Raw genomic sequence first — 72,089 nt, 5'->3', positions numbered from 1 at the left:
AACCACAGATTTAGTTCAGGAAACCCTGCTTTTGTTTTGCAAAATCATATTTTCCAAAGTCGGTCTTAAAAAATTCTGTTTCTACATTCCTTTCTTTAGAAATTAGTGTACTAAGCAACAGATTTCTTTGTATCACTGTTTCTTTTGTGTGAGCATGTATGTGTGTGACTGCAGGCACACATCCATGTGTGAATGCATGTGGAGGCCAGAGTCTTCTTCCATCACTCTGTCTTGTTTTGTGAGATAGAGTCTCTAGCATTTATCTAGGGGCCACCGATTCTGCTAGGCTGGCTGGGCATCCAGCCCCAGGGACTCACCTGTCCCAGTTTCCCTGACTCTGGGATTGCAAGTATGTGCCACCATGTCCACATTTTCACACAGGGTTTAGGATTAAACTCAGATCTCCATGCTTGCAGGCAAGTGCTCAACCCACTGAGCCATCTCCCTAGGGACTCTGACATTTCACACACTCAAGTCACACCCTCCTGCTCCCCCACCCATTTCCTGTCCTCCCTGTCCCTGTTGCACACCCCCCCCCCCCAGGACGGCTCTTTCCACTTTCCTGTTATGTATGTATATTGCCCCTTCCACCCTGTCACTCTTTCATGATGATACCTTTGCTGACAATCCAAAGGGTTCCTGGCTTACGGTCTTTTTCACTTTTCTAATGGCTCAAGAGTGATGCAGTCATATTTATTTGGTAGATGGTGGAGTCTGAAGTTCAAATGGTGATCGTTTTCCACACTGTCTGCTTAGGAGAGCATGACAATCTTTCAACTCATTATACCTTTGACTGCAGGGTAGTTTTCTGGTCACAACTCACAGGAAACCAAAAGCATCAGTGTCCCTCTTTGCTAAGTCTTCTGTTGTGCCCATTCTTCTCATCACTGGGACAAATGCCTGACTGAGCATCTTAAGGAAGGCAGGATTTACATTGATGCTCATGGATTCAGAGGGTTCATTCCAGTCCCCCTGCACTGGGACAGACAGGTGAGGCTGTTCACCTCATGATAAACAGGGAACAGAGAACAAGAACAGAGCTGGGGACAAGCTTAACCATTAAAGGAAGAGTGACCCACTTCCTCAAGGTAGGCTACACCTCCTAAAGTTACTAGAATGTTCCAAAATAAGTGTCACCAGCTGGAAGTCAAGCTTTCTATATGTGAGTCTCTGGAGAACTTTGTGTTCCAACAGTAACAGTATCTGATGGTTCAGTGGGAGTGGAGAGCAGAGGTCCCCCGGAACAAGAGGCCTCTTAACAGTGCAACCTACTGTCTCCTTGGAAGAACTGGCCTAGAGTGGACAAGAGAGGAACAGACCCCATGGTATTTGACTGTGCTTATCTGTCGATGTGATAAAACACCAACCAAAAGCAACTCGGGGAAAAAAGTGTTTCATCTTCTAGAACACAGTCCATCAATAAGAGAACTCAGGGCAGGAACTTAGAGGCAGGAACTGAAGCAGAGGCCATGGAGGAATGCTCCTCAAACACCTTTTCTCCCCTTTATGACTAATGGCAATAAACAGTGTGGATTGTCTGTCACCCACGGTCACTGAGGGAGCCTCCTGGGGGACTGCACACAGGCTCAGAACTGTCAGTGGTTTTATCCATGCTACTTTCTGAGTTCTAAGCTCATTAAACCTAGTGGAGTCCACTATTTGCACCTCCGCCTACCCAGTTAACCTGCTTCCTAAGTGGATCATGGCTCAAGTTGGATTGGTATCCATCTTGTCTTGAAGTGTTTGTTAATAGAAATCTTTAACATCTCTAACCTTACTTCACTAGCCCTTCTCCCATGATGATTTTTACTGCAGAAGTTAGTTGTTTACAGAAACAGAGTCTCATTCTGGCTTTTTTTTCCTGTCTGTCCCAGAGAATATTCTTGAAATGCAGACTGGACACCCCAATCTTGAATATTATGCTGCCAGCAAGGGAAAGGATAATTTTAAAATTGAAGAAAGGCTTCCAGGGTCCCACAAGTCTCATAGCCGGAATGCATGGGCACTGGGCTCCAAACCTGTAGAGGGTGGATGGAGATCAGCCCCTTTCCAGGTAGAGTACTCTAACAATAGGCTCTGATTCTTGATGTGGGACCTTGAGAAAGATGTTAGAAGTCATGGAAAGGTGGAACTATGAGAGAAACCCCAGGGTGGCATTTGGAGTGGCATGGCTGTTTTCTTGTGTTCTAAGTAAGGTCTATATGAGGTGACCATTGCAGAGGAGAGGGTCTGAGGAATATGCTCATGACTGTAGGTGTAAACTATGGCCAAGTGGATCCAGACTCCTACAAATCCCCGAGGGACAGGGTACCATGCCATCATTTCTATTGGGGAACAAAAAAAACATGGAAAAGAATAAAGAGTCCATTCTGGTAATAGGACAGGATGGTAGAGTGCCTGTCAGCTGCTGGCCTGGAGGACACTTATTATCAGTAGCCTGCACCAAGGGTGAGGGGTAACTGATGGACCTCCACTCACGAACATCAGCAGGGAAAGAAGGAACCTAGAACTTGGGTGACCCTATCCACCCACCAAACTACTCTACCCATGAGTCCCTGCTTCTCTGAGTGGAGTGTCTGCCAAGGAGGAGAGAGGAGTGGTTTCCTGTTGAAATCATCAAGGAATACTAATTGGACAGAGATACAGGAAATTGGAAAGATTGTGTGGTATCCACTCATGTGGTGAGGATTCAGTCTAGAACAATGTAGACATTAAGCTAATTCAGGGGAAAATATGACAGTTGTGTTCTGCCCAACGATGTCACGGCGGGTGAGACTGTAATGAGCAGGAACCTGGGGTCTGGGGACACTTCCACGATGGGTGAATGTTTGACATACAAACACATGAAAAAGCTCACGCGCATTATCCAATGCCTTCCTCTCGTTTAGTGTGTGCTGACAAATAAGAGTTTCAGATCACTACCTTTGTAAACATCCCCCTCTCGTGCCAAGAGGTGTCAGCTCCACAGTCACATTGCACTTTGTCATGTGTGAAAACACATCAGCAAGTGTCTGGGCCACACCTGACCTGGTAGGAGCCACTGGAATTTAATTAGAAAGCCAGTCATGGAACTCATACACTACAAGCTAACGTGAGAAAACATCCTTGTTTCACTTGCTGGGCTCTGGAAGCTGCACTACCTGAGGAAGTTGCTGGTCCTGCAGGAAGAAGAGGGCTCAAACCCAAAGGAAGTTGTGGTGATATATTGTGTACCCTAATAAACTTGCCTGAGGATCGGAGGACAGAGCCAGCCACTAGATTAGACATAGAGGTCAGGCAGTGGTGGCACACACCTTTAATCCTATCACTCGGGAGGCAGAGACCTGTCTGGATCTCTGTGAGTTCAATACCACACTGGGCTACATGAGATTGATCCAGTGTAGGAGAGAAACAGAGCCAGGCAGTGGTGACACACACCTTTAATCCCAGCACTTGAGATCTCATGCCTTTGCTTGGGAAGCACACATGCCTTTAATCCCAGGAAGTAATATGGCAGGGCAGAGAAAGTTATATAAGCCATGAGGAAACAGGAACTCACTCTCTTTCTGCTGAGTATTTTGTAGAGCTAAGAACTAGTGACTGGCTGTTCTTTTTCTCTGATCTTTCAGCTTTCACCCTGATATCTGGTTCTGGGTTTTTTATTAAAAGACCATCTAAGATCTGAACAACAGGAAGTTTACAGGGGACAGAACCCTGCTGCGAGCACCCCACCATGGAGCTCTGTTCTCAGACCTTCCATTTGTCCTCATGTTTAAATGCTGGGTGTTGGGTCATCACTTGGCCCAGAGTAACTCCACTGTAAGAAAAAGTGATATTTCCCAGGTACCAGTGAAATGGTGAAGGTGGGTGAAGCAGCGTCTGAGAATGTTCTCTTAGATTCAGGGTTCTAGTGAACTGACTTAGTGTAAAAGAAAATTACAGGAGGATGTTCTAGACTAGTAGTTATCAACTTTCCTAATGTTGTGACCTCTTAACATAGTTCCTCATGTTTGGTGACCCCCAACCACAAAATTATTTTCATTCCTACCTCATAACTTTAATTTTGCTACTGTTATGAATCATAATGTAAATATCTGATATGCGACCCTGGTGAAATGGTCATTCAAACCCAAAGGCGTCACGACCCACAGATTGAGAATCATTGTTCTAGACAATGTGACTACAAAAATCTTGGATCCCTCTTCAGGTTGTTAGTATTATTAAAAGAATTTAGAAGTGAACTCAGGACGAAGCTCAAGGACAATTTTATTGGAGATTTTAAGAGAAAAACAGGAGTGCAGGCAAACTGTAAATCTTGGAGGAATCCAAATAAAAGGGGGCAGGAGATGAGAAGAGGAAGAACGCAAGCCACATTTTTGAGAGAGCGGGTTGATTCAGTAACATAGAGAAAAGTACACTATCTTTTTAAGGGGGTAACTATTCCTCCCATCTCCTTAGCATGATTTTAAGTGAATCAGCCTTTATAAGGGTGGTATTTTGGCCAGGTGATTGACAGGTCTGGCAGGATTAACTCCTAAGGGAGGAGATAACAGTAGGTAATGCCCAAATCTTTGGAGCAGATAAAAATGCCATGTTTCCTCCCAGTGCTAGAGGCAGACTCTTTAGTCCTGATTAGGAAGCAGGCTTTTCCTTAATGGGCCTCCGCAAACCCCATGTCCATCCTCAGTGGCCTCCACAGCTACTCTAACAACTTATTTCTAGTTCATGTGTTCCTGGGGGTAGAAGAGTAAGCATAGACTTAAGAGTTTAGCTCTGGGGGTCAAATGGTTTAGTCTATGGATTTCTTAACATTGCACCCCAGCTGCCAAAGGAAGCTAATATCTCTCAGTTCATCGCAGTACTTCTATCAGTTGCTCATATCCCCAACAGACTCAGATAATGCTTTGGATGTGCTCTCTGTGTGTGCACATGTGTGCTTGTGCATGTACATGTCTTATGTGTACAAGTATCATGTACAGGTGTTGTGTTTGTGTGTGCTCATTATACTATATCACCACAGAGCAATGGCACAATATAGAAACAAACTTGGTAGGTCCAGATCCAGACACAATGGAGTGAATACACCTCTTCTCTACTGTGGAGGCCAATGTCTGGGGGGAGAGTGCATCAAGCATCTATTCAGGGATCTAGAAAGGCACACAGTGGGCAGACTCGAGTGGAGAGGTTGATGGATTCGGAGGAACTATTGACAGGCAAGGGGAGTCATTGTCTAGGTTTCGGAAATCTGTAGTCCATGCTGTCCAGGAGATGCTTGCCTGAGACAAACAGAAATGGCCACAGAAGAGCTCTCAACAGGCCCAGCACCCACTGCTGTTCAAGATCGCCCATTTACCATGTGCTCTTTTTGAACATCTCAAATCCAAGCCAAAGAAATCCATTCAGACAGCTCCACAGCCTCTGCAGGCATGCACACAGGCCTAAATCCCAGTCTACAATCAAACGCAGCCTGCAACCTTCTTTTTTTCCAGTGGAGGAGGGGCAGAATCCTGAATATGGGAGATCCTGGTGCTCTGGTCCCATCTGTGTGCTTCTCACACTTGCCTTCATAGATGGGTGTTATCGAAGGATTGAGTGTCAGAGAGAGAGAGAGAGAGAGAGAGAGAGAGAGAGAGGCTAAAAGCCAGGAACAAAAGTAGAAGTAAGCATAAGAAGCTTGGGATGGTAACCTCAAAGAGCTGTGTGAGAACTTTAGGATTCACCCCAACACCATGTACAACACATGAATTCTGGCCTTAGGCAACATACAAATACACTCAGAATGGATGTATGTACAATGAGCTTCTAAATATAAACTTGCTCTGGTATTGTACACATGGAATACACCCAATGGCTCTTCAGAATGCTTCCATAATTAGACAGTTATTTTAGGTACTAGGGATTTGCCTTGTGCATGCTAGACAGGTGCTCTGCCACTGAGCAACATTCCCAGCCTATGAACTGATTCTGGAGCCACACTCAACCAGGAACTGATTGGAACTGCAGGGCTGAGCTCAAATAGTCAACCCTTTATAGCAACAAGTAAACCAATATTCTTAAGCAGGAGCTAGGCTATCACAATGAAATATGCAAGAACCTGATCCAGCATACAAAGAACAAAGAAAGTGACCAAGGACCAATGTCAACACAAGAGGAGAGTCACCATTTACATGAGAACAATGACCAATGGTGACAGAGGTGGGAAGCTCACATGGTAACAAAGAAGACAGTGAAGCAACTGCTGTGAATATGCCCCACCAAGCATGAGCAAACATTCTTGAAACAAGTGGCAAGACAGACAATCTTAGTAAACAACTAGAGAACTCAAAGAAGAGCCACCAAAGAATTTTATGGCTTAAGTTGTGGTCATCCAAATCCAGAAGCCACCACATAGGCTCAGTGGTAAAATAATCATGGTCATGAAACAAGTAATAAAAGCCAGCCACTCAATGTGAACAAAAGAGAGGAAAATATTTCCTAAAGCAAAATATGTATGCATGTGTGTGTGCAAATGCATGCATCTCAACAGCACAGCTGAAGTGCAAGAAAGAATCCAAGCGCTCATAGACAAAGCACCCTCACTGCTCAGAGCATCTCAGGGTCTCATTCAGACTTCTCATCGCCAGTTCAGAATGTCCAGGTGAAGGAAGGCAACATCAAACTGCAGAAAGAAAAAAAAAAGAAAGAAAAGAGAAAAAAAACCTTCAGGATCTGAATTTAAATACGGTGACAATATCTTCTGAGAAGAAGGTGAAACAGCTTTTCTCAGACGAAGCAAAACTGAGACATCATTCCAGCAGGTCTGGTCCCAAATAACACATGAGGAATTTCTTCAGACAGTAGGAAGATGAGTGAAGAAACAGCCAGGTACTGGTAAATGATGGGGATGGGGTAAGGAGTTGTTCTCCTGTTGAGCACTTCAAACCAGGCTCCACAATGGGAAGTGAAATGATACCACCCCCCATGGGGCTCTCAGTGTAAGCAGGGCGATAATGAGCAGATTACAATACAAAGGGGCCATGGAAGAGGGACAGGACCACAGGGAGGGTTTCCACCCCGCCTCCTTGCTGACTTAATAGCACACAGATCAGACTCTACAGCAGAATGGAGGGCACACCTTAGTGATCCAAGGTCAGCTCAACAGGAAGCCCTGGCATCCATGGGAATGTACCCCAGCAAGAAGGAATGGACTCCAGGAGAACCTGGGAAGAGACTCGGGCAGACTCACACTTCCAGCTGGAGGTGGACACAGGCAGCCAGCCAGTGACTGGAAGAACAGAAAAGCACAGCAGATGATGGAATGTAGCCAAGCTCTCCAAAATGTGTACATGGAGCAGTGTGGTGCAATGTCCCCTTCCCCCCCCACCATGGTGAAACAACACCAATTTAAACAAATCACAATTTCACTCAGCATGTTTTGTCACCATAACGGAATTAGATGAGAAAGAGAAAATCAGGACCTGGTCACGAAGCCACACCCCACCACAGAAGCCTTGGTTACAAAGACCAGGAGCAGTGGAAGACAGGATAACTGAAAATGGAAGAGAGATGAAGTCTTGTGGGAGCAGCTCCAGCCATGCTCAGAGTGGAGATCATAGCCTCAGAGCTCCCGCTAGAAAAGAGGCAAGGCCTGAAATCTGTCATTCCACTGTTACCCACGTTAACAGGGGAAACCATAGTCCAGACAAGGAGAAGAGGCCATGGCAAAGATGGGCAGAAATTAATGAAACCCAAACCACAAAACCACAGATAAAACCAGTGAAGCAGCCTGTGTTATTTGAGAAGGATAATGAAATTGATAAGCCTAAACCTAGATAGGAAAATAAATAAGAAATAGGATATGAAGTATAAAATCTAGAATGGAACACACTTAACACAGGACTTTGCACACACACACACACACACACACACACACACACACACACACACACCATATACCCATACATACATATACAAATACAAACTCATAGACATACATATACACATGTATACACACACGCATGGGCACATATACACAAACATGCATATTACACACACACACACACACACACACACACACACACACACACACACATACACACACCACAAACACAGGCACACACACCCAGAGGACTCATACATAAGCATCTCATTCCCTGGAATGCTATAGACCACCAAAACATGCCCACTGTGAATAGAGAAGATAGAGCTGTAACTTCTCCTGCAGCCACACTCTAGGCTAAGCTCTGTTGGAAAACAGGCATCCAAGATGGGGTAGCATCCAGCCTCCCGCCCCGAGAGAGCTTCTGGCTAGATATAGAATTTCCCACTCAATGTAGAACTTGCCACTTCTATGTGATACTCGGCTCAGTAGGAAACTCAAGCACCATGGGCAAAGGAGCTATAGAGGAAATAAAGACCCCCAGTGACACAAAAAAAAACCCAAGGTTTTGATAACTGGAGCCCTGTGATGATTTGAATGATATAATACCCATAGGCTCACATATTTGAATGTTTGGTCCCCAGTTAGAGGAACTATTTGGGAAGGATTCAGAGGTGTGGCTTTATTAGAAGAGGTGTGTCACTGGGGGTGGACTTCAAAGTTTCGAAAGCCCATGCTATTTTCAGTTCTCTCTCTCTCTCTCTCTCTCTCTCTCTCTCTCTCTCTCTCTCTCTCTCTCTCTACTTTGTGATTTTTTTGTCTAGATGTAAGCTCTCAGCTACTCTCCAGTGTATGCTTGCCTGCCTGCTACCATGCTTCCCACCATGATGGATGTGGACTCTAACTCTGTGAAACCATAAGCCCCAATTAAGTGCTTTCTTTAACAAGTTGCCTTGCTCATAGTGTTTTATCCCAGCAATAGAAAAGTTACTAAGACAAGCCCCAAATGAGCTAGATCAGGCTGGGAATGCAGCAGGCAGAGGCCTCAAGGCCCATGATAGCAACTAAAACCAATGGAAATTTTTGATAGTTCTTCCCTGATTGGTCCCATTTCTGACCTTATTTGCATACACATATCCAGCCAGTTAGGGTCCAAATGACACCCCACAATTCAACCATTCTAGGGTTGCAAGAATGGAAGACAGCATGAGAGTTCTATGGAAGAGGAAGAAAGTAATTTCTAGAGACAGACTCAATGACTTCCTGGGTTCTGTTCTGTCAGGACATTCCCTGGAGACAAATGCCCAAAAGGCTCCCCTCCTCTGAGGTCTCTGCCCTAGGCACACAACTCCAGGACATGACTGAAGGCAGCAAGCAGGAGTACTCATTCCTGCCTCAGCAACCAGAGACCTGCAACTCCAACCTTTGAGTCCTGTTGGAGACAAGAGACCTGTAGGCTTGTTCCACAGGGGGACAGCTAACAGCCAGCACCCCAAAGCCCTTTGAGAGCTTTCAAGGTGTAACACTTACAATGCCTTCCTTGGTACCCAGGCCTGCCATGAGCACAGGGCTGTAATACCTGCAACCACAGAGCTGGGATACTCTCCAGCTCTCTTGTTTGGCATCCTGCTGCTCCCAAGGGCCTCAAGTTCTTACTTTCCTCTTCAAATTGCCGTTTCCCCATGGAAAAGAAAACTACTCTTGTTTCATCTGCACATCCTTGGAGGGAGGGCTGTTCAAGATCCCCATTGGAGATGGGATGGCCTCAGCCCACCGACCCACTCATCCACATGAAAGTGTATCATTGGAAGATTCTCTATAATGCGTATGTATTTGGGGGTTGGGTGTGGAGACTCTGGGTAGTTCCCACAGCTATCACCTTCCACAGGTTCTCAGTCTTCTCTGGAATGCTTGACAGAAGATGTTCAGCATTTTCCAGAAAGTAGAAAAGAGATTCATCATGGTCAGTAAGGTCTGCATGCCGTGAAATCTGAGCCTCCCAGACATAGTACAAAATGAGGGTAACACTCCTTATTATTTTACAGAACCAACCAGACTCATGTGTGTGCATGTGTGCACACGTGTGATTTGAGATTAATTTAATGTTGGTCCAATTCATTGTGCTTTTGCCGCTGAGTCTAAAATGTCTATGCTTAGCACTTAGATCCTAGTAATTTCCTCTCATGCATGTTTCTGCAGGTTTTGCACTAGATGGATCTACATTGAATTAATCATGAAATGTGGGCTGTGTTGTGGTCCTGTTTTATAAAGGACACAAGCCTGTAATGTTCTAGCTCTTGTAGTGGTAATTTCATTAATATCAATGGGAGCGGGAAGCACAGAGATTGCCAGGAGGCCCCTTGAAGGGTTCTGATATGAGCCTCCTCTGGTTCTCAAACCACTCATCATCTCTCCAAGGTACTAACACAAGCCCACGGCCAGACACAGATCTGGGCAGAGGCAGCTGGGAAGCTGAGAGCAGGGTCATTGAGTGAGCCCACAGAAGAACCACAAAGAGAATTCAGAGATACCAGGGAAGCATTCATTGGCCTTTTCTCGACTGTTCAGATTCAAATAGCATGACCAGGGGGCTGGGTATATGCAGACAGGACAGAGTAGATGAGGCAAAAATCACATAACTCTGCAAGGCAGAGTAAGACCTGAGCCCAGTCCTTCTGACTGCAACAGCATCCTCTCCTGCTTTTCTTGTCAAAGCCTGGAACAGCTTTGGTAATGCCTAGACAGTGGCTGTTCCCAGCAGGAGTCTGGCATCTCACAAACAGTCATGGAGACTCTTCAGTTGATCCAGCCCTTCCCAAAGCCTGGAGTTGAGGGAGCACATTGGATGTATCTCCTCCTCCCTAGAGACCCTCCATTGCCCTTAGGCAGAAATTTCTAGTGAGTAGTCACATCTTTGGTCTGTGGGGTACTCAGACACTGCAAAGTTTGTGACCTGGCACCTTTATCCTACTCCAAGGAGAGATGGAACATCCCTGGGATGGTGCAGGAATGGTTGTCTAAGAAAGCATAGAAACCGTCCAGCGTGCAGTCAGGTAGAAGACTCCTAATCCAAAAGCTGATACTCTGAAACATCCCCAAATCTGAGACTTTGCACATGGCAAAGACATGACCAGTGGAAAATTCTACACCACAGACTCTGATTTTCACTCAAAATTATTTTTAAAAATAATACAAAATAATCACCTGGCTATGGATCTGAAGTGTACATGAAATCCTTAGGTCCCCTTGCCAAGAAGGTATCTCATTGGGTACACGCAAATACCACAAACTCTGAAGCAAAGTCTAAAACATGGAACCCTTCTAGGCCCAAGCATTTCTGATAGGGGTTGCCGAGCTTCTAGTAAGTAGAAGAACCATCAGATTCTGAAGCAGCCCATCTGGGGAAGGAAGGACTCTAAGAGGTGCCTCACTGACTGAGTAGAGACTGGGAAGCTGTGTTTCTGGATTTTGGGGGGTTCTGTTCCTGAGAGGCACCTTTGATGTCTGAACCTGCAACAACTGCTCCACCCTCTGCAACAGAGACTCCCATCATCGGCTTCACGACTGTAATTACCAGTGCTGCACAACATCTCCCTAATAATGAGGGACCTTCCTGGAAACCATCAGCTATGAGATGTAGCCAAGGTCCAGGAGGATTTTAATTTGCAGAGTTATAAATACATTAAAAGCCCGCGAGCTTCAATTAAAAGATGTTTACTTGTGTAAAACGAAAATTGAGAGGGGAGAGCAGGGCTCCTGGTTAGCAAGAGCTTGAAAGAAGACAGGGAAGAGCAAGTCCAGCTGTGATCACAAGTGCAGGAGAGGCAGTTCACCCCAGTTCAGCAAATCTTCAAAGCCAGGAAACAGGTTTAATCCTTTTCTGAGTCAGAAGCTGGGGAATGCACTCAGGTAGAGTTCTAGTTTCATTTCTGTTGCTGTGTTAAAACACCCAAACACCCAAAAACTCGGGGGGAGAAAAGATTTCCTATAGCTTACCATTCTGGGTTACAGCCCATCATAGTGGTGGAAGTCAAGGCAGACACTTCAAACAGCTTGTCACACCACATCCACAGTCAAGACCAAAGCATGTGTGCTTATATTTTTCCTTGTGTTTAGCTCAGTTTCCCCATGCCTACAGGACAGGACCTCCTGCCTAGGGGATGGTGTTACCCACAGTGGGCTGTGTATTCCCATATAAATTACTAAGACAACCCCACAGACATACCCACAGGTCAATGTGGATAATCCCTCAATGAGACTTTCCCCAGGTGATTCCAGGTTGTGTTGAGTTGACAAAGTTGACTCTCACAGGTACCTAGACCAACCCTTCACTTGTATCCTCATCTTCTTCCATTTGATAGTCCAAATGTCTTGAGGTCTGTTTGCCCATGCCCCTGCCCAAGCACAGGTGCTTATGTCTGTAGCCAGAGATGGGTCAGGGAAGCTTTCCTTTGACTTTGATGTTTCCCTTTTGGTGGGGAGGAGGGCATTTGGTTCCCTCTTGCCTCCTTTCCCTGAACATCTACCTCCCTTCAGCAGGCTCAGTGTTTATGCTTAGCTGGATTGTGGCAAAGCCCTGGGTATCTCCTACTCTGCAGGTTGAGCAGGGACAATGTAGAACTCAGTCTGTAGGTTCAGGATCTGCTCTGAACGTTGTGCTGACCCTCCACAGGGCTCCCTCAGATCTCTCTTGTGTAAGTCCCAAGTTACACCTCATCCCCCTTATAAGGATGTGCTTTTCCTGAGAAACCCACCCCACCCTCATGCTCCAGGCAGGGTCTGTCTCCAGCTTCTCCTCTCCCCATTCTGTCATTTGCCCCAAGCTGCTGCAAATAAAAGGCCACCACACCAAATCTCCTCTTCTTGTCAGAGTATCAACCTGGGGGTCTGCTCTGCTCAAGTCTGATCTCAGCTCAGCTTAACTCAACAATATCACTAAAAATGTTGCCCAACAAGGCTATATTTACAGGCTCTGGGCCTATGGACATTAGCATGATATTTGTGGGAGACACAGCCTAATCCATTCCACTTCCAGAGGTGGTGAAACTTAATCTAAATCCTAACAGTTGACCAACAATGATCCAGTTGACAGCAATGTGAGAAGGTTGGTCCAACTGATTTCAAGATGGGAGCTAGTGATCTAAGGATCCAAGAATGTCTTGGACATAGAAAGTAAAAAATTGGGTCTGTTTATACTGAATGAGTGTCTGAGGGTTTTTATTGCTGCGATAAAACACCATGACCAAAAACAACTTGGGGAAGAAAGGGTTATTTCATCTTACAACTCTCAGGTCACATTACATCACCGAGGGAAGTCAAGGCAGGAACCAGAGATAGGAAACTGGAGGCGGGAACTGAAGCAGAAGCCATGGAGGAATGCTGTTTACTGGCTTCTTTCTTGTGTCTGGTTCAGTCTGCTTTCTTATCTAACGCAAGCCCACCTGCCCAGGGGTGACACTGCTCACAATGGTCTGGGCCATCTTACATCAATCAATAATCAAGAAAATGCCCCCATAGACTTACCTATAGGGCAATCTGGATGGGGGAATTTTCTCAATTGAGGTCCTCTTCCCAGAAGACTCTACCTTGTGTCAAGTTGGCAAAAAAAAAAAAAAATCTAGGACATGGGGTCACACCCCATGGGTGACCATGGCAGAAGAATCATTGCCATGACTGGGAGTAGCTTCACTGCCCAGTGGTGACCAGACCTGTAGAAACAGTCCCATGTCCCATACTCAGGTCATCTAGAGCCAGCATTGAGCACAGAATGAACTTACAGAAAGCCTTCTACTCTGGAGAAGGCAGGACACAGAGAGAGGGAAGCTTGGCAGGGTCTGTAAGTCCTGACCAGGCCTTGAAACTAGTGGGTTTCCCCAACCAGAACCAGCAATGGACAACTACTGCCTGTGTCCATTACTGACATCATGGTAACTAGGCCACACATGAGCCAAACTGGACCCCCCCCCCCAGATGGGACCAGATGACCCAATATGCATCTTTCACATCAAGACTCACAGATCCCAGCATGAAGCCTAGCTTTAGAAACCCCTAGTCTGTATGAGAAGTCAAGGGGTAGGGTACTACATGGGATCTATCTCCCAGGAGTTCATGGGGTCTGGAGGAACAGCACAAAGATCAGGGAACATGTCTGTGGAACATAATTCAGATGTTTGGAATTAGGAAAGGTTCTGGGAAGATCTCTGAGTAATTTGGAGGAGAGGGGACAAAGTCAGGTTTCCATTCCAGGAAGGTCGACTGGCCTCAGATGGGTAAACTCTGTAGGAAGAGATTAGGATCCAGTGCCCCACTCCCTCCAGAAGAGGCTGCTGCAGTGGCCAAGGTTCTGCATGAAGTGCCTAGGTCAGGCAGGTGAAGTTGGGCATTAGGTGGAGGCAGGAAGATTACTTGGGAGGCCTTCCCAATGGGTTATAGAAGATCCAGAGGCTGGTCCTATGCCGGCTGTGGAGGAGGCCAGGCAGGCATGGCTGTATGCTTTCTGTCAGCCTCTGTGTGTATTGGTTCAGCTTTTATCTCTCCATAAGCTCACGACAAGAAAGAGCTCTTGTAACTTCCTGCACAGCTCTTTTCTTCTCTAAAGGCAGTACGGGCTCATTCTGGATAGAAATGATGATGGATAATAGACTCGGAGAGCTGCTTTGGACGCTGAGGACTGAAGAAGTAGATGTCACAATCAGAAGCACACCGGCAATTGAGACAGAAAATACACCCAAGGAGATTATCGTGGGAGATGCTTCAGACCTACAAAGTACATCAATAGTCTCCGCGTGGCTGTGCGGCCTTGCTGCCTCCCGCCTATCCTGGAACACCAACCAGCAGCTGAGCTCAAGTCCAGGAAGAGGGCCAGTGAGCTGAACCTTTCAGGGATTTTATCCTCTGGTTAGTTTCTTCCCTGACCCAAGAAGTAATTCCATGAGCAAATTGTGGTGTACATGGGGCATGATTTGGGAGGCCCGAGGAGTGTGGAAGCATAGAGCAAGCTACAAGGGAACTTTAACATTATTTAATTTTAGTTGCATTTGTGGGGGGGGGGTGTGCACACACGTGTGTGTGTGTGTGTGTGTTTAAATCTGTATATATCTATTTATACTTTTAAAATGATTTATTTACATTTTATATGGATATGTGTGCCTACATGTAAGTATGTGCACTACCTATGTGTGTGCAGTTCTAGAAGAGGGCATTGGGTCCTCTGGAACTGGAGTTACAGATGGTTGTGAGCAACCACATGGATTCTGGGAACCAAACTGGGGTTCTCTGAAAGAGTAGAAAGTGCTCTTAACTACTGGACCCTCTTTCCAGCCCCTGAGCTACAGTTTTTATCCAGAAGGAAACTGAGAGCACAGATTGTGTGTTTTTGTTTCTGGGGATACTAACTCGGTGATTCACACATTTAACAGTTGATAGAAATAATTTGAGGACATTAAAAAAAATCCTGGTGCTAAAACCATCCCCTAAGAATTTGGAGCCTCTGCAGAGGGACATAAGTGTCAGTGGATCTGGGAACTGACCCTAAGAAGCTTAGCACTGTCTTATGTACTTGGGTCTCCCTGAGTGTCCAGTTCACTGACTCCAGGTATAGAAGCAACTGGTTTTCTATCCAGGGATGGGCCTTGGAACCTATCCCTTTTCCTCAAATCAGAGCCACACAGTGGGTCTGCCCAACTGCCCATCAAAGAGCGTTGCTTTGTTTTCTACCATTTCTGGGAGGACAGCGAAGATATAAATAGTCACAGTGCAGAGTGCATGTGGGTCTTGAGTTATTCAGCCCTGTCTAGTCAAAGCCACAAGTTGACATCTGTGTCGAGCCCTCAACTCTGGCCTTGCTCATAGCACCCTTAGGGAAGTGTGTTGGGGCTTTTTCCTCATTTGTGATGCTCTAGATTCTTGGGTATCAAGCTTGCTTCCTACCCTAATGCTGTGTCTGTCCCCTCCTCTCTGTTAGGTGAGCTGTACCGGCAGGTCATGCACATTTCTTGTAGAGGAAAGGAGAGTTTGTGTCCATGTGGAGGTGGACACAAGGATGGAGTATGTCCTCACCTCTCAGTTCTAGTGGCTGGGAGGTGGATGAATCTAATGAGATGGTAACCATATCTCACCACCACAGTCACATGTCACTTATGTACCCACTTATTTGTATGCTCCACTCCAGGGGCTCTGATATTGAAATTGAGGTCTCTTCCATGGAAGGGATCAGAAGGTCCAGCGCTGCTATTGCCTGCTCACTGTGTGATGCTGTGCAGTGATCAAATACCCAGAGATCTCAGCGACCATATCTGCAAAATGGGGAGAAAAAGAACCCTCACCACACTTCAGGATATTTCTAAAAGTTTTTTTTTGTTTGGAAGATGGTAAGGTTGTTACCATTCTCACTGCTATAACAAAATAACAAAATACAGGAAGGGGAAAAACAACCCAGGCAAGCTTTTACTGAGGCGCATAGATTGAGAGTAGAGCGTATGAGTTGCATCTGCAGTTAGGAAGGAGAGAGAAAGAGAGAGAGAGAGAGAGAGAGAGAGAGAGAGAGAGAGAGAGAGAGAGAGAGAGAGAGAGAGAGAGAGAGAGGTGCTGGTGCTCAGATGACCTCCTCCTCCTCGCCCAACTTTCATTCAGTCTGGGATCATGACACTTTTCACATCCAGGATGGGTCTTCTTTCCTCAGTGAAACCTCTCAAGACATCCTCAAAGATATAGGCTAAAGGGTGTCGCCTTGGTGATTCCAAGTCCAATCCAGTTAATGGAAATCACCCCTCACAAGTCAATCCTTCACCAACTTGACACCCAAGCACATTTCTTCCAACCATAACATTCTATCCTGCATTCTCAAAGGCTCCTGGCCATCTTGAAATGCAAGTGAGTTTAGTTTAACTTGTGAGAGTCCCCAGAGTCGAATCAGTTCTAACATCATTCAAAAGTCCAATTCTGAAGTCTCTCCTGAGACCCAAGGCAGTCCCATAACTGTGAGCCCCTGTCAATTCAAAAGACAAGTCACATTCTTCTAGCTTATAATGACATGGAATGATCACTTCTATTTCAAATGGGACCCGTGGAATCATCGAAAGGACAGACTGAGCTGAAGCAAGACCAAAGACCCACAAGGGAAGCATCAAACCCTATAACTCAATCTGCAGCATCTGAGGCTTGTGACAACATCGTCTGGGCCCCAATGGGCTGAGAAAGGCCTGCCCCTCAGGTTGTGCTGCCTGCACAGCACACACAGTTTCTCTCTTGGATCAGACCTACTCCATAGTCTTCAAGTAGCTTTAAAGCAGGCCCCAAAAAACATTAACACAACTGAGGCCATGTTAGAGGCACCAAGGCCCAGCACACAGACCCCCAAAACCCACCACAGCAAAAATGAAGAGTTAATCATAGTCCGTAGTTCTAGGAAAGTCTCTAAATGTACTAACCTTGCTTTTTGACTTCTGTAGCTCTGCTTCTTGCTAACTGTACTTGCTAACTGAAGTTTGTCAACCAGGATATTGTTTTTGTGCATAAAAAACCAAGATCATTAAGGCTCATGGTATATGATTTGGGCAAGTTCCCTGTGTAGCCAAGTTCCCTGTGTAGTCAATTTTCTATTGACTTTAAGAGCTTGCCTGTTCTCTGAAGGAGTTGCCTGGAAACATCTTCAGCATACCTCCTACAGTTCTGATGTGTCCAGCATCCTGGGGTCTGCATTGCAGCTTAAGCTCCACCCTGTGGCTTTACACGGTGGATCTCCTTTCAGAGCCTCCTTTCTGAAAGAATGACTATGCCACACATTTCCTGGTTTAGGCAAGCTTTCCGGAACTTTGGTTAAACCTCTACAAACTTCTCATAGGGACAGTGGCTGCTATGAGCTGTGGTGGCTATATCTTGGAAAACACTTTTCTGAAAGGTTTTCCAGAAAGAAACCTCTCTATCATCATTCTCTATTCAAGCTACTTCCTTGCAAGTGAATTTGTCTTTTCAAAAGTTAAAGCCTCCAGTGGCTGGGGTCTTGACCTAAGAATACATTCCTAATGCCTGTGACATGCAGGTAGCTTCTTTCTGATGACATGAACGTAACAATTGTAAGTGTCTCCTCTTAACTGCCCTCATCTGCATGCTGAAACTCTCTCATACTCTTTACCAATTGAACACTTCTAATCTGTCCACTTGCTCTCACTGTAGAGCTGACTAAGAGTGTTGAGCAGTAACTGTGGCCCAGCCTAAAGTTATTCTCTTTTGAAAATTTCCTCCCATAAACAGCTTAGTCCATTACCTCTTTTAATTCAGCCTTACTTAAATCTTCAGGATGTGGGGAGAACTCAGGCCATTCCTTCATAGAACATAACCTAAATGGTTTCTAGCCCAATGCCACCTAGGGCATCCTGCTCTATCACTGCCCACCTTATTCCCTTGAGATAGGATCTCTCACTGAATCTGGAGCTGTGCTGGTTAAACCTTGGGTTTAACTGGGGTCAAACTGGGGTTGTGGGCACATAGGAACATTCCTGGCTTTTTATATGGGTCCTGGGTGTTTGAATTCAGGTCATGTCCCCCTGCTTGTCTATCAAGGGATCTTATCTGCTGAGCCATGTCCCCAGGCCATGGTACCAACTTGTGGTATCAGTTGCTTTTTTTGTACTTGACAAAAGTAACTTAAAGAAAGAGAGCTTTATTTGGCTCACAGTTTGATGGTGTGGTTCATCATGGTAGGAAAAGCTGGGCAACAAGAGCAGCTCTGGGTATAATGGCAGGAACATGAGTCATCTAGGTATATGGCCTCTGCAGTGAGGAAGCAGGAAGAGATGAATGCTGGTCTTGGGCTGGTTTCTTCCTTTTCCTGCTGTGGGATGTTCTGTATGGCAAATGTGTTGCTAATTAGTCAATAAATAAAACACTGATTGGCCATTGGCTAGGCAGGAAGTGTAGGTGGGACAATGAGGAGAATAAAGCTGGGAAGTGGAAGGCTGAGTCAGAGAGACACTGCCAGCTGCCACGATGACAAACAGCATGTGAAGATGCCAGTAAGCCACGAGCCATGTGGCAAGGTATAGATTAATGGAAATGGATTAATTTAAGCTGTCAGAACAGTTAGCAAGAAGCCTGCCACGGCCAAACAGTTTGTAACCAATATAAGTCTCTGTGTTTACTTGGTCGGGTCTGAGCGGCTGTGGGACTGGCGGGTGAGAGAGATTTGTCCTGACTGTGGGTCAGGCAGGAAAACTCTAGCTAGATTTCCCCCTATTTTATTTAACCTGAGACCCTAATCCATGGGTAAGTGTCACCCATATTCAGGGTCAGTTTGTCCTCCTTCATTACAACTCTCTACAAACATCCTCATAGACACACCCAGAAGTGTGTCTCCTAGGTGATTCCAAATCCAATCAAGTTGATATAGAGGACTGAGTGTGTGTGTGTGTGTGTGTGTGTGTGTGTGTGTGTGTGTGTGTGTGCTGGCTAAATTAAAATTTTTAGGCTGAGGAAGAAGCTCAGTGATAGAGTGAATGCCTAGCATGCATGAGGAGCTGGGGTTGATACCCAGAACTGCAAATAGATAAATACATAATTTAGAAAATAAACAAACAAGTCCACATCCTCAAAACTTGTAAACACTCTCCACCTCTCTACTGGACTCCTCATTGCTCTGAACATGCTGTTCCTTAAACTGCTGCTCCAAGCCACATGTTGTCTTTATGTAATGGAGGGGAAGCCTGATCCATTCCTGTCCCCAGCAGAGTTTGGTCAGGGGAGCTGCTTGGTTCCTCATCTTTTCTTATGATTTCTCAGGGCCACCAGTTTCAGGGAGCAGTGGGCTGTGGTTTACTGTAACTGACTTGAGCCAGAAAACTGGACAGCTAGGTGAGAGGTCTCCATTTATTGTTTGCCATTTGGAAACTATCTCTTAACTCACTAGATGTGATCTATCATATCCCCAGGGAGGAGGACAATGCCTTTGCTTCTGAATAGCAGTGGTTCATCTTGTGCTAGGTACAGTTGGCTGAGCCTGCTGGCACTCAGGCCACTGGCTTTATATTGAAATCTTTCCACAAACCCAGTGCGTGACCTTAGACAAGTCAGCAAGTCTCCAAGTCCCAGAAATCTCACCTGAAAAGTGGAAAAATGAATATCTATGCCTCACAGGGATGCTATGTAGCTCTGTCACATAGAAAATATCTCTGAAAGCACATGGAATCTTCCTTAAGACAAATAACAGATTCGAAGGGTTAAAAGAAGTACATCAGCTTCCAAAAGCTAAGTAGAGAGATGTCTATATTCACAAATGTCACTCCTAGCCAGGCCTGGATGGGTTATCTGGCTTGTGGATGGGAGTGGCCTGTGCAGGACCAGGCGAAGCTGTAGAAGTGACAGGTCATGACTAAAATATCTGAAAATCACAATGGGAGGTAGGTAGGATGTGCTGGAGGACATAGACACATGGAGGCAGAGCTGAAGTCCCTTGTCATGGGACTAAGACATAGAAGAGCATGCCTAGTAATGAGACAGACCTACAGAGCACCAGCAGTGTGAGGCTGGAAGCTCACTGAGTGGTTAGAGTCACCACTGACAGGGTTAGACAGTGTTTGTGGATTGCAGTAAGAATACCTAACTCTGGAGAGAAAGAGTTCAGGCCACACCCAGAGAATGATAGCCTGCTGCCATTTTTTCTAACAAAATCTACTGTTCTATGATGCCTACAGGACTGACTCGCACAGAACTCATATGCTACTTCTCACAAACCAAGACCAATGCTCCAGGTGGACCCGTTTCTGATTCCTTTGATAAGAAGGCAATTCTCAGGAGAAGGTCTCAGAGATGTGAAGTTTAGCAGAAAATCTTATGTGCAGGACTGGCCAAATGCCTCAGCAGGTACAGATGCTGAGTGCCAAGTCCAGTGATCTGAGTTCAATCCCAGGACCTCACACGATAGAAGAAGAAAACTGACTTTGGGGAGTTGTTCTCTGACCTCTACACATGTGCCTTGGCACATAAACATATACATATAAATGAATGAATGAATGAATAAGCAAACAAAGTAAAGAGGAGAAAATCTGATGTACAAATGCACTGACATTATACATACTCAAATGCATTAGCAAAACAATTGTTCTGGGGAATACAAAAATGCTTCCAAGGATAATGGGTTCCCCATAGAGCAGAAGTTGGAGGTGAGCTCAGGCTGATCAGAGCAGAGACAAGAAGTCTCAGGTTCCTGGCAGCTGTGTAGTAATGGTGGGAAGTTGGCAGAGCACCCAATGGCATGAGGCTAGCATGGAGCTTGTGTGCAGAAGAAGATGGAGAAGAGATTTGAAGGAAGGTGATTCTAGGCTTTAAAGAGCCTCTGAGGGAGAGGGAGCAGATTCAGTCTGCACGGCCACAGGGATAACAGATAGGATGTTTACAGAGCCATAGAAAGATTATCCAAGCTGCCTAAATGCAGAGAGAAAGTGTGTGCAACATTTGCTGAGCAAAAATGCCTTGCCAAGCTCTGACTGGCACTGCACATGTATGAATCCACCTGATCTTTCAAACACATCCCTGAGCAGTTGCTGTTGATGCTGAGTAAGGCACAAAAGCTTCAAACACCAAATACTTGCCTCAGGTCTTCAGGAAGTGGCAAGTCCAGAACTCTGGGGGATTTATTCTGATGTGTGGTCCTGATATTCAGGATAATGTGTGGTGCTTAGGGGAACACCTGTGTGTGTGTGTGTGTGTGTGTGTGTGTGTGTGTGTGAGAGAGAGAGAGAGAGAGAGAGAGAGAGAGAGAGAGAGAACATCTGGAAGAGGCAGGATGAAGCCCTCTGGGTCTCTACTTTGCAGGTCCACTGGTCAAATAGTTCCCAGATGTTAAACTATCCTATGAAATTATACATTCCAGGACTCATAATTAGGGATGACAATCATTAGATAAATTCTTGCAAAAGGGAGAGCCAGACTTCGGAACTAGGATGTGCTGTGAGTTGAAACTGGCCAGTTGATGAGATGACGTGGACGGCCTTCTGAAAAATAGGAGAATTAGCTCAACTCTAGAACTCTTGAGGCCCAAGGGATTGGATTTGTTGCTAGGTGTTCATTGGTTCTGAAAATGACTTTTGAGACCCTAAATTGTAGTAAACCCTTATTATCTGTAAGGCAGCATGGAAAGAAGAGATGAATCCTTGACTACTTGAGAAAGGTTATCCTTACCATCCTCATGCAGGAGACAATGGCAAAGGGGTCATATCAAGAAGAGTGGTAGATGTGAAGAATGAGAAAGGGAGGATGATATGAGAGATATCAAGTTTGCTGCTTAGGAGTAGAAGAGATGATGATTCTAATAAAAATGTTATTAAGCACAACTTCACTCTCCAATTCTTCCCACAAGTTCCAAGTTCTTGGATCCCAGGAAAAAGGTTTGTGCTCTCTTTCCCTTTTGGCCTAAGCCCTAAGAAATGATAGGGAAACACCTCCATTTTTACCTCTTGTTGCCATATCAGGGACTAACATGGAGGATGCTACTCTATCTCCTTTTCTTGTTAAAATCCCTCTTTTACACACATAAGTCCCTGACTGGCTACCATCCCAGCCTCCGATGCATTTCTTTATTGCACACAACAGAGGCCAGGCAACCTCCGCTGTTACTTGTTCACACTCTCTACCCTTAAGTGCTACTGTCAAAGGTTATAAAGCTTCTTCTAAATCTTCTGACTTTTCAGGGCATCTCCATATTCATGGGTAGACCCCCAGTCATCAGGCAGGCATACAGCCCCATGCCACAGAGAAGTAGATTCACATTCTGGGATTCCCTCCTGTAGATACTACTAATCCTGATGGTGCAGCCTTGGCTGTACATCTCACTATGCATAGCAAGAACCTCACAACCATAGTACAAAGACACACACATCAGAAAAGAATGGACAGCTGTAGCGGAATTTCCTCCACAGATGCTCCCCCACCTCAGGTTGCTCAGCCTTACTTGTAACACCTTGAAAGTCACAGCCAGGACCACACACTCAGTCCTCCCCAATTCATCCTTGATTCTGTTGTGTTCCTGTTTGGTAGTCAGCTACACTGTGTGAAACCATTTCTGGGAGACGTGAACAAATGTCTATTCACCCCAAATAAGAAACCAATGGGAGACCAAATTAGACAGCACAGAAGTCCAACTTGGTGCATCAACAGGTTTTTATTAGGGTTACTTACAGGAATATGGGTGAGGGGTTACTTACAGAAGTGGAAATGGCTGAAAGACAACTGCATCATCAAAGATCCACACAAGCTTGAGTGACAGCTCACAAAATCTGGAAACCTGGAGCACACCAAACAGCCTGCAGGCAGCTCAACAGGTTATAGAGTGTCCTTTCCTGGTGGCTCAGTTGCTCTGAGCCCAGACAGCTCAGTTTATCTGAGAGTTTTCTAAGTAGCTTGGCTGGTCTCTGCTTCTTCCAGGCATCTGCTCATCTGAGAGTGACTTTCAGCTGTCTTTTCCATACTCCTGGAGAAGTGGGTACATAGTGAACCTGGCCAGTTTCAGGGACTTCCTGAAGTTACTGTTAGTTGTTGACTTCATGTACTAATGAGCTTCCATTTGAGATGAAGTGTTTCTATCTTGGGGGAAACTGCTTCACAAAAGTGGTGTGGAACTGAGATCTGAAGTGTCCTGGAGGAGACTCCAAGAATTTTCTAATGGGAATAAGTAGCTGAAGTCCAGCTCTGCCAAGGGGGAGACCCCAGAACCATCCTTTTGATGTGCAGAGCTGATGTCTAGAGGATTCTTGTGGAGACTCAGTGACTCTCAGGTGGATATACAGAGTTCAGGCCCAAAGGTGTCTTGGGGAAGACTTCAGATCACTCATGTGGCTATGTAGAGTTGAGGTCCTCAGGGGTCCTAAAGGGACTCTGGGACCTCAGATAAACACAGAGATGACATCCAGATGGATTTCGGGAGACTCCAGACCCCTTGACCAATGGCCTTTTTTGCCACTCAACTCTACCATAACCGCTGATTATCCTTTGGTCCATTTTGCTAGGGTTGTGCTCCTTTGAGACTATCCACTTTGAAGCCCTCCCTTACTCTGTTTCCATGGCTTCTGTCTTCCTCATATGCTTGGTGCAATCATGCTACCCTTAGGTTCACCAATGATCCAGGCTTTTCAAGAACATTTCGGAGTGCCCTGACTTACTTTCTTGGTTTCTTACTTGAATGCAGAGGAGACTTCAGAGGTCTGAGAAAGGTCGATTTGGATAGAAGGGAACAAAAGGAGCTAGGGCGAGTATTTCTCTGGACACGATGCACACCACTACCTCAGTTGGCCATGTGTTCCAGCATGCATCCTGGGTTTCCATCCCGAGGTGTCGTAATACTCCAAAAAGGAGCAGCATCACTGCCTGGATCCCCAGTAGGGTCTCTAGCTCCACCCCCTAGAGCAGATCCCATTGTGAGCAGCCTCCAGTGGAGGAGAGTATCTGATACCCTTTAAAGTGTGCCACTGCTGCTCCCGGTCAGGCTGTCAGAGACTCAGGCAGCTGAGGCTCCATGGTGAAGACCCACTCAGGTCTTCTAGTGACAGAGTGCATACATTCTCAGGAAAGCTTGCTGGCCCTAATGCTTGTTAGTTAGCTCCATCGCTGTGACCAGGTACTCAAGATCACTCAAAAGGATGAGAGCTTTATTTTGGCTTATGGCTTCACAGGCTATGATTGGTTGCCTCTGTTTTGGGGTGCCTGTAGCAAAGATCTCCTTCAAGGACGTGACCCCAGCGACTGCCTTCTTGACAGTAAGCCCCACCCCCTAAAAGCTCCATCAGTTCCAGAGTGTACCATCCACTGGACTAAGTCTCCTAGCCCTGGGCCTTTGGAGGACACTTGGTCCCTAAAGACTCAGAAGCAATTCGGGCCTTCCTGTTTCCCGCTGAGGCTCAGGCAGATTCATGTAGGAATCTCCTTCTCTGAGACAACAAATAGCACGCAGACCCCAAAACTTTCTCTAGTCTTAGCCAGAAGTGCCATTTCTGGCTCAACCGCAGATTAAAGTCTGTTTGAAAAGTAAGTACTATCATCTCCAGAACACTGAGCTGGTCTGTAGGGCTACTGTGTATCCTCAGGGGAGGATCTGTCTGGAGGTCTGTTCTTGTGTCTGTTATTTGCAACTGGGAATGAAATCCTAGTCTCAGCCAGCAGCAGAGTGAATTTGGACCCACTGTGTTCTATCTACAACATGCCGTGGGTCCCTCCCAGCATATCTGACACTATGGTGAAATTCTCTCTGAAGGACTTTCCAGCCACAGAAACCTAAGCTTAGGTGCCAGAGTGATGTCCCTTTTTGGGGGGAGATGATATCTGTCTGGGCACCCAGTCTCAGGACCTTCACCCCACCACCACCAGCCACCTTCTCCACAAAGGCATGAAGCCTAGCTCTTCCTACTGTCCCACCAAAATACATTAGTCACATACAGACCATGCAGACTCCCAGCCAGTATCCTGCCTCAGCTTCTTCTAAATCTAAGCTAGTTCAAAGCTGCAGACTGGGCATGCACGGACAGCAGGGAAGAGCTGGTCCATGTGTTAAGTCAAATGACAGAAGTGTGAAACCTGAGGGGCTCCCTCTTGCCCTGAGCTGACAATCTAAGAGGTCTAGCTACAGGAGCCAGACTAGGCACATCCTAGCTGCTTCCCTCAGTGGCACCCGCTCCTGGAGAGGATCCTACCAGCACATCCGTGAGCTGCAGCCGTGGAACCCTGATGCGCCCTATTTATTATTTATTCAACTTTGACACTACATTAAGCAACCTCCTGGGGGAAGTGCGATTGGATTCACATGAATTAAAACACACGCAGGGATGTAACCACAACAGGAACAATTTAATTTAAAATGATAGAGCATTGTCACCAGCTTCCAGAGGAAATAAACAAACATATCTCGAACAGAAAGAGAACTTGGGGACACCTCAGCCTCACAGACTGTGGTGTCCTCTGCAGGCACTTGATATACTTGGGTTATCAAATGGAAACCAAACAGCTGGCACTGAATCAATCTCCCACAGACTATATGGTTCCTGCATTTAGGGTCATCTGTGGAAACTGGCAGACAGAGCTTTGAACATTCAGGTCCCAAGGCATGCTCCCATCAGTGTCCATTATTTCACCCTCTACTTGCAATTGTCCCTAAGACCCTGTCTTCCTTGTATCAGGCCCTGTACAGCTTTGGGGCCCTTCTAAGGGAAGGGTTGGAAGTATTGCAGCCTCACTGGTACTGAAAAGTAACCTGTCCTTCCACTGATACTTTGTAGCACATCCCAGGCTTGTGGTTTACTCACATGGAGGCCTTACTGAATTCCATGATCCCTTACTCTTCAACCGGAGTGGAGGACCAGCTGCCAATTCCAGGACCACCATCACAGACTGTGAATGTCCCTGGTGGCCCATGTTGCAAACTGTTTCTATAGTTGAGGATGCTCCATGGGTGTCCTGGGATTGGCAGCTGAGCCTTTGGTTCCTCACAGCCCTTTTGGCATGTACATAGGTTACCCTTTCCTCTGCCAATCTGCCTTCCTTTCCTCCAGCACAGCAGCAAGGAAGGACAAGAGACCTTGCCCTAAGTCAAGACCCCGGCCCAAGCTTCCATCAGTCCTCTGACTGTCTGAGATTGATGACCAGACACTAAGTACTGAAAAGATATGATTTTATTTTGCTGTTCAATATAGGAGCAGTGTCTGTGGTCAGAAGGGCAACTTTGGAAAACATGATGGGAGTGAAACACGGCTAAAAGGCAAAGGTCAGAGGCTTTCAGACCAGGAAGAGAAAACTAAAGATGTAAACTGGTGCCGTTGGTGCTTGGATTGGGGCTAGGCATGTGGGTCAGGTAATGGTTGCTGGAGAACCAGTTTTTGTGCTCACTGGGCCATGAAGACCCTCCTTCAGGAGGACGTAGCTTGGCACTAGCAGAAAGCTGAAGTCAGAGGTTGAGAACACAAACTCATTTAATTAACAATCTAAGGCCCTGATTCCTGTCCAAAGCCACAGAAGGAATTGGGGGGAGGTTAAAAAGACAAAAATAATCACAGTTGTCACTCATGGCCTAATGGAGACTGATATTTGGGTCAGACATCTGTGCGCTCAACAGAGGCAGCTCCAGGCGGTGGGGAGGTGAGTGCAGGCACCTCCTGTGGAGGCTGGCTATCAGCTGTAAATGGTCCCTAAAGCTCAGATAGGTCACAGGATCATCTTAGTCAGTGAGGATTGACCCAATCTTAAAGCAATTATGGGGAGTGATGTTAATTGAAGCCTTGCAGATAAGCAGGGGAAGCCCTTTAATGAAGAGGATACAGAGTAGAGAACTCCAGAAATTCTGATGAGCACACAGGAGACCGACCAGGCATGGCCAAGACCGGAGTGACTCGGCAAGCCAAGACACTAAGAGTCTGTCACTGACACATATGGCCAGAGGAAGTGAAGTTTGTGGGTGTGGGGTGGTCCCAGGGGCATCCCCACAGCTACCTTACTTCTTCACCACTCCCTGAGAGTCACAGTTTACCCACTTGCCTGTGTGGTTTCTGTGGATGTCTACAAAGCCAACAGCGTAACTGTGAGCTGTGTCTCTCTATAGCCCACAAGGACCAGAGCTGCAGGAGGCAGGTGTCTGTTTGTGGGTACCCAGGACAAATACTGTTGAGCTCTGATGGGATTTGGAGGGCTCTAGGCATCCATAGGCACCTTTGCTTATCATTCACATGAATGCCATGGACTCCTCTACTCATGTACCCTGCATCTCTGCATCCCAGGACGCCTGCATCCCTGTATCCCTGCATCCCTACACTGGGCAGCTGGACTGAGAAGCAGCCAAGCATCAACTCCATCTGGTGCATTAGCGTGAAGTCAGTTTGTCTCTAAAACAAACTATAATCCATTACAGAGGAAAGGCAGAGACAAGTGCTTCTCCTATCCCATCCCAGACTCATCCCAGGTAAAATGTCAAGGATCTCACAGAGATTGCTGAACTGATCTATGAAAGAAGGCATAGAGGAGGGATGATAAGGGAAGAATGAGTGGGCCCTAAGAGAGATGGAGGGATAGGTTAGTTAGTGAATAGATGAATGAGTGTAAGGTATATGAGTGGGTACATGATAGGTGGGTGGATGAATGGTGAATGTGTGGAAGAATAAGTTAGTCAATAGATGAATGAGGGTAGGGTAGAGGAGTAGGTGGGTAGTTTAGCAAATGTTGGCTGGACAAGTGGATGATGGATATTGAATGGACTGGTAAGTAGATTAGATTGAGTGATTAAATGGATGGGTGAAAGGTGGATAATGGATGGGTGGGAGGAAGATGGCTGAATGGGTGGGTAGGTGAGTGGGTTAATGGTTGATGGATGGTTGGGAGTTGTTGGAGGAGTGGAAGGAAGAAGTCAATAATGTGTAGGTGAGTGGAGGCAGTGGAGATAGATGCCAATAGGTGGGTACACAGATAGCCTAAAGGATGGATGGACAGATGAACGGACAGACATGGGGATAAATGAACTAGGAAAGCTGGGTGCCTCTACCAGCTCACCTCCATAAGTGCAGGGGACAGGAATTCATCTAGAGTGTGAATCACTGTGGCCAGGCCACACAATCTTAAACATGAAAGAGACCCTGAAGGCTCATCCATTCTCACGTTTACAAGGAGACACCTATTCATTCCTTCTTACTCACATTGACTCTTCCACGACTTTTGTACCAGCGTAAGAACAGAGTGGAGTGACAGCTGCCCACAGCAGCAGGACAAGCTCCAGCCCTCTGCAGGAAGTCCTCCCTCCCACCTCCTCGAGGGGACCAAGACATGTCGATCCTCTGCCTGGATCTGTAATCCTATCGAACAGCGCTTGCCAACAAATGGCCAGCTGAGAGACAGAGCAAGCACATGGATAAGTTATGTCCTCTGCAAACTGACTCAGTCTATCTCCAAAAGGGCTCTCCACAGCTCTGAGTGTTACACTGCTGACCTGACCAACAACTGTCCAATGCCCTGAGGAGGCTGGGGACCATAGATAAGCAGGGGATGATGGAGAAGCTCAGGTCCTCAGCTCCAAACTTATTCCCATCAGTCCCTAAAGGACCAGCGAGCCATTTGGAAGTATCTGCTCCTTGGTCATTTGAAGATGGACAGTCCTCTGAACATCAGGAGGGGACACAGCTCCCAGGCTCCTGAAGAGGACCTGGATGAGGAGCTGTAAAGCACAGGCTTGAGCTTTGTGTCTCTGAGTGTCTCCCCCTCTTTTCCTCTGTTCTGTCCCTCCTCATTGCCCCTGTAGCTATTTCCTTGAGTAAGCGCCTTTCTCCAGCAACCCCAGGGACTAATGCTGCAACTCAGCAAACAGACCGGAGGCATAAATCCTCAGCATTGTAAACACCATTGTAAACAACACAAATCATTTGACCTGTTAGAGCCTTTGCTTGGGGTATACGTGTGTGTGCCTGTGTGCCTGTGAAGAACAATGCGGAATTTCAAGTACACAGACACATAAGTGCACCTGCATGTCCACATACAGAATTTATTCAGTTTTGATACGGTAGCCAGCGAAATACAACACTGAGTTGATTTCTGCATAATAGTAAAGAAGAGTAGAGACTATGAGTTTCCACACCTGGCAGGTTGAGTGTCACCTGCCTCTTCTCCCTGTCATCCACTTAAGACCCCTTTCCTCAGTTCTAAACACTGGACAAGACACCCCATGCAACCTGGACTATGGATCCAGGGTCCTCTCCTTGGAACAAGGGTCTGTCCTAGAGTCTTTAAGACTTCAGCAGCCTCTGCCACCAAATGGCATTAGATGTCCTTAGTGACACGGAATGCTGTCCTATGAACCCTTAAACACATACTGATGAGTGTTTGTTAGGACAAGGATTCTCAGGATGCTGTGTGAATGAATAATGCATGCTCAGTGCTGGAGGCTGACAAAGAATAAGGCATGGTGTGTTTGGGGAAAAGATGACAAAAACCCATAAATAACAGCATCCCAACAGCAGGCAGTCGCTGCCATTTGCTTTGTGACATGATGCGGAGCCTGTCCACCTTAGCCTGGGGAGTGTTGGGTGTTCTGCACTGTTGCCTGGCTCTCTAGCTGGCAAGCCTCCCCTGGCTGCACTGTCCTGCCATTCTATGATTCAAATGGGTAAAGTGCTACAGGTCTCCCCTCCTAGTTTTCTTTCCCCATCTTCTCTCATACACAGAAAACTGGGGGCTCAGGACTCACCCCCATTCCTTAAATACTGGAGCACTTGTTCTGCACTCCAAGGGCTATGGGGACAGGAAAATTGACAAGGGGTTTGTCTGGGTGACAAGGGTTCTTCCAAGGACCCTGTGCCTGAGCATGGTGTCCCAGACTGGACATTGGAAAGAAATGAAGATAGAAGTACTCACACCCTAAACAGCCATGTTTCCCTGAGACTCGGCCCACATCTGCAGACCGCATCTTTCTGGTACTGCCACCGCTGAAGTCTGCAGCTCCAGGTGGCGTAGGCTGGGCTGAATTCTGACAAGCATTCTTGAGCACTGATGGAAACCAGGGTCTGTTCTTATAGAGACTGAGAATTCCAGGAGGAAACATGGTTCACTGAGGCCCGGGGGGTGGGAGTCAACATCTTTGAATCAGAGAAGGCTATGCAAGCGCAATGTTGCAACATTGAGGCTCAGCTTGAAGGTTTAAAACTCTGACCAAGGAAACATAGAGAACTTATTAAATAGTACTCAATAAATTCAGATCCTGTCAGAATCATTTTACTTTAAAACATAGGATTAATAGGAAGAAAATGATAAAGGCTGTGCCTGCTAAGAATGCTCCAAACCCACTGGTTTTTAGTGGTTTCTGAATCAGCCAGGTGCGTCAGCACGGCAAGAGCTCCACAGGGGCCCCCTCGCTCTAACAGCTTCCTCCAACTCCAACTCCCGAGACTCAGTGACATAAATAAAGTTCCAGGGAGAACAAATCTTTGGAACCCACGGGGACAAGAGCATTTTCACAGTTTCACAAGCTCAAAAGTGCTGTTTACACTAAGAACGGAACATCTGACTTGGCTTGTTGTGAACTGTCCATAATGATGTTCTCACAAATCTTGTCAAGGTTCATAAAACCATGGTGTGCACCAACATGGGTCAGAAGCCATGATCCACTCTGATCAGTCTTATCAGCCAATGCTCCAAATACAGACACAGCTGAGCATGGGCCTGTGTGTGTGAGTGTGTGCTCATGCAGGTGAGTGTGTTCATGTGTGGTTGAGCCTATGGCTGTAGGTGTGTATCTATATGTGAGCATGAATGTGTATGCACATGTGTATATGTAGGTATGCATGTGTGGGTGTACACATGTGAATGTATGCGTATATGAGTGTGTGTGAATAATTGTATGTGTGGGCACATGTGCATATTTTCCTGTGCATGTATGGTTATGTGTATGTATGTATGTATGTACGCATGAGTGAGTGTAGGAGCACATGTGTGTATGTGTGCATATATGAGTATGGGGACACACATGTACGTGTATGTACATTTGTATGTGTAGGTATGTGAATGTGTGTGTGTATGTCTGAGTTTATATGCATGTGCATGTGTAAGTGTGGGTATGTGAATGTATGAGCATGTTTGTGTGTTAAATAGTATCTCATTTTTAGACCTGTCATCTCTTGGATCCTCTGTCTGGGGCTTTAAATGGTTTGTGTTGTGAGCAAACAGAGAAGGTTGAACATGTGAATTTCGGAGGATAAGAACACATACTGAACACTGACACACTTTGGTTTATCATTTTGACAGTTTTGAATTCCCACAGTACTCATAAACCCAATCCTACAGACGTGTTTATTCTGTTCTGTTGGACAGAATGAAAACTTGTCTAAGAAAACTTTTTGCAAAGTTCACTGTAGTGCTTTCCATAGGCCCCGTGACTCCTTGGAGCTGCCTTACCCATGGGACTGGCTGTCCCTCACATGGCAGTTGCTAGGAACAAGACATGATTGGGGACTAGAGGACTTTACCTCTGGACCTTACAGAGGGCTCTGTTCTCCCTCAACACTTTGGCTAGACCAGGTGACCCATCCTTAGAGTAGGTCAAAAGAAACATTGATGTCATGGTGGCACAGGAATGATCAGCCTGAATGGTCAATACAACGCCTGTGTGCACTCTCTACCACGAGCTCATGTGTTCGTGTATTTGTGTGTGTGTGTGTGTGTGTGTGTGTGTGTGTGTGTGTGTGTGTGTGTGTGTGTGAATGCACATGTGTACTCCTATGAACGGAGGCCACAGGGCAATCTCAGTTCCCCTTCCTTCAGAGCTGTTCAACTTGCTTGTCGAGCTAGGATCTCTCACTTCCATCTAGGGCTTACCAATACGGCAAGTCTGTCTGGTCATGGAGGCTCCAGGTTCCACCCTTCTCCACCTGCTCTGCATTCAGATTACAAATGTGTATCCCCATCACCGGGCTTTTTCACATGGGCCCTGGGGATTGAACTCAAGACCTCACGTTTGCACAGTGCAGCGAGCACTGTACTGACGGAGCCATTTCCCATCCCCCGTCATCACTGCTACCTATTTAAGCATTGGTAGAGGAAGTCTGGCTTCATGAGGTAATTTTGTATGGCTGGGGTGTGTGTCAGTGGCACAGAACAGCACTGTGAGCTGGAAACTGTGGCTTAGGGGAGCACAATAGGGAAAAGGAGAATGATTGTGAGTGTGCCCAGAACATGAAGACACGATGTGCTCAGGAGTGGGCAAAGAGCTCATGAGAACAGACATCCCTGAATAAATCACAATGACTCAGCCCAAGAAGTGCCTAGGAATGACAGGCGAACACTCCCAGGGAAGCGTAGACAAAACCGTGATCATTAATCTCCCTACCTGGCTCCCAACCACAGATGACCCCCACGCATGCCCCACGGCGGAAATCAGAGACAGCCAACCATTGGCAGGCAGCTTAGCTAGCATTTTGCATATGGAGTCTCATGCATTTGTGCACAACCTCCGTGTCCATCTACAGCTCACTCAGAAATCATCCTGAAGGACCAACACAGCCTCCTGCTTGAAGAACGATGTGGAGTCCAAGACTGTTAAGATTGCCTAGGGACATGAATATCACCTCACCCACTCCCCTAGGGTCAGAGGGGCCTCCTGTTGCCACAGAATTGAGCTGTCGGCTCCCCTGCTTCCTGTTCAGTCTGAACACTGATCATTCATTTCTCTTTTTCTCACCTCAAAAGGTTGATGCAGATCCCAGTTGAAATATTGGCGAGAGCAGGCCACACACTTGTAAATCATGTCATCGCCATTCATTTACTAAAATATTTATTAAACAGTTCTTGCATTGTGGGCATTCGTCTCGGTGTCACAGATACATTAATGGAGCCTCCAGGAAAATGCTGAGACATTGACATTCTGGTTGGGTGGTAGGCAGAATATACAGCATGTCAGGGTGGCACCTGCTGTAGATGAACATAAAGCATGCCTGGCTATGAGGAGGGCCAAGGTTGAGGCTGGATTGCTGTTTTAAACGGAGCCATCAGGGACAGACTAGAGATGAGGCTAAATGGAGCAAAGGCCTGAAGGAAATGAGGAACCAGTGATTGCCAGCCCTCTGCTTGGAGTCGTTGGCTATGATGGCTGGTCCCTTTTACATCCCTAGCACCACTCATCAAATTTTATTCCTCCGTTTTGAAGCCTGCTAGAACTTTTCATGAAGTTTCCAAGAACTTTCCCTGTGATGGAAAAACACGGTGGTTTTTAGACTCTGAAAGTGCTGAAGAGTGACAGTCCCTCCTGGTTGTAAGCATAATGTTGAAGCTTAGAGTGAGCCTATCTCAGGTGGTAAAATAAACAGGCTACAGAGCCTGGACACAGGCAAAGCGTCACATGCACAGCTGGACCATGAAAACCATCAAGGTCTCATGAAAAAAAATTCAAGGTGTGAGCAAGCAGGTTATGGGGCTGCGTGATCACAGATGAATCGCTTAAAGATCTTCCGAGTCTCCGGTTCTCAGAATGACAAAGGCGTCACCTGCTGTGCCTGGCGCTCAGAGAAGCTGAGAGGCACCAAGGAATGATGAAGGGGTCTTGCTCACATCTGGGAACTGGTCCCCTAAGTGGGACTGGAGTGGATGCTGGAGACTGTGAGTTGGAAAAGTGATATCTCAGTGCTTGAGCGGTAATAACATGGGACAGACAGGGGAATTGTGGCATGGGGCTGGAGGGGCTTCTGACTTCGTGTACTTAATGTGCTTGTTAGTTTTTATTGTCCACTTGAGACATCCTAGAGTTGCCTGGGAAGGGGAAACTTCAGATCAGATTAGTCTGTGGCCGTGTCCATAAGAGATAGTCTTGATTGATGATTGATGTACCATTGTGAGTTGTACCATCCCTGGGCAGAAGGGTCTGGGCTGTACAAGAGAAGACAGCTGAACGTGAGCCAGTGAGTAACTTAGCAATCAGCATTCCTCTATGGTTTCTGCCTCCAGGTTTCTGCTATCAGGTTCTGCCTGACTTCCCCCAAAGACAGCCTAAGTCCCGGGAGCGTGAGTGGAAACAAGCCCCTTTCTCCTTCATAATTTGCTTTTAGTCACAGTATATTTTACAACAGAAAGCAAACTAGGAGACTTGCCTCACCTGGAAAATCTCCTGGTCTATAGGCAGGTTGAAATAAATTGTTGCATGTGTGTGTGTATGTATGTGCAGGCATGATTTGCCTGTTAATATGCACATGGAGACTGGAGTGTCTTCAATCACTCTCCAATTTATGTTTTGAAGCAAGGAACCTGACCCTGGATCTCACTGTTTTGGGTAGACCAGATGACCAGTGAGCTCTTGGAATCTACCTGTCTCAGTGTCCCCCGCTTCCCCAGGCCAGGGTTACAGGCTTGTACTGCCACCATGCTCAGCTTATACATGGGTGCTGGGGATCTCGGATTAGGTACTCATGCTTGTACAGTAAGGATTTTACTCACCAAACCATCTCCTCAATCCCTGAAGTTGATTTTCATCAAATCTTCGAATGTGGCAGGCTTAGATAAAAGTGTATATTCAAAACAAATGTAGTGCCTGCTGAGGGCTGAGGATAGGGATTCTGAGATCTGAACTGTGGTGTGTCAGGGGAGTGGCTGCAGGGAGGATCTGACTCTGAAATTTTCCATTAAATGCTCTCCCACCACAGAAAAAGAGGGCTGGGAAAGAAATTCTCCACTGTATTAGGGTTCTCTAGAGTGATTCTCAACCTTCCTAATGCTGTGACCCCTTAATGCAGTTCCTCATGTGGTGACCCCCAACCATAAATTTATTTTCGTTGCTGTTTCATAACTGCAATTTTGCTACTGTTATGAATCATAACATAAATGTCTGATATTCAGGATATCTGATATGTGACCCCTGTGGAAAGATTGCTCAACCTCCTAAGGGTAATGACTCATAGGTTGAGAACCACTCCTCCAGAGGAACAGAACCAATTAAATGAATCCATATACATTAACAGGAGATTTTTATGGAGTGGCTGTCTCCTCACATCCACATGTACGCCATGGCAAACACCATGCATGTCCCCTCAAATAAGTAAGTAAACAAATATAATGACATGGCCGATCTACTTTCAAAATAAATAAATCATGGACTTGCCTGCTTTTCTTTGTGCGACTCATCCTCATAAGCAGGCTCCATCTTTTCAGTATCTAGGATGGTCGTTCACTGGAAGCCAGGAAAATAACTTTGTAGTAATCCAAGTAGTTATCTAACCATCAATTATTTCAAATAATGATGAACAGTGGCAATAAATAATTGTACGTAAGAAAGAAATCAATTTTAGTCGAGATAGGAAGGGAGAAGACTGTTGGAGAGGTCAGACCTATTTTATACAGAATTTTCCACAACAAACACCAATTATATTCCATTTTCAGTGAGTAGGGTATAGTTTAAACTGCTGAACAGGGGACGAGGAGAGTGGAAGAGCGTGCTCATAACCACCCAGGGTGCAGAACCTGAGTGAAGGTGTGGAAATCTGCAAGACGAAGGGTGATGGAAGGTGGCTAGGTAAGGCTGCCTGCATCTACACATGACTTCATGAAGGAAAGAGAAGAGGAAGAGAAGAGGGAAGAAAAAGAGAAAAACAAAAGAGAGAAGTATTGAACATAATGCGAAGAACTTTCCAGAATTAATTAAATTCATGAATCACCATATACAGAGTCTAACAGATCCAACTAAGAGAAACAGAAATAAATACAGAGACCCAACAATGAAGGGTCACAAAAATCAAAGGAAAGGGGGTGGCTGTAAAAATGTCCCTGTCGTCTAAAAGAAAATGACCTCAGACAAGTGTCCTCAGCAGTGAGGACAGAAAGCAGGACTCAGGCTCTGCCCTCAGAGATCCAGGCTGCCATCATCAACTGTGGAATGCCCTGAAGTAGCAAAGGCTGTTCAGGTGGTCAAATCTAACAGGGGTTATCTCACCCATGAAGGTTCCTTCATATATGTATTTATATGTGCACACACATTCAAACTAATATGCACACATACACACACAAATATACACATATGTTCTTACATAGATACACATACACACATGCACACATTCATGCACAGACACACATATATAACACACAGAAACACACATGCACACACTCATTTATGCATACATTTACAGACACATAAGTGCATAGATGTGAACATAGACACATAAAGACACATGTATAAATATATACATACTTTAGAGAAACAGAAAATGCCCTGAGAGGACTGAGGAGCAAAGAACATGGTTACTGCATCAGAAGCCAACAGAAACTATTGATTATATAAAACAGTGAGGAATATCTGGTGTCTGGAGCTAACAGACATGCAGTGCTGTTAATTAGTCATGAAAATAGATTTTAAGGGGCCACACTAGGAATAAAGGTCCAGTTCCCAAGCAGTAGCTGTTCTAGACCTGTCAGACAGGCTCTAGCCTGGGCTTGGCTCACTGCTGGGCATTGAATTTTCAAGGAAAATACTGGCCCACCTTGCTCAAGGGCCCCTATTAGTTCAGTGGTAAAATATCTCAACAGAAATGCCTGCACCAGTACCACACTGACAGCAGCATTCCTGGCTCTCTCCACACAACTAGCAATGTTCACCTGCCTTAGTCACCTTTCTACCACCATGACAAAACACCATGACTAAGGCAACCTATGAAAGAAAATGTTTAGTTGGGGGCTCATGGTTGCAGAGGGTTGAAGTCCATGCCCATCATGGTGGGGAGCATGGCGGCATGTAACCAGGCACGGCACTGGAGCAGCAGCTGAGAGCTCACATCCGTATCCACAAGAAGGAATCAGACTGACCTTACTGAAATTGGCATGGGCTTTTAAGATGCCCAAGCAAGGCCCCTGATGACACACCTCCTCCAAAAAGTCCACAATTCTTAATCCCTCCCAAGCAGTTCCACCAACTGGGGACCAATTGTTCAAATATATGAGCCTGTGGGGGCCACCCTGATTCAAACCACCACATGCCCTGAGAATCATTGAGGGCTAGTCTTCCTGGCAGTCAGCTTTGCCCACTGCACCTTGGTCCATCTCTTTGAAGACAGAGCTGCTTCCAAGGCCCACATGTCCCTGACTCTGCTCTCTAGGTACACCTCTATAGTGGGTGGGAGTAGCTACCTTCAATGACAACCCCTGCTCCCTTATCCAGAGTCTACAGCTATTGCTTCTGGCCTCCAGAAGCTACAACTTCCATTTCCAACCTTAAAAAAAAAATAGTCCCTAGCTCAGCTCTCTTCCAACACAGAGCATCTGTGTGCTCACACTGTCACACAATTGTTCACAACTACATGAGCAGCATCATGCATGTAAATACAGAGAAACAGCCTCACACAATGTAATATCCTGCGTTCTACATCATGACCCTCTCTATCACCCCATCCTGTGTGGTTGCCTTTTGCCCTATAAACCCGTGGTTTCCAGAACCCCAACCTCATGACCACTGTATTGGTCTGAACTCTTTGGGATAACAGACCTGATGGAATGTACATATGTTATAAAAGACTGTCTAGAATATCATACAGAATACAGGCTAGGCATTCCAAAATGGCATCTCACACTGGAGAGGCTGAGACCCTGGAGAACTGGCTGTCTCAGCAGTCCCAATCCTGCACTGTAGGCTGGAGCACTCTTGGTCTTCAGTACACATAGGGTGGCTGAAGATGCCATCTGATGGCAATAAAGGATAGTGGTGGCCATAAGAGTCATAGACCCACTCCCTAACAGGAAGCAAGACTGGCAGACTGTGAAGGCTGCTACTTCTGCAGACCTCTTTATATCAGGGTCATTCCTCAGAAGGTACCTTCTTCTTTAAAGAAGGCTCTTCTCTCCTCATCTAATTCTTGGTGACAGGTATTCCCGTTGTTATTATCACTACGGGTGTGTTCACCAGAACTGGGGCAGAATGGGCACCGTACCCGACACCTCCAGTCTGGAAGCTATACAACCTCTTTTCTTCTGAAGAAGCCTGAGTTGGTCTGGAGAGATGACTCAGCAGTTAAGGATCCTCACTGTTCTTTCAGGGAACTTGGGTTCAATTCCTAGCACTCATGTTGGGATGCTCAAAACCTTCAGTAACTCCAGCTCCTAGGATTCAAACACCCTGTTCTGGCCTCTGAGGTACCCATAATCCCCCACAGGTGTCATACACACACAAACATATGCACACAAATAAAAGTTAAAATTAAAAATCAAAAAGTAGCCTGCATCTGACCTTTCATTCTTGTGAGGCAAAGCTAACTAATACAGTGCCCTCATCAAGATACACAGCTCCTCAAGTTCTTTCTCTTTTCCTCTTTGTGAGAGAGCTGAAGGGAAAAAAAGACAGACCAAGAAAGACCTAAGAGAACTTAAGAATGAGAGGGTTGAAATCTGTAACCCAAAGTGTGTGTGTGTGTGTGTGTGTGTGTGTGTGTGTGTGTGTGTGTGTGTGTGTGTGTGTAGGTGGGATATGGTCATCAGACACTACAGCCTTGATCTAGAACTCCCAGCCTGCAGAACTGTGAGGAAGAAGCTTCATTTACTCAAAGCTACCCAGTGTGTGCAACTAGATCACAGTGTAATGAGCAGACCAGCACCCTGTACTGTACTGTGCCTGCATGTCACCTCCCTCCCCACAGGTGACAAGGGCACCATAGCTGAGCCCTGTGTTCAGTTGGCTTGGCACTATAGCACCTTCTCAAAGCAAAGTCCTGAAAATCAAGTGGCTCTGGTGATCAGACAGCAATTAATGGATGAACCAAAGGTTTCCATGGTCTGACAATGGCTGGGTGTGGTTCTATAGATACGAAGATGGAGCTGTTGGCCCACAGATTCAGCTCTGGGCGTGTTTCTGATGACTCTGCCAGGCCTCTCTCTCTGTCTCCTTCCCTCCTGCTCTTCTTTGTGCTGCTTGCATGCTTTGTCACCCAAGATTAATATTTATCTGGATAATTATTTTCAAATAAGAAAAAAACCAATATTTCAAGCATAAGCGTTCCGACTCCTGCAGGAAACTCTGTGTATTTCCAAAATCATCCATCAAACCTACTCTGGCTTGAGACGTGTATCCTCAGCGCTCCCCAGTGAGCACCTTCCAGGAGTTCCTTCCTCCACTGAGGGTCTCGTATGGTTTCAGACCCACCCTCCTCTTGTACCAGGTCAGACAGAATGCCTGAGGATTGCAACATGCTGATTGGCTGTTGGGGAGCCTGTCTGGGGTCTTCCTCAGACACACGAGGCAGAGGGACAGTGAAGTACACAAGTCTCAACCTGAAGATGCCACCTGTCTTCAGCTCTTGGATGCTCCCATACCTCTACAGAGGAAATCTGACTGCCTCCCCACCCACACTCAACGCTGCGAGCCTTTGTTTGGCGTCCCGTGGTTCTCATGGTGTCTTCAGGTAGCTCGGCTGGTTGCAGAGACTCCAAAGCTACTGTGGCACCTACCTGCACCAGGCCTTTTCATCTCAACCTGTGTGTCCCTGAACTGTGAGCCACGCATTGCTGAATGATTAAAGCACACTGTCCAACTTACAGAGAAGTAGAAAATGTATATTCTAGGATTTAATTTGAGGGTGGGTTGTTTTAAACATACCCTGTTCCTTATTAGGAGACTAACGAAGGAAAGCTGAGTCTCTGGGGAGGCGTTTAAAGCACCAGTCAGTTCTGTGATGATTTTCAACTCAAGTTGGGTTGCTTTCCTCTTGTTTAATGATGCCCTGCAGCCCCGGGCTCTGCAGGTGGCTGCCATGGCCCCGTTGGAATAGAGGCACCTGTTTTCCTTTTCAAGTGTCATCTTCAGGCCCCTCTCCACATAGGATGAATCAATTAGTGTGAACAGTGGTGACTGAGACCCAACAGTTCCAGTTATCAAAACCCTGCTCATAGGGGCATGGCAGAGCTTGGGAGAAGGAGATGCAGGAGTGCTGGTAGAGCTATGAGAGCTTGATGTCATTGCAGGAGACTTGAAGAGCAGGCCTGCTTATAACTCGTGTCTTTCCAAGCAGGCGCTGGTCTGGGATGGAAGCAGCAGGGAGTCCAGGGTTCACAGGGCCCCATCCTTTACCTCCCAACGTGCAGCTATTGATGACTTCTGGGAGTAGGGTGCACTGTCTTTGGGACTGCGACTGTCATCAGAGTGACATCTGACTGTCATCAAACTGGGGAGGGGCTCATACCTGTAACATTAGCACTGTAGGGCTGAGGCAGGGGGATGATGAAAAGCCTGGAACTACGTACTGAGACTGTACCTCTAAACTCCACCACTGCATGGAGAGGCCTCTACTCTACCATCCAACTCTTCCATAGTCCACGTATCTCTTCTACAATGCTCTCTAAGCCTCAGAGGGAGTGATATATATGTCTTTTTTAGGATTATTCCCACAACCATCACTTGTTGCTTATATCTTGGGCAGCCATAAGCCTCTGAATTTCCTGCCAATCTTTGTAGGGAGAGGCTCCTCTGATTGGGACTGGGAATGGCTTTCATCTATGGGTGTTGGCATGAGTATTCAGAAGGGAGTTTGCTGCTCTGTCAATTCAGGGCAGCATCAATTCAAAGTTCCCCACCAGATACTCCACACAGCTATCCCAGTTATTACCTCACAACTGTAGTTACCTGCACTGGGCCCACACAGACTATCAACAGTAAGTTGAGGAAGTAGGAGGGATTCACAGGGTCCCATCCTTTACCTCTGAAATGTCAGCTATTGATCGTTTGTGGGAGTAAAGGGCACTCTCTTCTACCAGGCTCCAACAGATCTCTCTAAACTCATGGTCCCTTAGACAGCCCTAGCCAATATCACTGGGTCACCAAACAAAATGAATAGATTGTAATGGTCCAGATGGGAGCCATCACCCACTGGTATTTGGAAAGTCAGATAGAAACCTACTTGAACTCCAGGTACCTCATAACCTGTAGAGTGGTCTTTTGTGAATTCATTACCATAGAACTCAGATAGATGCTTGGTTCTTCTGAATATGCACAATGGTGGCCACAGCAGCAGGGTTACCTGGTGTCTTATGAAGGTGCTCAGTAATGCCAACTCTGAACCTACACCATACTTCAGCAACAACTGCCCCAGCACTAGGAGTGAACTTAGATGTGGTACAGAAAAGTGCATGTGAAGAACCTCTGTAGCAGTGTTGGGAGGGGAAAGGTGGCCCAAACTCCCAAGGCATCTGAAACAGCCCCTGACAGTTGCTAATGCCCTTACTTCACAAGGCAGAGGCCAAGACCCCTGGCTCTGCCTGGGTTCCTTGTAGCGTGTGGCTTCAAGAGAGTCCCACCACAGTCAACTATACATTCTGCATTTCTGCAATGGAATCAGTCTTGATCCAACTCTGTCCAAATTCCTCCAACTCAAAGCTAGGCTAGTCCTGTTCTCTTACCCCAGGCAGCACAATATGCAGCCCCCACCCACCCCAATCTCGATATGCCTGTCAGTGAGGACGCTTGGCTAGAGATGGATTGAATTCATCTAAAATTTAAGAAGTCTTAGAAGAGAGGGAAGTTGACCTTTCAATCATTGACAGCTGGCTGGGTGATTTTCAATCCAGAGGGCTGTCACCTGGTACAATGACATTGCTTCCTGGATGCTTCCCCATGAGCTGGCTTTGGCTCCTCACATGCTATCCTCACTGCTTTTCAAGGACCTCTCGGTTCACAAGGTCTTCTAGCACCCTTCTGCAGTGTGACCCGGGTAGAGGAAGTTTCCGAGTGCTATACTCCCAGGAGAATTCTTATGCTTCCGTTTGAACCTAGTGGCTTCCATTGTCCTGTGGAAAAAGAAGAAAGGCTGGGGAACTCTGAGTTAGCACCTTTCCAGCATGGAGCCCTTGGCGACATCACACTGAATAATACAGGAGATCTAATTAATGCTGTTAATCTTGAGAGACATTTAGCATCTTCCCACAAAGGCTGCCATGCATCCTGCCGAGCACTCTGATGGTCCAAGGTCTGCATTCAGCTCTACACATGGGCTATTTGACCCATGTGTAGTTACTTAACTATCCCATTCCAGTATCCCTCCCTGGATCTTACATGGCTGAGATGAGACAAGGAAGTGTGTAAGTCTGTTTGCTCACACACTCACCATCACCACCTTGGCCACAGACTGGTGACTTGTCTGATTACAGCTGAGAGAAACCACACAGAGGGATAGAGAGGCCTCTCCTTCAGACTCCTTCACCTCAATCAACAAGGTTAGGAAGAAGGATATGGCTTCTTCTCATGTGCCAAGCTGTACCACATCCTTTATATCCTTTTGTGTACTGGGGAGACACAAGTGATGTGGCTTGAGTCTTCTTTCGTCCAACAGCGTGAAATTTATGTTCTCTGATTGCAGTTGACAATTGAATCAGTCTGGTGTCTCTCTCCAGGCCACTGACAGCCCCACTAAGGGATCCCTGTATTATCCTCACCAACCTCAGAATGCATTGGCAGATTCTGCCAACCTTTCTTTATGACTCTATCCCTAGCCCCACTTCAGCCCATGCCTGCCACACCCACTCCCTATACCACCACCATCCATGCCCTCATCACTTTCCTCACATCACTCAGCCAATCACTGCTCTGATAGATCTCCGTGTGTGCTCAGAACAACAGTCTGTAGAGCCATCATGGGCAGCAGCTACACAAGGTAAGACACTCCAGTGTCAGGGGTCTGGGGAAGGTGCCCAGGCCCTCCACACCTTAATGGCCACAACCAGGGGATTTCTAAGAGCACAGGTCTGGAAATATGCACCATACTGAGGGACTCATCAGATATTGGAGAGTATTTCTGAGAAGAGAGTTGATGAGTCCATGAGGGTGGTCAAGGTTGGCTCTTTAACAGGTTGCAGAGAGCAGATAAGGACCGAAGATGGGCCTTACAGGTAGATTGCAAGTCTCTGGGAGAGAACCTACTTCCAATAAGTTATTTTCAGATGGACCAGCCTCTTCATCATGGACCCCAAGGCACCAAACTGTCAAGTGAAGGAGCCATAGCCTCCCAGCCCCACGCCTCTGTCTCCCAGCCCCATGCCTCTCTCTAGTCCCTCAGGAGGCATCTCCTTGGCAGAAGTGTCACTGGTTTGTGCTCATTCCTGCTGAGAATGCCATAGTAGACTCCTGGCTCCATCCCATATCTGCAGGTAGATGGACTGAGCTTTCGATGACCTTTTAAAAACACACTAAAGATAGTGGCAAGGTACTTGGAGCATCCCCCCAGAGTACCCTGGTGGTCCAAGGCAATGGGGTTTCAAAGAAGAAAAGGGAAATCCCCCATCCACACACACTTTTGTATGGCCCCTTATTTTTTGCTGCTAGTGGCATTGCCTTATACAGTGTGTTCAATTTCTGTTTACCCTTACTTGCTAAGGGTGAGTGTCTGTTCTTTCTTACTTCAGGCAAATGGAGTGTCCAGCCTTGCCAGGGCTTATTATGGCCACATTTGGGACCACAGAGACTCCAGCTTGTCTACCAGGGTTCGTCTTTGGACAAACTGAGTTGTCTTCTAGGCTCTGAGGTTCTTTGTTTCCTGGAAGGTCCCCAAGACACCTTCCATCCCGATATCTACCACCCCTCACTCCTTACTTTTTTCCTACCATGAGCAATCATTAAATGTCCTCTGGCAGTTCTGGGGTTTCTCTGCTGCCCAGTGCCCCTAGCGACTCCAAGCTATGCCCAAATGGGCCTTCTTGTCCATATCAACAGTAGGCAGAGCCCATCTTTGATCATCCCTTCCAGGAATCTGCAGTCTGTCTCAGGATGTGCTGGTGAGCCTAGAACTTCTCATCAACATTGCTACCCCCATATGCAACCCACCAGAATCCAGACCCACCTCCTCTTCACTCTCTGTGGGATGCTTCTGGGAAGAAAGAATGCTTGGGTGACCTCATGGCCCATTTTGCCTTGGAAAGGGGCTTGGTTCACTGACAGTATTACAAGAGGACTCTGCTCTGGTGACACATGACTCCATCATCCGTTTCTAGTCCCTCAGTCCTTGACATAGAGCCATAGCCCAGGATCCTGGCATCTCTGTAAGCAGTAAAGATGAGAGCCAAGCACTGGGCCCCTGAGACCTTGGGTGATGAGTGGGTGTGGTAAAATTCTGGGTAACCAGGAGCTTCCCTGAACTGGACCAGGGACATTGACCACCTGCAAAGGGCTGGGCAGCAGGTTTAGTATAGCCAGTCCTTATAAAATGTCATGGCCAGGGCAGTGTCCCATGTGCTGGCTGCCACCATATGTGAGTGGCACTGAACTGTGCTGAAGGTCAAGCTGTCCCATTTGTAAGATCTTCCAGAGGCTTCGTCTTCACCTTTTCTGAGAACGGTAGCAGCTCCTTGGTGTTGGGCCAAGAGTTTGTGGGTTTTGTTGTTTTGCTTTTTAAATTTAAGTCTGAAGGAGGGGAGGTTTGATTGTGTGTGTGTGTGTGTGTGTGTGTGTGTGTGTGTGTGTGTGTGTGTGTGCTGACTTTTTATTTAATTCTTTCTCTCAGGATCATAAAGTAAAATTATTCAAATTCTTATTCCAGGAGATAAAAGAAGCTCAACATCTTTCATCCACTTTATGCATTTTTGCTAATTTTTTTTTTTTTAGAATTTTGTACTGGCATCCTGAAGGGTGCAATTTCATGAGTCAGGAGAATAAATAACAGATAAAAATAAATGTAGCTCTCAGCAAAGGTGAGTGTGCACTCCCCAGGGACTGGAAAGAAGCACAACAGCAGACGTATCAGACCTCAGGGTAGAGCCAGCACACTGAGGCATTGACAGCAAGGGTGTCTGTCACCCATCAAGGTAAATTGCATGCTGTGGGGACAGTGTCCCATCCCAGAAAAACAACAAAACAAAACAAAACAGCCCACCTTGCAAAGCTTGCCTGAAGGCATGGCAAGGCTCTGGGTTTGTGATGAAAGAGCCTGGTTTTGCAAGCGGGAGCTATGTGGCTTGCTGATGAGGGCAAAGATGAAGGTGGTCAAGGAAGGAAGATGATCCAGGTTATCCTAACCATCTCCATGTGCTCGCTGCTCTCACCCTGGACATTGGATGACAACATACGTGGTTTACATGTGTCCTCGTATTCCATCTCTTTCCCCTCTAGCTTTATCGAGTTATGGTTGATAAAATTATATATACTTGGGAGGTACTTCATGATATGGTGATAGATGAATGTGTCATGGAATGGTTATCACCAGTGGGCTGATTACCATAGCTATCAGCTCCAGGAGCTCCCTGTCTTGTAAGAATACTTACAATCTGCTTTCCTGGTAAATTTCAAGTACAGAATGCAGTATTGTTAACTGCACTGGCCTCAAACTGTGTTAGACCAGGTACCTCCCCCTTTAATCTACAGCTGCCCATCTTCAGATTAGCTTGTCTGGAGATAGAAAAGATCAATACACCTTTCCTCATTGTGTCGCTGGGGAGATTCAAGGAGACCTGCACACCAGACTTATCTGTGGAAGTGAATGTCCACCCAACTACAACAGAGTCATCACTATCATACCAGAGATCCTCATTCATCCTAAAGATCCCTGGATGCTGTGGGATGTTCTGTATGCTCTGAATGTGTTGCTCTGATTGGTTAATAAATAAAGTGCTGATTGGCCAGTAGCCAGGCAGGAAGTATAGGCAGGACAAAGAGAGAAGAGAAGTCTGGGAAGTAGAAAGCTGAGTAAGGAGACGCCGCCATGAGAACAAGATGTAAGATACCATACTGGTAAGCCAGGAGCCATGTGGCAAGGTATAAAATTATAGAAATGGGTTAATTAAAGATATAAGAACTAGATAGAAAGAAGCCTGCCATGGCTATACAGTTTATAAGTAATATAAGCATCTGAGTGATTATTTTATAATTGGGCTGCAGAACTGCAGGGGCTTGGCAGGACCCGGAGAGAAACTCTCCACCTAAACCTGGAGAACTGCCAGATGTGTGCTCCCAAGTCCTGAGCATGAATGACCATAAATCAGGAGAAGTATTGCCTTGGGTAGCCTTTATGGAAAGAGGGAGATCATTCTGGGAATGGCCCAGGTATACCTGAAACACCCTCTTTCATTTCCTCAAGTCCAGAGCATTTGCAATCATCATTAGGACCAGTATCCTACCTTCCAGATCCTTGTACAAGTCAGGGATCATTTTAGCCATACATCTGATCTAAGACATGGATTCAGAAGAGTGCCAGCTCTGAAATCACCTCGAAGAGTTGTCCAGTGATAGCTGTACCCTCAGTCCACACTATGCTCCTGTGTGGAGCCCCCTTCAGGCTATATGAGGGCATTCCACTCACTTCACATGGCTGGGACCACCCATAAGGGTGGGCTCCTCACTCAACCTCAGGCCTTGTCCAGTCTCCTCCTTCCAAGAAAAAGCTGCTGATCTGAGTGGTCCGATGTGTGGTTCCCCAGGCCTTGGGTCAGGGGTGGGTGGCATCAAGAGCAGTATTTAATCCTCTGAGCTGCTTTGCTCACTTTCTATAGTCCAGCAGATTAGCATTGTGTCCGTCTCAGTGTCCTATTTCCCTTCAGAAATAAGCCAAATCTCCCGCTTCTGTGCACATGGCTGAGGGATATAGGGAAAGGTGGCCTGGCCTCACAGCTGCAGGTGAAGACTCCCGACCAAACCTGAAGAGTCACCTCGCTGCCTATTGTGCCACAGCCCTGAGTGCCCGAGAGAGCTGGTGGCATTTTTTCCCCTTCGTTGACGAACCCACTCTCAAGTTCCCATGAAGTGAGAGGGTGTGCAGGTTGCGGGCGTTCAGCCTTAGCAGTGGGACACCTATAGTGATTGACAGAGATGCCAGCTGAGTCAAGGGACTGGGACACTCTGCCCACAGGTGAGTCGATTGCTGACACCGAAATGGGGTTGCCTGGGCTCCACTCATGGCATTTTGCCTCAGCAGTCCTTGGTAAGGCAGAGAGAAGGTCATTGTCTGTATTTTAGTCTCCATCATGCACTTCTGATAGACTGGGGCCTCCTTGGGCAGGAAGTGGCATTTTTAAATTTAAATTTTTAATTTCTTACCTTCCCTCTTGTCTCTCAAATACCTCCAATAACCTTTTGTTCCCTCTCAGATTCATGGACCTTTTTTCTTTAGTTGTTATTGTTGCATATATGTATGGATGTGTACACACACAAACACATACCTGCAAGCCATTTGGTGTTGCTTGTATGTCTATGATTTTAGAGATAATCACTGGATATTGGATAACCAATTAAGGGGCTCATCCCTGATGAAAGCCATTTCTCCCAGTCTCTGCACTCCTATGTTGCATTTAGTTCTTTGTCTAGGGGTGGGACCCTGTGAGATTTTTACCCTTCTGAGTTAACATGTCTTCTGGTGTCATCCTTGTTCAGGTCTCATTTAGGCAACCATCTTTGCTGTCATTAACTAGGAGACACAACCTCGTCTTCTGGCTCTTAGCATCTTTCTATCCCCTTTTAAAAGACCCTGTTTGAACTCTGGTTCCGGGTCTTTGTTTCAGTGTGCTGCCATCTTACTCAGCTCCCACCCCAACCAACTTTGATTTTTTTTTTTTAGTTTGAAAATGGTGCCATTGTCTTTACACATATGACTACTTGAAACCATTTACCAGGGTTTCTAAGATGTATCTAAGATGAGGCTGTAAGTGACCCTGTTTGGAGCTCAGGAACCAGCCTGGACTGGAGATTCCAGGAGACTCTGGGTGAGGCAGAAGCAGGAAGCTGGGTTGCAGGCTCTCTGGGCTAATTGGGGGCATCTGCATGGGTGTCAGGGGTGATCAAGGTTCTTCAAGGTTCATAAGTCCCCACAGGCCCCTCATCAGGGACAGCCCACGCCTGCCAGTGCCATGCTGCCTCCGTGGGAACAGGCTGAAAATAGACCTTACCAAATAAGGCAGTACCATTGCCTTACCTCAGAGCTGCAGAGCTCAGTCCCGGGGGGTGGGGGGTGCTGTCTGCACTGTCTGTGAGTGGCAGCTGGAAGACCCTGCCCAAGGGCACAGAACCTACCCATCCCATCCCAGAACTGGCTGGTGGCTATCGAGACAAGGCTGGGGGACTAGCATTACAGGGAAATTCGCAGAGAGACCCAGTGGTCAACAGAGGGTGGGGAGTTCTGTATAGTGTCATGGGATCCTTGGCATCAGTGAGGGCTTGTGACTGACTAACTGGCATCTTTTCCCAGTGTCTCTTCCTCACCCTTTTCCTCTCATTCTCTGAAGAAACACCTGTGGTGAGGGCCCTAGAGCCCCCAGAGGCCAGCACCAGCCCCCTGGTCTGGTCTGTGCTTGGCTGGAGGGAGGCCATTTTCTTTCTTCCATGTTAAGATCCAGCTATCACCTCTAGAGCACAAGACCGTCAGGCTAGGAGATGGACAGGACTAAGGTCCAGGTCTCTACCTTCCTCTTTCCAGGGCTGTGCTTCTTTCTCCAGGTAACCAGGAGTAGCAGGGAGCCTCGTGTCTTCAGTTTGCCCTGGGAGGAATAGGCCCAGCCTTAGGGCCCTCATCTACCACATCTGGCAGAAATAAGGGAACTCTGGAGCAGATTTGGTGTTTTAAATTATGGCGGCTCAAACTTTCACAAATGTGAAAGGGTAAAAAAATTGTCAGGGTACTCACTGAATGCAGAATGTGGTGACACTCCTTCACTGGGCCCTTGGGCTCTGTCCAATTGCCAACCTACCAGCAAACCCAGAACTGTGCACCAGTATTCCTCCACACCAGGAAGAAGCCAGGCCAGCAGCATCTGCCAGTGTAGCCTCCTCAGGATCAACGTTGGTGTCCTTAGGACCCAGACAATCTTCTCTCTCTCTCTCTCTCTCTCTCTCTCTCTCTCTCTCTCTCTCTCTCTCTCTCTCTCTCTGACTGGGTGCCACTGACACTCTAGGGTGCAGTCTGTCACGGGGCTGCCAGCCAAACACAGATAAAGCTTGTCCCCAGCACACTGGTGAGCAAGCTCAGCTGGATTTTCTCCTGGTTCCAGATCCCTTCAAGAAGAGCTCCATCACAAGCCCTCTCAAGCCAGCAAAATCATGTTAATGTCCACCTGGACTTTGCTGTTTACAAGCAATGAGACCCTGGAAAACACAGAAAAACCCTTTGATAATGAGTCCTGCTTTGTAAAATGGAAAGTCACACTTACTTCTCTAGTGTGCAGGATTGAATTAATAATAGGTGCTTCCAAGAGGACTAACATTTCCAAGTGTGCTCTACAGATAAAAGGGAGTTCTTTCAACTACCTACTTGGAAGCAGGTGCAAATGACAGTGTCTTAACACAGTGGTTAAAACACAGTGACGATTTCATTAGCACCATTTACAGAGAAGCCAAAGTTACCAACTCTGGTTTCATGGCATCAAGACATTAAAGCCAAGGCCACTGATTTTCGGGGTCTTTCTATTGTGTTTGACAAATGATTGCTGTAGCTCCAGGTGTAATATATATGTCCTCAATAGGATGACAGAATGGCAGACGAAGAGTAAACAGGAAGGGACTGCACTCCAATCAGGAAATCTCTCAGGAGCCAGACACAGTATGTTTGAATATCTCACTGGGAATGGAGTCACTCACTTAGAGAAGGTGGCAGAGCAAAGTTTTTGTGGGACACATTATTGTCTCTAGAACAAATATCAATGTCCTCTTACCTAGAAAGAATGGAAGGATGGACAATGGGTCCCAGCTTCTACAGGTGTCTGCCCCAGAGGTTTGACCTGTAATGGATTTAAGTAGACTAGTGAGTGTGGGTCTTTAAGGCTATATAAGCCTGGCTGATGCTGGGTAAGTGTAAGAAGAGGCATCTTAGGTCCTAATGGTCTAAATTGTCAATGGGTTGAGACCAACAGGACCCCAAAATGTGGCAAGACAGTATTGTATAACTCTACTCTCCCCTGGGTCTCTGTGTTGTCCAGGCTAGCCTTGGCTGGCCTCCTGGACTCAAATGATCCTCCCACCTCAGCCTTCTAAGTAGCTGGGACAACAGGTGTGTGCCATCACGTAGAGCTAGATAGCAGTTTCTAAAAAGAATATCCTGTGCTTTGTCTCGTAGGCAGGCGTGTTTAGGGAGCCCTCTTATGAGCACATGTGTCAACTGGGGTTCAGTCAACAGCCCTTCAGTGTACACCTCTCTTGAGGAGAATGTATGGCGGGCCAGCTGGGATTCTTATCATGAGCATGTGAACTTGAGTGGACATTCAAAGATGAGTTACCCACAAGATGAGGCACCAATCATTGAGAATTTCCTTTGACCTGCAAAGCCTTCTGCCCTTCCAGTCCATCCACCCTTGTACATCCCTGAAGACTAAAGTGGAGGTGATGTGGGTGGATTTCTCCAGGTGCAGAACTCTCTGCCCTAACCCTCTGACTGGGACAGTGACACAGACCCTCCTCCATCCTTTTCTAGCCTTGGGCACTGAGAGAGAAAAGCCATACATGATCAGGAGAATCACCCAAGAGGAAATTGGGTCTACTCTGTGTGACTAAGTGACAAGATGACAAATGTTCCTCCATCACTGCAGTGTCTGAAGGGTCTTTGCTACCAACTCTGCCTTGATGTCCTTGGATACCTTCCAGTCTGTAGAAATGTCATAACAGTGTGCAAAAGAGACTCACAGAGTGGTGAGGTTGATCACGAGACACAGACAGATGACACACGAGTCCACCCCCCATGGACAAAATCAAATGTGCCATGCCTGAATATGCCATTCATGTTCATGCTATGGTGCCATGAACAGCATTTTTAATGAAAGCATACTGACAGGAATCCAGAGGTGACCTTGCCTGACATAGGCTACTGGTGTGTCCTAGAAGCTTGATGCTGGATTGAGATCGACAGAAAAGTAGCCATAGATGAAGGGAGATCATGGAAGAACATTCTAGAAATTGTGGCATCCTGAGTGACAGAAGGGAGCTCATAGAGCCTAAAATCCTAGAGGAAGGATTTAATATCATTCCTCACATTGGTAGGGACAGTCCTAGAGGTGGGTGAGGAGGTGTGTGGGTACTCTGCCTACTCATATTCCATACAATTCTTCTCCCATACACACAGCCATGGCTAGAGATTTGGGTGTCCTTCCAAAGATCCCTGGGAATCCTTGTTTATCTAGTGAGTGTGTGGACCCCATCCCATGGCTAGGCTCTGTGCAGGAATTGACAAGGTGGCCCCTCCCCACAGTGCTGCTTGCTGACGGCCTTATGAAGACAAAGTAACTCAAGGGTCCCCAGGAGCCGGGGGTGGACCTGGAACCAGTGCCTCTTCTTCCAGATAGAAGCATACAGTCTCCACCCACCAGACCCAAGCCATGTCCTGACCACAAGAAACGCTGCCTCTGCTATCTGCAAATGACCCTGCTATCTCTTGTGTTCATCCCCATCTTCCTCTGGGAATGAAGCAAGCAGGCAGAACATCTCTGCTTGATTTTGGCTGTGCCCTCTGATTGAGAAGGTAAACACGAACTGTCCAGGTGGTGGGCATTGACATGACCCTGTAAAGACAATACCTTGCCTCAGCTAGAAAGAGAGGACTGGGCTCTGAGGGAGAGGAGGCTGTCTCTGGCCTGTCCTGTGTGGCATAGCCAGGTAGGCAGGAGTAGAGCATCTCCTGTGTACGGGAACACACAGGGGCTGCTGACAGCTGCCATGCTTGGCCAGAGCCTCTGCCAGCAAGGAGCCAGAGCCTTAGAGATTTCTATGGGGCATCTAGGCACAGCTAGGAAGCCAGGTGCACTACAGAGCAGGCCCTACATCTCCCTGTTTGGAAGACTCCGTGACAAGACACAGCTGCTGATACTCTGGGGTATGGGCCAGTGTCTCTGCCAAGGAATGTGTGGGTCTCTGTAGGGTTTGAATAAGACTCATACAGGCTCTCCTGGCTGCTGTGGTGCTTGGTGTGTGGATGGATTCCAGGTAAGCACTAAGCTGAGCCAGCCCTCATTTGGAAGGACGGCTGAACTCCCAGAAAAGACTGTGCTGACATTTGTGACAGCCATTCCACGGAGTGCTGGCCAGCTTGAAGGATCAGAGAGTTACATGCCAGAGCAGGGGAACTCTTTGATTGGCTCATGGTTTCCAGGGGCAGGGAGACAATCTGGGCAAAGGATTTGGGCAGATCCTATTGGACATGTGTCTCCAGTTCAGGATCTGCCACCAACCCAAATCCCAGTGTTTGAGAGATGGAATCTGAAAGCTTATGAGCTTGGACATACACGGTGGTCCATGAACTGAGGAGACACATTCCCAGAATCTAGAACATGTTTTACAGGAGGCTGCTGCTGTTTAGGGGAAAGGGTAGCTGTCTCCAGACATATGCCTGCTCACCAGTCATGCAGTCTGGGAGAAGCTGAGTACCTACCCCAATTGTCATTTTGCCTAGGTACCAGCAGAGTCACAGTACATGAACCTTGACTAGCTTCCAGAGCATCCTCGTTGAATTTTGAGGACAGTTGAGCACACCCAGGGAGCTGCCCTGTCCTTCCCAGGGCTGCACTATGGTTGAACAGCACATCTGGGCCTGAGATTTATAATAAGCTCTGAGGAAAATCTGATTTTGCCCTTCTGCAGATGTTCTCACATGATAGGCACTATGCCCAGGGGCCTTCCTGCCTTTCTAGACTTTGCTAGCTGTCTGTTTCAGGTTGGAAACATATCAGAGGAAAGCAGCCTGTTACAATTTGAAGCCTCTGCTCACAATAGGGCCAGTGGTCCACTGTAGGTCAAGGTTGTAGGGCTTCACAGTAGCTCCATCATCAGGGACTAGCTAAGGGAACTAGGACCCTAGGAGGGAGCTACAGAGAAGGTAGAGTAAGGACCTAACTTCCTAAAAAAATTGTATATGTGTGTGGTACATGGGTTATGCACACAGTATGTAGTATATATATGATGTATATAGTATATATATTGTGTATGTAGTGTGTGAATATATGTATATGTATAGACCAGAGGTTGACATTAGATATCTTTTCTTATATGCTCTCTCATATCCATAATTTTTAGAGATTTATTTTTACTATTTTAAAATTACGTGTGGGAGGCTGGAGAGATGCCTCAGAGGTTAAGAGCACTGGCTGCTCTTCCAAAGGTCCTAAGTTCAATTCCCAGCAACCACATGGTGGCTCACAACCATCTGTAATGAGATCTGGTGCCCTCTTCTGGCCTGCAGGGGTACGTGTAGGCGGAACATTATATACATAATAAATAAATAAGTCTTAAAAAATAAAGAATAAACTATCTTTAAAAATATATTAAATAAATAAAATTACGTGTGTGTGTGTGTGTGTGTGTGTGTGCACATGTGGATGCAGGTGACCATAGACTCCAGAAGAGGGAATTGTACGCCCTGGAGTGGGAGTTTCAGGCAGTTGTAAGCTCCTTGAGGAGAATGCTGAGCACAGAACTTGAGTCCTCTGCAAGAGCAGAGTACACTCATGACTGTTGAGTGGTAACGTCAGTCCCTCCACCTTAGGTTTAGAGGTGGTGTCTCACTGAACATGAAGGTCATTGAGTCCTTTAGGCTGCCTGGCTAATGAGCTTCAGGGACTTGCCTGTTTCTGCCCAGTGTCATAGGTGTGTGCTCTCATGTCTGCTTTTTGCATGGATTTCAGGGATCTGAATTCAAGTCCTCATGATTTCAGAGCAGACACTTTACCCATTCAGCCATCACCTTAGTGCCCAGAGCCAGGGACTCTTCTGTTGCTGTGACAAAGCATTGTGACCAAAGGAAACTTAGAGAAGAAAGGGTTTATTCTGGCTTACGGTTCCAGTGGGATAGAGTCCATCATGGCGAGAGGCACTGCAGCAAGCAACTGGAACAGGAAGTGGGGAGTTCATACCTACAAGCACAAAGGAATAAAGGCAAACAAGAAGTGAGGTGAGAGTATCTAATCTCAAAGCCCATGCCCAGCATGCTGTGGGTTGTTCTGTATGTTAAATGTGTTGCTCTGATTGGTTAATAAATAAAACACTGATTGGCCAGTAGCCAGGCAGAAAGTATAGACAGGACAAGGAGAGAGGAGAATTCTGGGAAGTGGAAGGCTGAGTCAGGAGACGCTGCCAGCTGCCACCATGAGTACCAACATGTAAGATACTGGTAAGCCACGAGCCATGTGGCAAGGTATAGATTTATAGAAATGGATTAATTTAAGATAGAAGAACTAGATAACAAGAAGTCTGCCAATGCCATACAGTTTCTAAGCAATATAAGTCTCTGTGTGTTTACTTGGTTTGGTCTGAGTGACTGTGGGACTGGCAGGTGAGAGAGCTTTGTCCTGACCATGGGCCAGGCAGGACCAGAAAAACTCACCAGCTACACAAGTGACAGACTTCTTCCAGTGAGGTTGCTCCACTCAAAGCTCCCCAGACAGTGCTACTAAGCAGGAACAAAGGGTTCAAATGCCAAAACTTATTGGAGACAATATTCAAGCCCCATGTGAATATCCACAAAGGTCAGAAACGATTCTGATTATTTCATCACCAAGCAGTGAACATTGCTTGAAATGGCAAATATGCTAATTGCCCAGGTTGGTCATTATATAGAGTATATGGATATATCATTTGGTAGCTCATAATATTTAGCTACTATCAATCAAAACTAAAACTTTGACAAGAATGAAGATCTCCCTCCAGTATTGAAATTCCAGCCTGGATCGGGGGAGGGCAGCATAATGGCAATTCCCTGGGACCCCTGTACATGATAGTCCATGCATGTGCAGGAGACCCATGATCCTGGGTGTTCTTTCAACTTCTACCCAGACATTGGCATGGCCACCCATCCTGAACTTCCCTCTCACAGTTTGACCTTCCTAGAGAGGTTTTCCTTGAGTAAAAACATAGGGCTCTTTGTTTTTGTTTTTTTTTTTAAGTTAACAATTTCATAACATTATTGCATGGGGATTTACTTCTGCAGCTGTCTTCTCCCTGTTCATGGACATTCCCTTCCCAACTCTAGCTGCCGGGAGCTGGGCTACACTGAACATCGCTAGGCACACAACACTGAGCACAAATTGGTCCGTTTCCAGAAGCTGAATTGCTGCGTCAAAGGTTAGACATATTAATAAGTTTGAATATATTGCCAAGTGTCATTCAGAGTAGATTCAAATTTTTATACTCTCCTCTGTCATTTATAAGAGAGACAGCTTACCTCACCCTCTGCCAACTTCTTGAGATGCCAAGGGTGTGGACTCCCCCACACCATTTGTTTGCTTGTTGTTAGGGATCAGCTTACTGACAGCACAGCCCCTAGGCAGGGGAGCCTTAATCATTGCCATCTTTATTAGAGGAGTGAGATAGCCTGCACATTTGTGGAGGTGACATTCACATTCTTTCTCTTGGTGACACTGTAAGAGACAAAACACAATGGTTCATTTTTCAAGACAAAAGTGAGATCTAGCTAAAGACAGAAAACACTTACACTCCTGCTAGTCTAGCTACCTAGACCCAAACTAAACCTTGAGACAATTATGAAGAGCCATGCATGCCTAATGATGCACGGGCATGGAAAATGCGTGTTCCTGGCAAGCTTTAAAATGAACAGGGTGCGGTATGTGGAGATGAAACTGTGCGCTGTCTTTGCTGTGAAATAGACAAACATAACTGGCAGATGACACATAAGATGATACCCCCTGATTGCCCAGTTGTGAGGAAAGAAAGCCTGGGAATTGAGCTCACGGTTTGAAGAACGATCTGCGCTGAGTGGGATGCCTGCCTCTTGTTGGAGTGGCCATCTGATCTCACGGGATCATTGACTAACCTACCCTGCTTTTTCCGCTCTGAGACGCCACTGCTCATTAGTGTGAAGTGGAGGTCGCCCGTTCCTCACAAAATCTTGGTTCAACTCCTTTTATGTTTTTCTGTTGAACTGATATACTTTTTAACGATTTAGAAGCTTTACTTAAATGTTAAGAAAGGTGATTTTTTTTCTTGATAATAAACATTCCACCTGTGTCTATTTATAGTCACACACAGGCATACATTTTTTATATGCTTATTTTGTTTTGGTCTATTGGCTTTTAGGTTATGCATTTTTACCATGCTGTTTAAAATTATAATAAAATTATTTCTTTTCCTATAATTTGTGATTTTAATGGTGGTCTTAAAAAAGTCTTTCACTAGCCGGGCGGTGGTGGCGCACGCCTTTAATCCCAGCACTCGGGAGGCAGAGCCAGGCGGATCTCTGTGAGTTCGAGGCCAGCCTGGGCTACCAAGTGAGTCCCAGGAAAGGCGCAAAGCTACACAGAGAAACCCTGTCTCGAAAAACCAAAAAAAAAAAAAAAAAAGAAAAAAAAAGTCTTTCACACTCTAGACTTTGTAAGTCTATTTTTTTGTGATTTCTTCTATTATGTCTAATCTTAGAGAATTGGGACTAGACATAGGGATTCTTGGGATGCTCACATTTGAGAGGGTGGCACTGGGACTCATGTAAGAGCTAGTAGGATGCAGGGAAGAGCTGGGAGAGCAACTGGCAGGTGATCTTCAGCAAGTCCAGGTCATTCTAGGTTCTGTGTAGAGCTCTAGATGGCAGGTGGAGTATCTTTTGTTCAGCTCTAGGCAAAGGGAATTCTGGTTCCTTACTCCATAAGTCCTGCTCCATGGAAGTGCCTCATGATTCCAGCCATGTATTGGCTACGCTGGGCAAGACAGTCTGGCCTGCAAAACAGCTAGATGGGGACAGAGCACCACTGCTCTCCGCCTCCTGTGTTGCTTTTCTAGGTCCTTTTTTTCATCCTTGCCAATCCTTTGAGACATCTGTTGATGTGAGAAGTGAGGTTCTAAAGCCATTGCTATTGCTTTTTTTTTTTTTTTTTAGCTCACTACACTGTTTCCACACAGGTATTCACTGCTCATCTTAGCTCTGTGTTTGAAATGATGTCTCTGTCCTGTAATGAACATCTGTGTGCATTTGTGTAGTTTGCCTTTTGCTGGATTGATTGATCTGCTTGAATTCCAGCCCCATATTGCTTACTTGGTGTAGCAAGATGTTAGAATATCATGCACTTTAGTAAGTCTTGAAAATTCTCTCTTCATATTTTTTTCTCTGTGAATATTGGTAAGTATTGGACCCTCAGTTTTTGGGTATGCTCTGCCAATGCAATAAACCAAATCCAGCCAAATTAATAAGATCAGGTTTTAATAAAAAGAACAAAGCAACTCCCAGGTGACTCTTGAAGGAGAGAAATCATGTGGTAGGTCTGGTGACCAGGTCTTAAATACCATGTAGGAGTGGTCTTGAGCAGCCCCAGGGGAGGAATTGACCCTTGGTGGGCTTTCTGAAGAGCAAGGTCTGGATTGGGAGTGAGACCTGAGCAGAGATTCCCAACAAATATGCATGTGTGTGGATGAATGTTTATGTGTGTGTGTGTGTGGGGGGGGGGTCAACCATGGTGCCTTCCTTCTCAGACTCCAGACACCTTGATTTTTTAGGACAGGGTTTCTCACTGGCATCTGGGGCATGGCAATTAGGTTAGGGAGGCTGGCCAGCAGCCCCAGGGATCTAGGATGCCTGTCTTCATTTCCCTATCACTGGGATTAAGGCATGAATCATCATTGCAGACTTTTTCACAAGGGTGATGGTTGTCCAACTCAGGTATTTTACCAGCTAAGCCATCTCTCAGCACCCCATGATTTTCCACTTTTTATCTGTCATGGGTAGTCAGGGTGTTGTATGCATAGCTCAATTTGAAAGTTTCTTTCTTTCTTTCTTTTCTTCTTTCTCTCTTTCTTTTATTTTGTTTTGTTTTTTGAGACAGGGTTTCTCTGTGTAGATTTGGTGCCTGTCCTGGATCTTGCTCTGTAGACCAGGCTGGCCTTGAACTCACAGAGATCCACCTGGTTCTGCCTCCCGAGTGCTGGGATTAAAGGCATGTGCCACCGCCACCCAGCCTACTTGAGAGTGTCTTACACACAGTAAATAAGGCAATAGGACAGCCCTCACCATGACCATCTTCACTCCAACTTCCCAGAGGGGGCAGCCTGCATCCTTGGGCAAGTGTGTGCAGACTCTTTCTCCAAGTCATTCCACGACTTCTCCTTTGGTGAAAGATTTTGGGCATGACACCTTTTGTCTCCTTTTACAGTTTCCTTTGTCTTCTACCAGATGTTCCTAGTTTAATTTATTATTACACACTTTCATGGTCTTATGTACCAAATATAATAGAATATTTTCTTTCACTAATCTTTCTATCCTTTATAAGTAAGTTTTGACTCCCCCAAAGTGAAATAGTCTAAATGCATATAATAAGCATTTGGGTATGTGCTTCCCTTTGGAGGAAGAAAAACCTGAAGGGTCAACTCCCAGGTCCTTCTTTATGATCCTAACCAAAGTCTCACTTAGTAAGCTTTTGTCTCATGGATCTTTTTATTTTCTTTACTATTTTACCACACTGGTGTGTAACCTTGAGCAGCAGGCCAGCTCAGCTTTCCTTTGGTTTTCTCTATTAAACAAAAGACAGAAGTTCTTTTGTAGTCTTTTTTTTTTTTTGGCTGTGAAGGTCAAGGGTGTGTCCCTGGGTCTGCCCCTAGCTGTGCCCGTGTCCCCACCATTGTGTGAAATGGACCCTTTCCTCACAGTGTGACCCATTCTGCCTCCTGTCTAGGTTGTTTGCAAGTCAATGGGCTCTTGATAGCACTGATGTGAGCATCCCGCGTGTACTTCCTGCTGAGTTTGTGTAAATTTTTGGTTTTCAATTTTTGTCATAGCTGTTGTTTGGAGGGTTATAATTATAGAAGTGCTCAGCTCGGTCATAGGTTATGAGTATATTTAGCTTTTGCAGGGTGAAGGCAAATTATTTTTCACTACCAGAGTGTTGAGTAAGCGATATCTAAGCAGTCCAATTGTCTCATATTTATCTACAGATGTTAGATTTTTAAAAACTATGCCAATATGTTTGACTTGAAATTGGAATTTCATTTGTAACTACTCCTTGTGAGATTATTAATCAGGAATACCTTTTATAAAAAGCCTGTGCCCAATACCCTTCGACTTGCCCTGCCATGAAAAGCTCAGCTATCTATTTTGGCTATTAGGGCTGTTTTCAAAACTACCTTTGCTTCAGATGGATCCCACATTTCAAGGCTCTGTCAGTCACATGAATCATAAATGTGTTTCATGGTTGGCATTTGACATATTTATGTCGATCTTTAGTGAAAAGTTCGTCTTCTTTTTACAATTGTGTATTCATTTATTTATGGGGGGGGGTGGGCTCAGGCACAGGCATGCACATTGGAGGACAGCTAACTGGAGTCAGCTTACTCTTTCCACTATGTGGGTTTCTGAGATTGAAACAGGTCACTAGGCTTCTAGACAAGGGCTTTTACCCTCCTCCCCTGAGCTATCTCACTGCTTCCTATGTTTTTCTTTTTTGACCCTTTGCTCTTATTTATTTAAAATCTCCTCCCCTAGCATCCTCTGACATTATCTTCTGCAAGGGGCAAATTTGCCATTCCCATTCCAGTGCCTCATTATTCTTTGTTCTTGGAATTGGGTGGAGATCTGAGACAGCACTCTTTGCCTCTTTACATGCTGTCCTCCGAGTGTGTTCTTTATTCACTGCCATGAAGACCTCTTCTGAACATGTCAGGGCTGAATGTGGAGAGGGCAGCAACAGTGAATGGCATGAGGGCACAGTGCAGCCATGACCCAAACACAGGTGGTCTACCAGCCACCTGTGAGTTATAACATCTGTGGGGTCTACTAATCATCTATGGAGTCTACAAGCCACCTGTGAAATCTACCAGATACCTATGGAGTCTACCAGTTATCTGTGGAGTCTACCAGCCATCTGTGGGGTCTACCAATCATCTATGGAGTCTATCAGCCATCTGTGGGGTCTACCAATAATCTATGGAGTCTATCAGTCATCTGTGGGGTCTATCAACCATCTATGGAGTCTACCAGCCATTTGTGGGGTCTACCAGTTATCTGTGGAGTCTACTAATTATCTATGGAATCTGCCACCCATCTGTGGGGTCTGCCAGTCATCTGTGGTACTGATTATTGGTCAGATCCTCACCCACCTGCAAGCTCAAAGGAACTATTTGTCAAAGCATCTCATCTGTGCCACAAACTCTTTCCTAATCATCATTCCCTAGTCAGCACAGTGTTATGGCTACTTACACAGCCACTACAGGACCTTAGACAGTATGGATAATATAAAGAAGACTTAAATTATGTAGATTTATTCTGGAAGATTCTGTGCAAATACTGCATCTGCAGACCTGTCAGGTGTCCTACAGCCACAGGGGAGTGAGGAGTATTATTTCATATTAACCCTAAATGGAAACATGCTATTTTAAGTCCTCAAAATCCAGTAAGTGAGTGAAGAATTTGGTAAAGTATCTGCCATGCAAGCACTCAGACCTGAGTTCAGATCCCAACATCCACATGAAAACCCCAGGTATGATCATGCACATCTGTAACCCTGGTGCTGAGAGTCTGAAGATACTGAGACAGGAGGCTCCCTGGAGACTTACAGCTAGCAAGTCTATAACCAGAAGCTTTTCTGTGATCCACCCAGGCCTACAGCCGCTTATAAAATAATTACTCAGAGGCTTAATATTAATTGCAAACTGTTTGATCTATGGCTCAGGCTTATTGCTAGCTAGCTCTAACATTTTAAGTTAACCCATTTCTATTAATCTATGTATCACCATGTGTCTAGTGGCTTTACCTGTGTTCTATTACATCTTGCTCCCCCGGCAGTTCGCAGCATCTCCCTCAACTCCGCCTTCCTTCTCCCTGTATCTTTATTGGATTTCCAGTCTGGCTTTATCCTGTGTTGCCATAGGCCAGCACAGCTTCTTTACTAACGAATAGTAGCAACACATATTCACAGCATACAGAAAGACCATTCTAAAACAATAGTCTAGTCAACCAGTGAGTTCTGGGATCAGGGAAAGGTCCTATCTCAAATAAAGACCTGTCTTAAACAATAAAGTGGAGAATGATTGAGGAAGACAACCAATACTGACTTCTGGCTGCTATATTCATGTGCACACATGTACACTCAACCATGTGCATGTTCAGTATACACACACACACACACACACACACACACACACACACACACACAAACATCCACTAAGAAACTTAAAAACTAATGCACACATATCAAGTGTCAAAATGATAAGCATAGTGAAAAACACTAACTACATGTGGACAGATGGTTCAGTGGTCAGGGTGTTTATTGCTCTTACAGAGAACCCGAGTTCCATTCCCAGCACCCATTTTTGGGTTGCTCACAACCACTTGTACCTCTAGACCCAGGTGGATCTGACACCCTCTTTTGACTTCCATAGGTATTGTGTGCATCTGGTGAACATAAGGACAAACACACACACACACACACACACACACACACACACACACACACACACACACACACACACATCAATAAAACGGGATTAAAAACTCAAAATTAAAAAGTTAAACATTAAAAAGACTGATTGAAATATACATTTTTAAAATGGAGACATTAAGTACATACTGATGTGCTATAAATTGTCAAGAGAAAAAATATGGATGAGATTATAAAATTTAAATGAAAATAAACACTAACTATAATGAAATTAACTGAGAAATGTATCCATTTCCTGAAAATGCAGTCATGAAAACCAATGCTTATCACTGGATTACAGTTCATTCCTGAATCTACCTTCTTCTGAAAATATCTCCTCTTGTTGGGAAACTCAGTCTCAGGATGATATTGAGGAGACACTTGCTCATTATCCCTGGTTTCAGTGTTTACTCTCTTTGCTTTGTCTCCTTCCCATTAAAACCATCTTAGACGTCACTTTAGAAGCCAGTTTGCCCCATGAAGGATAACTGTTTCCAAGGGTGCAGGGTCTTCTAACATCCATCTCATAGCTCTTTCCTCCAGATTGGAACTCTCCCTTTGTGAGAGGAAGTGGGGAGGCTCAGGAGACCCACAAGGAAGTTGTAAGAACTCATAAGATGGGCCAGAAAGTTGCCTCTATTGGGAAAGTGTTCTCTGCACAAGTATGAGGACCTGAGTTCAGATTTCAGGGCTTGTGTAAAAGCTGGATGTGGTGGTGTGTGTCTTTAATCCTGGCCATGGGGAGGTGGAGAGAGATGAACCATTTGAACTTGTTGACCAGCCAGTCTTGCCTCATTAGTGAGCTCCCAGTACAGTGAGAGACCCTGCTTCAAAATATAAAGTGGAGAGTGATAGAGGAGGAAGATGCCCAGAATTGACTCCTGGCTTCAGTGAGGGTGTGCACACACTGATACACAAAAATGCAGACATAATCATGCATATATCACAAGCAAAAACAAACACATAAATAAGCCAGAAAGGGTAATACAGAGCTAACTAGACTCCCCAATGCTGCAGAAGCAATGTACACTTGCTGGGGTAGGAGACTCCTCAATGGAATTGCATGCAGCTTTTTTCAGTCCTCATCCATGCTGGGATGGGCTTTGTGATGTAGCTTCTGTATCACTCATGTTCCTGTCTGTAACCTTGATAAATGCATTGGCTCACTGGGCTGGACTTTGTGAATTTAGTCTTGGGTCTGTCTTGGATGTCCTTCCAGGGGTGAAGAGCCATTTGTCTCTCCAGGGAAAAATCAAGGAGCATGTCATGACATTTCAGCCTTGATCAGCCTGGAGCCTACAATGCTACTTTTTATCTACTGGTAAAGTAGAACAAGAAGGCTGACCAGTGTTTGCACTCCTCCAGGAGGAAGTGGGGACTGGTTTAATAATCGGCTGCAGTGCAGGGTTAGGGTTAGGGTTAGGGTTAAGGTTAGGGTTAGGGCTAGGGTTATATGCCTCCTCCAGCTGCATATGACATCTCTAATATAGTCCTAGACAGGTGGAGAATGTACCTCACAGTGGTTTTTAATTGCACCATCTATGTCCTGAGACCATTGTCTCTTCTTGTACCTATGGAATAAGCAAAGGACTGGACCACTCTGTCGGTAGAAAGAAAAGTTTATTGGAAGAACAAACCTCTGGTCTGCCTCCCAGAACAGAGGACTGCAGCTTGTCAAGAAAGCAAGTGGATTGTATATGATAGTCAGCAAGATGGGGGTCCTTGAGCTGATGCAGGCTGTCAGGATTTCTTGGGACCTAGATTTCCTTGCCTGAAGTGGTTGACCATTGTGGTGGATAAGGGAGGTAATAGTTTTCCTAGGAAACAGAAACTTGCCTTACAAGATCCTTTAGGAATGTTAAGTTTATGTTTTTGTTTGCCCTGTCAGCGTCCTTCTGTTTAAGACCTTGTCACCAGTACTGCCATCTGCGGGACCTGATTTGGACCTAACAAATTTGAGCTCCACATCCCTCGTTCTGTACACAAAATCCATGCTTGTATTTCCTAACCTCTCTATTGGATTATTTTGCTTCATGGGACTTTGGCACACATTTATAATATGAATAATTTTTTGACTCTCTAGTCGCAAAACTCACAGTTTATACCACAACTTATTTTCTTATTTTCCTGAAGGTTTATGTTGGTGAACAATATTTTTCAATTTAAGTTTGCTAGAAATTATTCAATTTAAATTTTTGTTAAAATACCATGCAGTTCACAAATAAGTGCTTATTTCTGAGTCTCAAAAATAGTTCTAAGTCTCCTAGAAGAAAATTAAGTGGCCAAGACGTGATTCAGTGATGGAGTCCTTGCAAGGTTTCTTACTGGATTCTATCCCTGACGCCAACAAACAAAATTTGATTTATAGCTTAAATGTGCCATCCTTAAATAGTACACTTGGAGTTGTTTTCGCATGTGATGTGAAGTAGAAGTTCACTACTCCCCCAGACAGTCTCATCTCCTTCCTCAGACAGTCCTGCCTCCTCCCTTTGGTCTATTCTTTCCTAGCTTAGTCCCGTGATTCATATGCATCACAGGTTCAAATCTGGACTTCCTATTTTGCCTCACTGATGAATTTATTCTCTCTGTGATGGATAACATAGACTGCCAACTTGACAGGATCTAGACTCACTGAGGAGACAAACCTCTGGGCCTGTTTGTGAGGGAATGCACTGTGGGATGGTCTTTCTGTGAATATGTGTTGCTACCTGTTAATAAAGAAGCTGCTTCGGCCTATGGCAAGACAGGTTATAGCCAGGCGGGAAATCCAAGTAAAGAGACAGGGAGGAGAAAGGTGGAGTCAGTGAGATGCTGAGAGCCATGGAGGAGCAAGACCTAATAAGCACAGGTAAAGCCAAGAGGCATGTGGTGATATATAGATTAATAGAAATGGGTTAATTTAAGATAAAAGAGCTAGTTAGCAATAAGCCTGAGCTATATACCAAATAGTTTATAATTAATATTAAGCCTCTGAATGATTACTTTATAAAGATAGCTACTGTCTAAGGGAGTCCTGGCAGGGCTGAGAAATTTCAGTCTACAAGAATTTCTAGGGCAAGGTAATTGAGGTGGGAAGACCTACCCTAAATTAACTGTAGGTGGCACCCATTTCATGGACTGGGGTCCTGAACTGATTAAAATGAAGAAATCCATGAGGTTAGAGAGATGCCTCAGTGGTTAAGAGCACAGGGGAGCCAGGTTAAGTTCCCAGCATCCACATGACAGCTTAGAACTACCTGTAACTTCAGTCCCAGGGTAGCCAATACTCTCTTCCAGTCTCTGCATGCACGTACATAAGTAATGCACAGACAAACATGCAGGTAGACAGTCATACACATAAAATAAAGATAAAATGGTTATTAAGAAATGGAGAAAGAAAGCCGATTACCAGCATCTGCCTCTCTCTGCTTCCTGACTGAGGGAGTAATGGGACCAGCTTCCTCAGGCTCCTGCCATCATGCTCTCCCCACCATGATAGACTTTATTCTCAAACTGTGAACCAAAATAAACCTTCCTTCTTCCAGTTACTCCCATTGGGCATTTCGTCACAGTCATGGGAACAATAACCATTGTGTCCCCATCAAATGCTACAAGCTTCATATCTACCCGGACCTTCTTCACAATTGTCCTGGGTTTCCCAGAAGCTTGACTTTTTTCTTTGTGAAGTTTTAAATCAACTGAAAGTTCTATAAATATCCTATTCAGGAATTTCAGGAAAAAGGCTTACCTATAAACATCCCATCACGTTAGCAGTGATGACACCTTCACACCAAACCTTCCAATCCATAAAAACACATTCTTAAGCAGACTGTCAAGAGCAGCTTCAGACTCAGAGCAAAACTAGGGAACTGGCACCTCCTTTGTCACTTGCTACAATAATGAATAAAGATGAACACTTTTCTATTAACTCAAGACCATAGATCTGGATTTCTTTTGTTTTTCTCTAAAGCCCTTGTTAAAGCCCATTGTCTCTCATAATTCTTCTGCTGATTAAATTGATTTCTATGGGAGTGATGGTTTACTCTGAACATAGTGGTAGTTTCCTATCTCCTGTGCAAGCCTGTCTCTCTATGTGTGCCATCTGTTTGTCTTTGTGTTGATTAGGATTTTCAATATAATATTGAACACACAGAGGGGAGAGCTCCTGCTCCCCATCTTTTACCATGCAGAGATGCTCCCCTCTTTCCCTCCCTCCCTCCTTTCTATCTCCTTTCCCTTCTCTTCTCTCCCCGATTCTCCTCTTCTCTTCCTCTTTTTCTTTGTCTCTTCTCTTCACATCCCTCTCTTCTGTTCCTCTCCCCTCCCTCTCTTTCATCTCTCTTTCCCCCCATCTCTTTCCTGTATATCAAGTCCAGAGCTTCACACATGCTTACACACTACACACTAGGCAAAGGTTTCACCTGGTTACAGCCCCAGCCTCCTTCCTGATTTACCTATTATTTACATTTCTAAAGATACAGTTTTATTATGTAGCCCAGGTTGATCTTAGACTTCAGATGCTCCTGGCACTGCCTTCAGGTGCTAGGATCACAGGATACACAACACACCCCGATAAAGAGTCTGTTCCCACTTTATTATAACTTGTATCTCTAGATTTTTATTTTGTTTTATTTTATTAAGACAGTGTCTTATGTAGCTCACACTGGATTTAAACTCCCTATATAGCAGAGGCTGGTCTTGAACTCCTCATTCTCTTGTTTCTACCTCCCAAATTTAGAAGACAGCACACTCTGAGGCCATATGCATCGCCTCCTCTGCTTCCTCTACAGTGTTGTGTCTCTTGTTTTGTTTACTGTTGACTCCATATTTAGTTGATGTTTTCTCATGGTGTAAGGTAACTCTAAGGTCTCACTTCCCCATGATTTCCACTAGACCAAGCACTATTGATAGCACTACACTAGCTGTTTTCTTATGTCTACAGTTGAGTCAAACTATTTACTAACCAATGTCTTGGGGTAAAAGCCAGAGACAGACATGAACTCACAATGACTGCATGTACAATATCTGCCCAAGATCAAGCTAAACAAATTCCCCACCATGGATAGGCAAGGGGCTCAAGAAGTCTCTTGCCTAACTGAAGAGCTATTGGCAATTGATGGTTGCTGAGGGAAGGAAAATCAGTGAACTTCAGTCAGGTCTGCGGTCCTTGAAAAGCTCTCCATGCTCTGACAGATGGCCCTACCCCCATACAAATGCAGGCAGCACTAAGTGGACTTGGTGTGTTTAGAGAGAGAGAGAGAGAGAGAGAGAGAGAGAGAGAGAGAGAGAGAGAGAGAGAGATGAGAGAATATGAAGTTGGGGGTGGTGGTGGCAGGACATGGGAGGAGTTGGAGAGGATGGAATGAGGGTAGATTTTATCAAAACATATTATATATGAAGACAGAGAGATGAATCAATTGCTAACAGCACTTGCTGTTCCTGCAGAAGTCCTGGGCCTGGTTCAGTAACCACATTTTAAAAATAAATCTTTAAAAAATTATATGTGTACATGAAATTCTCAAACAATAAAAAAATGTTAGTACTATGGTATTAGTTAACTGAGAACAAAGTTGTGAACATTCTAGACTGTGAACTTACTGTCCATTGGTCTTTTGGTCCATCACCCAACTTCTATACTGTTCAATCGTTACAGTTTTTCCTTAGAACTTCATACACTGTGAGCAAAGCTCATGACTGTCTTCTTTCCCTACAGATCACCACATCTGTTGTTTGATTTTTGCTTTTCTGTATGAACTTCAGATGTAATTGTCCAATAGCTACCTATGCACAAACATCCTTCTGAAATCTTAGTTGAGATTGCATTGAATCTATTAACTAATTAAGAGTAATTAACCATTTTCCCATCATGAAATCTTCCCAATAGTAAACATGTAAGTATCTCTCTGTTTTGATGGGATTTACATTTTTCTTAAGAATTATGAATAGGCCTGTGGGTAGGCCACACCACCTTCTCTGCCCCTGGATGGCCAACCATTCCGTACAACATCAGCAGCTCCTGTGGGCACAAGTACCACCTACAGCAGTTGGAAGAACAGGTGACTGACTGGTCTTCCAGCTAAACTGCCTCAATCTCTAAGCCCTAAGACTCAGGGCACACCTGTGCCCCTCACCCTCCCAACTCAGCCCCAGCAAGGCAGCTGGGCCCTGCCCCCAACCTTGGTGGAAGTCCACTGCTCTGGTGTAGTCTCCAGCAGCTGGTTAGCAGGTGAGAGACCTATGGGCAGACTACACCACCACCGCTGCCATCACTGGACTCTATTCCCGCAGGACCTACTCTACCACCCAACCACACCTACCCCAGCATCCTCCCCATGACAGCCCTCTCTGTCAACATCAGAAGACCCAGTAGGCACAAGTGCCACCCACACCAATTGGAACTACCGCAGCCCTTATAGGCACAAGCACCACCTACACTACTTGGTAGAACAGATGGGAAGCCAGTATAAGAATACATTCAACAACATAAAGGACAAAATGGCACCACCAGAACCCAATGGTCCTACAACAGCCAGATCTAATCATCCCAACGCAGATGAAACAGAAGAAAATGGTCTTTAAAATAACTTTATGAAGATGATAGAGGCTCTTAAAGATGACATGAAAAATTCCCTTAAAGAAATTGAGGAACAAAACCGAAAAAAAAAAAAAGAAATCGAGGAAAAGACAAACAAAAAATTGGAAGAAATCAATAAATCTCTTAAAGAAAGCCAAGAAAGCAAAGAAAAAAACAATCAAACAGGTGAAGGAAACATTTCAAGACTTGAAAATAGAGGCAATAAAGAAAACACAAACAGAGAGAATTCTGGAAATGAAAAATCTGGGTAAGTGTGGTGATAATGTTATTTGTGCTCTAATAAATAAAACTTGCTGGAGATCAGAGGAAAAAGACAGCTACTATATTAAACATAGAGGTCAGGCAGTGGTAGAACATGCCCTTAATCCTAGCACACGGGAGGCAGAGATTCATTTGGATCTCTGTGAGTTCAAGGCCACACTGTGAACAGAGCCAGGCATGGTGGCACACGCCTTTAATTCCCAGAACTAGTTAACTATAGAGGACTAGAGGTCTGTACAGACAGACAGGAAGTGATAGAGCTGGGCAGAAAGAGGAAGCAATGTAGTTAGGCAGAGAGAGGAAGTGAGATGACAGGGCACGGAAAGGATATAGGTGTGAGTATACAGGAAGTAGCTCTCTCTGGAAGCAGAGGATTTGGTGAGGTGAAGTTGGCTGTGGTTTGTCCTTTTCCTCCGTTCTCTCAGTTTTCACCCCAATATCTGGTTCCATCCAGGATTTTTATTAAAAAGACCATTTAGCAATTCATCTTACAGAACAGGAACTACAGATGCAAGCATATCCAGCAGAATATAAGAGATGGAGGAGAGAATCTCGGGCACTGATGATCCCATAGAGGAAATAGATTCATTGGTCAAAGAAAATGTTAAATCCAAAAAATTCTTAACACAAAACATCCAGGAAATCTGGGACAGCATGAAAAGACCAAACCTAAGAATAATAGGGTTAGAAGAAGGAGAAGAATTCCAGTTCAAAGACACCGAAAATGTATTCAACAAAATCATAAAAAAAAACTTCCCTAACCTAAAGAAAGACATGCCTATAAAAGTACAAGAAGCTTACAGAACACCAAATAGACTGGGCCAGAAAAAAAAAAAACAGTCCTTTTGCTACATAATAATCAAAACACTAAACACACAGAATGAAGAAAGAATATTAAGAGCTACAAAGGAAAAAGACCAAGTAACAGATAAAGGCAGACCTATCAGAATTATGCCCAGCTTCTCAATGGAGACACCAAAAGCCAGAATTTGTCCTGAACAGACATTTTGCAGACACTAAGCAATCACAGATGCCAGGCCAGACTACTATACCCAGCAAAACTTTCAATCACCATAGACAGAGAAAACAAGATATTTTATGATAAAACACACATTTAAACAATACCTATCCACAAATCCAACCCTATAGAAAGTATTAGAAGGAAAACTCCAACCCAAGGAAGTTAGCTATACCAACAAAAACACGGGCAATAGATAATCTTACATCAGCAAAACCCAAAGAAGGGAAACACACATGCACAACCACCAACAAAAACAAAATCAAAAATTAATAGGAATTAAGAATCACTGGTAATTAATATCCCTTAACATCAATGGACTCAATTTGCCTATAAAAAGACACAGCCTAATAGAATGGATATAAAAACAGCATCTATTCTTCTGTTGCATACAAGAAACACACCTCAACTTCAAAAGCAGGCATTACGTCAGAGTAAAAGGTTGGGAATAGATTTTCCAATCAAATGGACCTAAGAAGCAAGCTGGTGTAGCTATCCTAATATCTAACAAAATAGACTTCAAATTAAAATTAATCAAAAGAGATGGAGAAAGACATTTCATATTCATCAAAGGACAAATCCATTAAGATGAAGTCTCAATTCTGAACATTGATGCCCCAAATACAAGGACACGCACATTTGTAAAAGAAACATTACTAAACCTTAAATCGCATATTAAAACCCGCACAGTAACAGTGGGAGTCTTCAACACCCCACTCTCAGCAATGGACTGGTCTACTAGACAAAAGCTTAACAGAGAAGTAAAGTAATCAACAGATGTAACGACTCAAATGGACTTAACAGACATCTCCAGAACATTTCACCCAAACACACCTTCTTCTCAGCACCTCATGGAACCATCTCTAAAATTGACCACATACTTGGTCATAAAGCAAATCTCAACAGATATAAAAAAAAATTGTAATAACCCCCTGTATCTTAGCAGATCACCATGGGTTAAAGTTAGAATTCAACAACAACACAAACTACAGAAAGTCCACAAACTCATGGAAACTGAACAACTCTCAACTGAATTACCACTGGGTTAAGGAAGAAATAAACAAATTAAAGACTTCCTAGAATTCAATGAAAATGAATGCACAACATGCCCAAACTTATGGGACACTATGAAGGCAGTGCTAAGAGGAAAGTTCATAGCACTAAATGCCTACATAAAGAATTTGGAGAAATCTAACACTAGCAACTTAACAACACACCTGAAAGCTCTAGAAGAAAAAGAAGTGAACTCACCAAGGGAAATAGATGGCAGGAAATAAACTCAGGGCTGAAATAGAAACAAAGAGAACAATACAAAGAATCAATGAGACAAAGAGTTGGTTCTTTGAGAAAATCAACAAGATAGACAAACCCTTATCCAAACTAACCAAAAGGCACAGAGAGAATATCCAAATTAACAAAATTGAGAAAAGAAAAAGGAAACATAACAAGAGACATTGAGGAAATCCAGAGAATCATCATGTCATACTTTAAAATCCTGTACTCCACAAAACTGAAAAATCTAAAAGAAATGGACAACTTTCTTGATAAGATACCACATACTGAAATTAAAACAAGACGATAAACAATTTAAATAGGCTTATAACCCCTAAGGAAATAGCAGTCGTTAAAAGTCTCCCAACCAAAAAAAGCCCAGAGCCAGATGGTTTCAGTGCAGAATTCTATCAGAATTTCAAAGAATAGATAATACCAATACTCCTCAAATTGTTCCACACAATAGAAACAGAAGGAACATTGCCAAACTCTTTTTATGAAGATATAGTTACCCTGATACCCAAACCTCACAAGGATTCAACAAAGAAAGAGAGTTACAGACCAATCTCCCTCATGAACATTGATGAAAAAATACTCAATAAAATACTGGCAAATCTAAGACACATAAAAAAAAAATCATACACTATGACAAAAGTAGGCTTCATCCCAGAGATGGAGGGATGGTTCAACATATGAAAATCAGTTAATATAATCCACCATATAAACAAACTAAAGGAATAAAAACACATGATCATCTCATTAGATGCTGAAAAAGCCTTTGACAAAATCCAATATTCCTTCATGATAAAGGTCTTGGAGAAATCAGGAATACAAGGAACATATCTAAACATAATAAAAGCAATATACAGCAAGCCAACAGCCAACATCAAATTAAATGGAGAGAAACCCAAAGCAGTTCCACTAAAATCAGGAACAAGACAAGGCTGGCCACTCTCCCCATTTTTATTCAATATAGTACTTGGATTTCTAGCTAGAACAATAAGACAACACAAGGAGATCAAGAGGATACAAATTGGAAAGGAAGAAGTTAGACTTTTGCTATTTGCAGACAATATGATAGTATACATAGGTGACTCCAAAAATTCTACCAAGGAACTCCCACAGTTGATAAACACCTTCAATAATATGGCAGGATACAAGATTAACTAAAAAAATCAGTAGCCTGCTGTGGAATAATCCCTTTATACACTGTGAAGATTTGTCACTGTGTTGGTTTAATAAATAAGCTGACTGGCCAATAGCTGAACAGAATAAGGTTAGATGGGAGAGCCAAACAGAGAATGCTGGGAAGAAGAAGAACAGAGTCTGGAGTTGCCAGTCAGACACAGAAGGAGCAGGAGATGAGTGTGCCATGTTAA

The sequence above is a fragment of the Peromyscus californicus genome, unplaced genomic scaffold (assembly GCF_007827085.1).
Source record: "Peromyscus californicus insignis strain IS unplaced genomic scaffold, ASM782708v3 Scaffold_20__1_contigs__length_68692818, whole genome shotgun sequence".
In the NCBI taxonomy this organism is placed as follows: Eukaryota; Metazoa; Chordata; class Mammalia; order Rodentia; family Cricetidae; genus Peromyscus; species Peromyscus californicus.
This window is presented reverse-complemented; position numbering follows the sequence as displayed.